The following is a 60,948-nucleotide window of genomic DNA, read 5'->3' as shown; positions in this document are numbered from 1 at the left end:
AGCCCAATAGGACTAGTAAAGCAGAATATACTTTTTAAAAGAAAACAAGGTAAATATAGCCCTAATAAGGTTCACTTTAATATTGTGTTAAATAAATTCAACATAAATTTTCCATTAAAGTACAGTAGGGCCCCGTTCATACGGCGTGTTCTGTTCTGGACCGCTGCTGTAAAGTGAAATCTGCTGTAAAGTGCAACGTATTGACTAACGTTGACAAAAATGGCGCCAGACGCCTGAAAAACGCCATAAAACTGGAACAAGTGCCGTAGGAGCAGGGCCTTTCTGAAATTGACAACCGCTGTATCGGTGGAACACTGCAAAGTGGAGCGCCGCAAAGCGGGGCCCTACTGTATTACATTTATGCTTCAGTTGCCAAAGCACACAAAAATGTACACTCATTTTAATTGCATTGGGAGCTTCTCTTTGCAAGCCCCATGAGAAAGAATGGAATTTGTGCTCTTTCTAAGCTGCCATTCATTTCAACAGGACTTATGTAGGATGCTATTCCAAGTGAATAGTGCTATTTTCCAGAGGACTATGGAAAATGATTTCTAGTTTTTGATCAGTAGCATTAAGTAAACGCAGTGACTTAGACAATCATCAAATTCTTTGGCTATCAGTGACAAAATCCTTCAAATTGGTCATCTAATATGTAACACTGTGCATTACAAGAGGCTCTTCAAAGGCTGAAATGTATATGACTTAGTATATAAAGTATTACGCTGCCCATCAAAAAGGAAAACTTTGGCCATCTCCGTATTTTGTGCTGAGTCCAAGGAGGAAAATCAGGTGAAGTAAATAGACTATTACAGTACTACTGACAAATGACAATGATTGTAGCTTACATAATGTGCCAACATTTTTTCAGTGTTTTGTATCAAGTTATGTAAAATACTGTAAAACATTCATATTATTTCCATGCAGAGATATGTATAGAAGCTATATTTTTGTTAGAATTCAAACAGAACCTAACTTCTGTTGCCATGTATTATAATGCTACATTGTGTTGTTTAAAGAATGGTGTGTTTACTGCAGCATTCATTATTTCCATTATCTACTACTATCAAGGCCTATATCTGATTAAATTTTAATTAATTTTTATTCACAGAGCCTTAACTCCAGTTTTGTTATATTTAAATATGTATTTTTCTCTTCATGTATTCATTCAATCCAGTTTTTCATCAGTAACAAAATAGGAAGTGATGGAGACTAGAACAAGGCAATAGCACATGTGTAACAAAAATCTTGGGATTCAAGGAGTATGACTTACAAGCAGACAAACCCCAAACCCCAGTGTAAGACTACGTTAGCAAAAAAGCTCATCTCATTCAGTGCCTCCCTCAGAGCAGGTTTTAAGCCTGTAAGTTTGGGTATGCCCCTATTGATTGCAACATACATACAGTGTATATATTTTCTCTCTCTACTGACCTAGAAAACCCATTTCAGTACCCATTGCTCTACACCACCTTGGTATTTTGTATGAGTGAACAGTTTATAAATATTTTTATGAAATAATAACTGCTCAAGATGGTATGTTCTGAAGAAGTACAATGCAAGAAGTAGAACAGGTATGAAAGATGGAATAAGAGCCAATTACCACTGAAATACTATTCTTTGAAAAATCCCAGCATTAGTTACTCTAATACTATTATTTCAAGGAGTTAAGAAGATAACTTGGTCTCAAATACATAAAAAAATTATCCTGTCTCAATTTATAAAGAAATAAATGCAGCAAGAGCAAGGCATCTTACTTAATTGTAGGGCACAGATGGGGAATATTTATGACCCAAAGGATACATCCCCTCGTCAATCTTCTGAGGGCCATGGGCCAGCAAGTAAGTGAAGCCAAAGTTGGCAGTGGACAGGACTATCACATGTATGCACTCATGAAGATTGATATCCCCCTTTCATTTGACTGTGGAGAGTGGGAAATATTTTCACCCCCCATTGTGATGCTGGGATGAGTTAAAACTTCTCAGCCCTGTGATAGGGATATAAAATTGTGCCCTCCTTGTTCTTCAGATCAGTCATCTGAAAAGCAGGTGATTTTCATCCCCATCATGGCACTAGAATGGGCTGAGAGGCCTCTTCCGCCCAGTCTACCACTACAGTGGAGGGTATATGTGAAAAGCATGCTGTCTGCATTTGCTGATTTTGGATTTTTCAGCAATGACATTGGAAAATTAAGTCATGAGTGAGTGGCCAGTGGGGAAGGTTTCGCAGCACTACTGTAGGGTTTCTAAAGAGTCCAGAAAACTTATGTGAAAAGTTTTTTAAAAAATACTTGAGACTTTAAATAGCTTGTTTCCAATATTCATATTCCATACATTTATTCCCCAATTACATCATTTTAGATCGTAAGCTGCAAATCTTCACTTTGTTCTAACTTATGAAACAACAGTAAGCTGCGCAGTCTAGACTCTCGTTCTCCATCTTTCCACAAAATAATGAGGTGATCTGTGGCGCATGTTGCCAGGCCATGTTCACTGAAGTACAGGAACATCTGCAATGATAACCATTTCATCAACCCAATGTACTCAGCTATCAGACTTTCTCACCAACAATGACAAAATTGGTTAAATAAAGTAACACACTCTCCAAAAATTGTAAGCTCAAGGTAATGTTAATGAAAATCCCTTGAGAACCATTTTCCTGGGTGTAAAACACAATCTGGCTAGGGTTAAAGATCTGGAAGGCATCAAAAGATCTCATCATAAAATAAGCCAGATAGAGGTTAGAGCAGCAGGAAGTGCAGAGGCAATTAGTTCTCTATTGACCAATTCAGGAACTGATCATAAAAGCCAGGATCTTTTTAGGTGTGCTCATACCTAGTGAGGTAAAACTTTATTTGAATAGAACATTATACCATGTGACAGCCTGCTTTTGAAAGTTACCTCTGTAAGGAATTATTTTTATTTTTTATGAAACAAGCCCAAAACTCAGTGGGTAAGGCTAGTTGCATGTCCTTTCAAACAATCAAATGATTCATGTTACATGCCAAAATATGTGTGTAAACAGGAGCACATACGTATGGCTACAAGTCATTAAATTAAGTGGAATTTACTTCTGAGTAGGCAAGTATAGAATTGCAGTCTTAAGTATTTTTAAATGGAACAAGGACAATGTTGATTTTTAATCAAGATGGTTTAGTATTCCTAGTTCCTCTGGCTTATTAGAACTATAACTAACATAACATTCAAAGTATGAAGCACCAGAGAGCCAAGGTCGGAGTTTTCTTCCCTGGCTTGTGTTGCAATAGAACGTCTTCTGGGTTGGGATTTCAATTGTCACAGACTACTGTACTTGCATATCTTAAGATCCAATGAGGGCAGAAGCTTTGACCTCATAGTCTCACCGAAATCTGCTATGCAGCTGTTAAAGAAACCAATGTCCCACACAATTACAAGAACAATGACATCAATAATTTGCTGTTACCAGTTCCAACAAACCTGCACAGCTGAAGAGTGCCCAATCAAATCCCCCAAAAGATCCAACGAGAATATAGTGGTGCTCTCGGGTGGCTTTTTAGCTGTATGATTGGCTTGCTTGCTTGCTCTTCCAAATCCCCACATACTGAAAAAACCTGGAAAGTAGACAGTCAATTGAAGTAAAATTAGTTCCCTGCAGACTTCATCAGGTTTCTTGTTTGTTTTTGTTGGTTCACTTGTATCTGTTCTTGCCAGGATCCAGGCATCCAAATTAAGCTGCCAGCCAAATGGACTGGATACCAAATATCTCTTGCAAGCAAAAGATAGTTTTATCAGATCGACTCAGTAGTCATAACCTTGCAAGCTTCTATATGAGAACAGCAGTGTAAAAATCAGGCTACATGTTACAGAGGAGGCTATATTATTCAGCACTGAATATATAATTTGAATATAAAACCACAGATTGGCTAAGTGCACATTAACATTAAATGCCTCTCTTACTTTCTGAACAACTTTCACACATAAAAATAATACAGAACTGAAGGACATTTTAGTGTTATGCATAGAAACTCAGGACAATATATTGAGCTCTCTAACTTCTTCCTTCTCACTCAGATTTTATGCAAGTAATCCTCACTATGGATACAGACCTGAAGGAACAGGCTCAGCTGTAAGTTGCTGTTTTTCTCGTAATTCCCATATGCGAACACTGCCATCTTCTGAACAGGAGATTAATTGTCTGTTAAAACCAAACCAAATGCTACTGGAACATCATGCAGAACCATATTTGTAGAATTTCACAAAACCAAGATTCAGTAATTGCTATCTTAATGTTTTGAATTAAAGTTTAGAATTAACATTCACAATTATAGAATGGTTTCAGAAAGGACTTTTGGAGGCAAGATAATCAAGTGGACAGAGGTGGAACAATTCCAGGAACTTGTGGATAAGGCACATTTTTCTGAATCTATACCAGTCATGAGTCAGAGCAGGATTCAGGATGGAGAACAAGTATGTTGCTCTGGTCAACAAGATAGCATTGCTTGTTAGTAGTTTCACTCACAATTTGATGGGTTAAGTTCCAGAGGGTAGCGCTTGCAGACTGCTGCTCTAACTCATAGGCTTTCACCTGCAGGATAGCATAGAGACCCCTCTTGTCCACAGTGCTGGTGCTGGGAGAGAACTTTTATCAGTGTGGATTATGTGACAGCAACCACACTGTGGAATTGGTATCTGGGCACTTCTCTTTTGGTATTCCAGCAGCTGGCCAAAATCTGGCACTCTAGGGAGGCTTTTGAAAATGGAAATGGAGTGCCTTCAAGTCGATCCCAATTTATGGCGACCCTATGAATAGGGTTTACATGGTAAGCGGTATTCAGAGGGGGTTTACTATTGCCTCCCTCTGAGGCTGAGTGACTGGCCCAAGGTCACCCAGTGAGCTTCATGGCTGTGTGGGGATTCGAGCCCTGGTCTCCCAGGCTGTAGTCCAGCACCTTAACCATTACACCACACTGGCTCTCTAGGGAGGCTTTTAGTGATAGATAAAAGTTTTTAATTTGATTTTATGCTTAGGATTGGCTTTTAAGTGTAGTCATGAGTGCTACTAATTTTTAATTTTGTTATTGTGTTGATTTGCACTGTTTTTGTATGTTGTACACTGCTCTAAGCATTACCTTATCAACAGAGGCAAATAAAATGATACAAATATTACTTTAAATATTACTTTAAATATTACTTTAAATATTACATCAAAATATTAACTGCTACAATATTGGGATTTTTCCCCCTACCACAAACAGCCTACCTATACACAAAGATTATCTTTGGGAATCTTTCCTCCTTTCTTGTCAGAGGAAGTCTTCTCTTTTGTGCCCCGCCTTTGGAATTACCTCCCTTGGATGACTCAACTGGCACCTACTTTTATGTCTTTTCAATACTGAGCGAAGACCTTTTTCTATTTTCAAAGGCCTTGTAAATTGCAGTTTATCTTCTAGGTTTTATTCTGTTGCTGTGATTTTAGGCATTTCTCTGTCCTGTTTTTTTCATGACTCAGTTGTTTCCTTTATGATTTTTTGAAAATTGTTTTACTAACTTGTTACATACCCTTGGGCAATATATAAACCCAATAAATAAATAATAAAATCTACCTACATTTCCTATCCTATGAAATGATTTTCAAACATCACTCCATAAAAATAGGAGATGATCTATTCTTGGAACATTTATGACCATGATTTGAGAAGCCTCAGTGACTATAGTATTTACAGTTATTAGCCAGGATCCAAATGTAACATTTACATTAGTCCCTTCTATTTTAATTAAACATCTGATTATGACTATATATATGTAATAAGGTCCACAAGTTTCATTCAGGTAGTCCACTGACTGTAAAAATACAATTCAAAAGTCATACGGCATATGGCACAGTGCATTATAATTGCTGCAACAGGCAGAAAAATCATTAAGTTGTCCGCCAACACCCTCACCAATTTTCAAGTGGTCTGTGGGGGGGGGGGGAGTTTGGGAACCACTGATCTAGATGAAGAACAGTGAATTGTCCTTTATTTTAAAAGAAGTGCAGTTATTCATATATAATGTGCCTACTAAGCATGACAAAATGTCAGTACTACATTTGCATTTCAAAATAGACCAAGCTAAGTATCAGGATTATCATGCTGCCAGGGAAGCAAAATATGGCAGGTCAATGGATGGCTTGGATATTTTTTAAAGAAAAAGTGGTGGAAGGAAATGTACAAACAGCAAATATGGTCCCATTCATCTTTCTGATGCTTACATTTTCAGTGCATGAAAAATTTAGTGTAACTTGCACCTGTTTGGAACTTTTGTAATGTGCAGGACAGTGGAGTCATGAGCAGTCTTCTGGAAGGCAATCACACGCTTCATTTGAAGGTTATACACGTATATGCCCTTTCCAACAGCAGCAAACACACACTGGAAAGAAAATTCAATAGAACATCTTAGCAAAACAGACATATTACCTCGTGTAATGGATTTCCAGGACTGTGACATTGTTACTTTTCAATCTAAACCAAATGGCTTAGAAGGTAAGAAGTATACGGCTTCTTAAACTATAATTACCACTAGAATTACTAAAATAATTTTTGCATTGTGCCTCAATTCATATAAATACTACCATCCAATTACTGCTAGTGACATCCAATAAGCCACAAAGCACAGGCAGTTATTTTCATCCAAAGCCCCTTTCAAGGCCTTTAGAAGATTTGTAAAAACCTTGTTCAGCCAGGCCTTTGCTGGCCTACGTAGTCGGTTTTATTCTGGACCCCTGCTGCTGACTAAAATTTAACTGATTTATGACTGACTGCATTTGAACAAAGACATCTCAGTTTAATAAGGTAAAATATGACTGAGCTTCACGCACCTACATATAGCCGCTTTATTCCTCTCTTTGCGCAAGCAGGAAAACAAGCCAAGAAGCTGAACGTAACCAAAGCTTCCCATTACATCTGAACCAGCAGCTATGGTTAATGCGTTTCCAAACAAGAAAAGATAAGAGAAGCCAACTTTAAACCATGACTTTATATTCTGGCTTCTTTGGAAGCCATTAACCACAGTTTCCCAATTAGACATAAATGGGATATGGTTAACTGGGGCTTCCTGGCTTGCTTCCCTGCTCAAAAAAGGGAAGAGCAAAGTGCATGCATGTGGGTATAGGGATGTGCTAGAATTCTGCCCAATTCAGATTAGGTACCAAATTTTCCATGGCTATTTTCAAAAATGGATTTTTTTTTTAATCTGCCTCTAAAATATTGATACTAAGACTGATAATTTTGTGTTTTCCTTCCAACTATCAATATTGATATCAATATTTTTTGCAAGGGAAAAAAACAAATCGGTAAAAGCGGCGGCTAGTGGACAAAAAACCAAACTCAAATCAATACCAAACAGGTTGACAGAATGCTTTCGAACCTGCATTGGCCAACTGATCGCATCCCTCTGTGGGTGCATGAAGTCTGTTCATATCTCAGCTTATTTAACAGATTTCTTCAGTTGAAAGTGGCCACTTTGGGCTTTTATGGCAGCATACTTTTATTGTTATTTTTAGGAAGCTATTTTTATGGCTTTATGTTGCAAGCTGCTTTGGGGGCCCTTGCGGGCAGAACCACATTCTTAGATATATTTTATATTTTTAGATATAAGCATCTAAAAATGCCTAACAATTCTAGTTTTAAAGTATATTCCAAGCTGCTAAGAGAGGGGTGAAGAATCTCCAGCCCCACAGACATAATCAAGCCAGTCAGGTCATGTTAGGCAAACTGCACCTTCCTGTCAGTCACCTGACATCATATGAGATCAGGTACATATAACTGTAATGTCTGATCTAAGCACGAAGTGTTAAGATTGTAGATTAGCCTCTACCTGATAGTAAACTGTCAAAGAGCAGGCAGCATTTCTTATTTCCCATCTTCATAATGTGGGACTACGGACAGCAACACGCAAAACTGATCTTGCTCAGGAATCCCATCTGATAAAACCCCATCCCAAAGAAGGTGTCCACTACTCCTAAAGTGGTAGTTGCTCACTTAATGAGCATACAGCACACACTGCACATCTGGCAGCCATACTATGTTCCTCATTCTATTCAGTTCAGTGTGCAATCCAGCAAACCCTGAAGCACTCCATTTCAGGTTTGAAATTACTGAAGTTCTGCAGTCTTTAACAGGAGTGGTTTCATTGGATTGAATCTGCAGTACCTTGCTGAAATTTGCAAACCAAAGACAACTTCTGTTCAACCAGCACTTTTTGTTGAAATTTCAAAATAAAATAATTGGATGACAAATAAACCCAAGTACTTATTAAATAAGCATTTTTAAACAGACACAGTAATATTTTAATACTGTTTAAAGTTATTACCTCATCATCAAAAGCTAAATGTTGAATTGAAATTTCATTTTGGCTGTGTGATAATTTTATTTCTTGTTGTGGGTCCACGTGAAGAGATGCATCCCAACTGCATTCATATGCATGCATCGTCCAATCCAAGGCATCCCAAACTATCAGCTCACCCACATGGGAGCCAGTTGCAAAAGTCAGATCTAGGCACCAAAAATATTAGAGCCTGCATAAATAAAAACCTTATTCTAGCTTCATAGAGGTTCTCAAGCTAATCAGAACATAAGCAAAATCAATGCAAATTTGGCATTTCCAGCTGGCCTCAGAGGGTGGGGTCCCGATTGATTTCAGTGGCAAAGGCTGGTCCTGCTGCTCAAGATGCCTAGAGATCACCTAGCTGTCCCTGCCCTTTGTCCGACACATTTCCACATGGCTTGGGAGGGCAAAGCTCTCACTGAGTCCAGCCACAAAGCTTGCCCTTGTTGATGAGGTGAATAAAATGTATTTCATATAAATGTTATTGATAATTTGCTAATGTGGATGTACATGTTTTAACTATGTTTTTGTTATATCTATTGATTTTACTGTACTTGTGTTCTGCTTTGAGCTTCATTTGGAAAAGCAGCATATAAATAAACCTGATGATGATCCTGTTTCATAAAGGCATACAACAGTATCTCATTACAGTGAATGGGAATTCCTCAGTTTCTGTTCATTTAAATGGACATCCATAGGAAGCCTCAGTAGATCGTGTTCAGAAGTGATAATGTTATTCTCTGTGTGAGATTTTAAAATAGTCTTTGAAAAAAAGGAGCTTACATTTTATCTGGCTCCATGATCATCAAAACAGCCATGGAACATTGTTACCGTAGGCTAGTTACTGGCAAATGGCAGCACTTGAGCTAATCATGGCACACTAAATGGGATGCCATATGGTACCAACATCAAACATCTCTCACTGTTGCTTCACTGTCTCTCCCACTCTTCCTTTCTTTCCTGCTTTACTCTCTCTAGAGTGGGAAAACACAATCTGCTGCCAGGACTGTCTCTTAAAAACACCATAAAGAGCCATCACTAGGCTTATCTAATTCCATCTACCCCACAATCTTTACCAGCAACAGACTTCCCTATTAAATAGGGCATAAAATCAGCCTTGCAGATGTCCAGAAAAGTTTCTAGCCTACTACAATATTTACAGGCTTGCTTTCCCTTCTGCACAAACCTACACTAGTCATTAGTGGCTGTGATGTAAAATCCCCTGCCTGGTTACCTAGAGATAATTTTTATTGGCCATAAGTGACAACTTTTTAGAAGCCTACACAAAACTGGTAGATGCAGAAGCCAAATATGAAAGCACACTTAGTATATAAAATAAAGAATGCAATAAAAATTACAGAAAAATATAAACCAAGCAAAATGATTGAACCACTCTTATGTCTAGCAAACAATTGCTCCAAATCCAAACACAGCAGAAAACTGCACACTCACTTTTGGTTTGCAGAGCCACTCACTGTATAAGCTGAGGGGTGTATCTTCTGAGGTCAGAAGTGTTCTTTTATCCATCTCCATCCCCAAAGAGATTATCAGCACAGTTACAGCTTTGCAATACAGGAGCATTCCATAGCTACCAGGGTAAATATGATGAATGCTGTCTATCCTACTGCAATGTTTCACACTGGAGACAAAGCTAATATGTGTGCAGAACACTGCTTTTATATTTGGATTGGCTTTTCTTGATTAAGGTTATTAATTGTACTACAAAGACCTTAACATCAAGACAGTCAATGTGCTGTTGTGGTTGGATTAGGACTAATGAGACACAAGTTCTAATCCCTATTCCGCCATGAAACTCAGAGTAACTTTCAGCCAGTCACCATATCTCAACCAAACCTACTTTGCATGCTTATTTGAGGAGAAAATGGGCAGGTGAGAGCTATATTCCAGAGGAATTATGTGACAAAAATGTAACACATTTTAAAAACAAGGAAAACATGTATTTCATTCAAAAAAAAGTCACTGTACATGTACGTTTAACTGAAATCAGTTAAGCTTAACTTTGTTTTGATTGCTCACTTAACAAACTGACTAAAGACTACCAGTTTCACGCTGAGATACTTGTAGGCATATCAAATCTGAGGCGATGTAAAGTTTTAATACAAATCAACTCAGTTGCTTTTAAAACAAAATAAAAACTTCAGAGAAAACATTTAGTTACATTTGGGAAGCAACACAAGACATTTGTAAACTGCTACATATCACAAATTACTAGAAATAAAATTGGCAACAGTCTTACCACTTACACTGACCAACGACACAATATTATCTTGATGGTCAAGAAGGCGTTTCACTTCAAAGACATCCCATTCAGTTCCATCTCTGGAAGCTTTCAGTCTAAGAATGACTTCAAAGAGAAAGGTAGACATTGTATCTAAAACACTGTGACCCTTAAGAGAATAATACAAACAACTGGAGCTGGTGGTGGTATCTCATCCCATGCCATTCTTGCTGTATCCTATTCTAGATTTCCTGGGCTTCCCCCGTCCAGAGCATTATGCTCCGTTTTGAGACTGGGAAGAAACTGGTATTTCACAGCTGGGAGATATATATATATATATATATTAAATGAAGGTCCCCTTACATGACAGCAGCTTCTATCAGGCACTGGACAACTGGTTTAAGATCCTGCAAATACAAAGCTTTATCTGAAAACTTGGTTCTCAGCCTTACTCTCTTTGAAGAAGAATGCTCCCAATGAACTAAACATAACAAGGGGTTAATTTCAATTATTGCTGCTGCTTGACTCCCTCACACCCCCAGAGCTTTACAAGGTCTTTAAAAGGGCTTGGGAAGGGGACTTGGGTATCACAATGCCTGATTCAGTCTGGGACAGATACACCATTTAAGACCACTTCAGTGTCCATCCGGGAAGCCTCCATTAAGATGGCTCACAGATGGCACTTGACTGCAGGTAAGCTTACTTACATGAATGACTCCATGTTCCACAACTGTTGGAGGGAGTGTAATGAAAGGGGCTTTTCATGCATAGATGGTGGCCATGCCCTTATGTATTTTCCTTTTGGGACATTGTTTTGATCATATTTCTAGGATTACTAACTAAACTGTTCTGGAAATCCCTTCAATAGCTCTCGTTTCTACTAACACTGGTTGTAGATTGCTTTATTGGGATCTTATTGTATTTTTTTCTGATGGCAACCCGAATGACCATCTTGGCAGGTTGGAAAACCTCAGCCAATTTCTCAATAGGCAATTGGTATAGGCACATCTGGAGTATTAGCCCTTTCAGAAAAACTAACCCATAACATTCAGTTGAGCAAAAGGCAGTCCAAACCTGATGCTTTTGAGGCCATACAGTTCCCCTTCATTTCTTTCATTAACTTGACTCAGGACTGGGTTTGGCCCCCATCATCCCAAAGTTCTTTCTGGATAGATTCTCTTAGTTGAATATACTCTTTTTATTAATTGCTCCTCTATGTATTGTTCTGTTGCTGTCCTTTTGTTGCCTTTTTTCCCTAAGCATATTATGTGACTGACTGCAATTTGTACTTCACCCATGTTTTTTCTGTTTTCACTTTGTTGTAAAATATTTTCAATAAAAAACATTATAAAAAATACATACAACAGGGCCAGCACCAGACTGCAGCGAATCATTGGAAGTGGGGACAACGTCAGGGGCTTCAATAGGCCCTGCCGTGTCAGCGTGCTGCATGCACATACCTGCAAATACCCAAGATGGCAAGCATGTGCATGTAGCGTGCTGACATAACGATGCAGGAAGTGGCAAGACCAGCCTGCAGTGGGGGGATGTTGCCTGGGAGGGTGGCTCCTGATCCATGCCAACATCGGGTCACACACTGCATGACCCAATACTAGTGTGGATCATGGAGCGAGAGCTACATCTGCTTAGCCCCAGATTTAAATTTATTTATTTAATGTTATCTTTATTTATAGCAATACTCACTCAATTCTTTGCCAACTGCTGCTGCCACACAATTTTTTGGCAATTCAATCATAGCACTGATATCTTTATTAAGAAGACAAAAAAAGGCCACAAGATATTTTATTACAAGTAGTAAATGAATGCACATTACACCTACTATTATTATTCCAAAAAATTACCAAACACTATCTGACCACCTCACAGGAGGGTTACTCAAAACATCCCAAATACGAATTTCCAGAAAGCTCTTCCTAAGAAAAATTCACAAGAAAATTAAGTGATATAAAACTTCATTTTATTTGTTCTCTGATTTTAGTACATGCAACACAGCATGTTTGTTCTCCTTATAAACTACAGAGAATATTATGGAGAGCAAACTTTATAATCACCTTTGTAAATTTGCAAACTGAATATGTTTCGTAGCATATTCCCACATTCTCTTATGAGCAAGATGCTTCTTTACTATATTTTAGCTATATATCTGTATTTTGGTTAAAAGGCTGCGTGGAATCTTACAACATTTATCAAACTCCTACAATACATGGCATATCTGGAACAATCTAATTTCATTTCTAAAGGAATATATATTAGTGATTTATATATACTGACCCAGCTCAGTTAACATACAGTTACTGATCTTTGACATATTCTAAAATTCATAGGACACAGGAGGTTCCAAGTGCTCTTAATTTAAAAATGATTACACTGACATTTTTACAACAGAGGTCATCTTCAATATATGTTATCTTTAAAATTAAACAGACTTTGCCAAGTTGATTTTGTATCATTAGATAGATTCATTTTACTTACACTTTAGCTGCTATAATGAATCATTTACATTTTTACCTGCATCAATAAGATGACTTGTCTTACACAAGAGATCTAATTTTCGGTTCCAAACACACAGATCACTCCCTCCAGACAGCCATACATCCAGCCTTTGAAGAACTGCCAAACACTGTAGAATCAAATTAAATAATCAGACTATGTCTCATAACAAAGTTCTTAGGGAAATTTTTTGATAAAATTATTATCAGCTATATTCAATAAGCCTTCAGTTATTATAAGATCAATCTGAAATTCTGTTTGCCAGCAACATTTATAATTAATACAGAATACAGTGCCTCTTATAAAGGAGAAAGGAAAGCTGAGGAACAGAGGTGCTTGATACTTCAAGATCTTCTTGAAGATATATGAGGCAAGCACAAGACGTGACACTATATTATTAAACTTTTGTTCAAAATGTTTGTCATATATAGAGACAGACAGAGAGTCTATTTTTCTTTTCATATAATACCCATGGAAGAGAAGAGTCCATTTAAAAGAGATTAGTTATATCAAGAGATGGCCTCTGGTGGTGTGAATTCAAACACCAATTAGATTATCCAGTTTTTCAGAACGTGTTAAGCCTAAATGCAGAGCTCTAAAATTAACTTTTCACAATTAACAGAAGTAGTTTGTCCTAGTCATGATACTTCAGCACTGTCCTGTGATACGTGGTGAAAGTATCAAAGACGATTCCACTAGCAATGAAGGTTGCCTTTCCTGCTTTCTTACAGCGGAGGAGGATAAGATACGAAGTGGCCATTAAGAGATGGCTCAAAAGGTAATTTCAGCTGTTTTCTTCACTCAGGGGAATATTGTACTTAAATGGAAGCACAAGTTACAAACTGTGGGGTCATGGATCTCAATGGTGGCCAGTCCCATAATCTGAAAGATATAATTGCAGAGATCATTGAATCTGCTGTGGGTAAGACTGTGGGCTCCCAAGTTCACATTAAACTGTTAAGAGGTGACGTTCAATGATGTCCACCCACTTGCGCAACAGAAATCCACTCACAGAACACGACTTGCTTTTTGCCCCCTTATTGGATTGCCCTCCAAATCTGCTCCAAAGGAGATATGATGGGCTGGGGTGGGGGTGGGGGAGCTAGGAAGAAGCAGCCCCATTGCACAAGTTGCAACCACTTGTGCTATGTTGGATCTTACCCTGTGTGAGCAAATTTTATCATAAACAAAATGACTGAATGAAGCCAACTGTAACATGCGAGTCAGCCGTTAGTGAAAAAGGGATAGAAAAACCTAGCTCGTGAGAGTGGCATAGGTCGATTGTTTTTATGGGTTATATTCTGCTAGTAAAACAGGAAGCTATTTTCAGCAATTTGCCCTCCCCTTGAAACATGCTGTGACATTCCTAAATCTGCTCTGGAAGGTCCCCCAATACTCTGTAGTAGATTTAAGAGGTTGTGGGGGAGAGAAGAACCACCAAAAGTTGCTCTCTCTCTATTCCGCTTATGGAAGCCTTATCATCACTTAAGCAACACCACTGGATACAACCCGTTGTGTTTTATTTTTATGTAGGCTATTTTGTGTTTATAGAGAAGGGAACACACTTTTAAATAAATACCTCAAATTTACAAATCAGATTAATTGCACCTTAAGTACCACCAAAGCTAATCAATAAACAAAAATCAATGCCAGTTCTATTTTTACTTGCCTTTATGGTAGAATGAAAGCAGGACACTTTATGAACTTGCCTACCATTGTCACAATCCCAAACCTGGTTTCATTTATTAAGGATCTGAAGAAAGCAATGTTAACATATGTATCGATACTCAGAAGGAAGCCACAGACCTGAACTTACAAGATCTGAACAGGGTGGTTCATGACAGATGCTATTGGAGGTCACTGATTCATAGGGTCGCCATAAGTCGCAATCGACTTGAAGGCACTTAACAACAACAATTCGATACTCAGAAGTATAAAAATGGAGATGCACAACCACAACAGGGTCTTTAGTTCCATTTCTATTAACCTGGCCTAGGCACCCCCAGTGAGCCCTATTTGCTGAGCCTTCACCTGCCATACAAATTATGGGTAGAAAGGAGTATCTGCACATGTCCCTCCCACAAAGGCTTAGGGTTAAAGGATACAACAACAGTCCTATCAGCACCTGCTGTCAAGATCAAGTGACATTTTTCTTCACAAGTATCAGATAGAGGAAAAGCTGCAAGAGCTGTAATTTTGTGTGTGTGTGCATATAGTTCAAATAGCTTTTCTCCAGTCTGAAAAACAAAAAAGACATCACAATGAATGTGTTCAATGGGAATAAAAGAAAATATGAGCCAATGCAAATAACTGGAATAATCCATTCACTTCTTAGATCTCAGCTGCATTTTGTACACACGGTCAAACCTATGTTCATAGATTTACAGGCAAAAAATGTTTTACAAACTGAAAGCATAGGGTGGTATTCAATGTTAGTCCCACTCAGAACAGACCCATTAAAGTTAATAGACATGACTAATGTAGGCTCATTAGTTCAATGGGTCTGCTCTGAGTAGTATTTATAACCCTGAGATTCTCACGATGCTGAATTCTATGCTCATATTCTTTTCGATTCAGTATAATTGCAGAAAACATCCAGCCCTGCCCATGCTATCTATGAACTTAGAAGACATTTTGAATGATGTGGCAGCATATAATATCTGGCTGAGGGGATAAGCAGAAAGAAAACTATATACTCTTAATACAGGCTATATGGCCAGGCTATGGTCTGAAGGCACATGAGGCCAGCACCCTGTTGAAGCTAAGCAGGGTCAGGTCTGGTCAGTGCCTGTATGGGAGACTGCGTGGGAACCTATATGTAAGCCGCCTTGGGTTTTTATCATGAAAAGAAAGATGGGGTATAAATGTAATAAATAATAAAATACAGACCCTGTTTTTGTCTGTATCAATTCCCTGAATTCCTGTTTTTATACATGCTTTTACTCTGTTTTACCGGTTTTATGTTGTATGTTTGTTTTAATGATATTGCTTACTTTTTATCACTTATTTATTAAATATTAATTGATGTATAAATGTTTTAAATAAAAGTATCCAGGTACCATTTGAAGAAGGCAAGAGCCCCAACTGACACTCAAAACTGCTGTGTCACAACAAAGCCTAGCACATGGCATGGAATTATGGACAAGAAATGCACATAATTCAAAATCTCAATTCTCATCAAATTTAGCATTCCTTCTAAATATGTTCTATGTTAGTAAACAGTCCCACATTCAGGAAACATTTCACAAGTACTACATGCTTTAAAACAAATATACACATACTACTAGATCAACCTTAGCCAGCAAATAAATGCTAAGCATATAATAAACTGAATACTGTGCTGGGGCAGTGTCACAAAACATGCAATTACATCATTATTGTAGGGATATTACCTTGGTTTCACAGGCAAATATGCCAAAATACAAATAGAAAATCTAAAAGCCCATTTCCCCCAGTAGGGTTATTTAGGATGATCTACAAAATACAATCTTTAATTTGAACTACTGCTTCTGTGACAATTTTCCTAATCCAGTTACCTTTAATAGCTAACTTTATAGATAGGTACAAACTATTTATTTATTTATTTATTTATTTATTTATTACATTTATACACCGCCCAATAGCCAAAGCTCTCCGGGGGATTTACAGCAATTAAAAACATTAAAAACAAATATACAAATTTTAAAATGCAAAAAACAATTTAAAAACACAATTTAAAAAATTTAAAAACAATTTGTAACGAAGTGTCTCCAATATAAAATTCACATCTGCATGCAATGCATTTCTGAACATGAACAAACCTGAGCATTCCATAAACATACAATCCCATCATCACCAGCAGATGCAAACCTGGAAACCAACAAATAAAAAATTAGATAAAGATATCTAAAGGAAATAATGCATTTACATAAAACCAATAAGAATAAAAGATGCTATCAATAATTATTCTCTAAGTTAGCTCACTGACAACACAGGACAGAAAGAGATGAAAACTTAGTTTAGCAGAAGATGATCCTAGAAATGTCTAAATCTTCAAAATTAATAACGAGTTTCATTACTTTGCATGTATCAAATGCAAGCCTAATATGGATACAATATCCTGAGTTATAAAACATTTAAAAAACAGTAATCCTCCCCCAAATAAAAAACATAATCTTATTAAAATCCTAATAGGATGGAGATTTTCTTTCTTCACTGAACTCTTTACAGCTTAAAACTTGTAAGAATGACTATAAATATACCACGGGAATAAGGTCTTACTGTTTCAATACCTGATACTTTTAAAAAGACCTTTGTTCCCAATTATGTTGTCCCATTACTTCCCTTTCCTTCTGCAAGTTCTTGAGAAAACATGACCTATGGTGCTTTCACTTTTATCAGCTCAAGAGAGCCATCTTCTTGCATATACAATGTCATCTGGGAGACCAGAATTCACACATCACAGCAGCAACCTACACAGACAAGTATTCACGATTCCCTGCTCCCAAGAGGTCACTTGCCTAACACATAACACTGACCATGCAAGTAAACAACACGAAGAGCTGATAAAAGTGCAAATAAATAGCTGATTGTAACTTCAACCAATACACATGCCACAATAGAATGAAGCCAATTGGCGAGGTTGGACAATCAAACAGCTATCGTTTAATAAGACATAGTTTAATAAACCATGGCTTAGCATTATGTGTTAGCTAGGCTCTTAGTGTATATTCAGCATGGAGTTGCAACTAATCACAGTTCCTGCATGAATGGACTGTTATGATTCATGTTTGTCAGAACATCATTAATACTCATATAAAAACCTGTAATGAAGTAGTATGAAATTCAGTCCAAATGAAACAATTACTAAATTATTTGAGCAACTTCTTACAAACTGAAATCAAATCTGAAACGTTAGATTCTATTATCAATAGTGTGTTATGTCACAACCTAAGATGCTTTTTAAAAATCTTATGGGAAAAAAAGGTGTTTATATCTCAATTCGAAGAATGCACTGCATTTTCTTTAAAATGGATAGAAATACGAAGCCCAGGATTTCGTATGAAGGGCTCATGGCTGAACTACCAATCCAACAAATGGATTCTTTTCACCAAGTTGGTGTTTCATGGGTCACCTGATTCTTTTCCAGTCATGATCACCATCCTCTATAACCTTGTCTGTTTCCTGGAGGAGCAAGAAATGGTCAAATGAACAACAGAGAAAGCTATTCTTAAAGTGTGTTATGAATTCAGTCTAGTTTAATGTGTCAAATGCTAGAGTATTACTAGCAATTTTATCTCATTCCATTTTTTGGAAGACTCTTGCTGAGGCTTAGCCTTCTTTAGTGATCTTGCAATCAATATGACCCTCTCTTCGTGTTCAAAAACACAAAAGAAAAGAAGTGAAAAGCAGGTGTCTTGTAGGTTGATAGACGATTTATTTAGTATCTTCAGAAACCAATCTGAGAAAATTTTCCACTCACTGGTTTTAGCTGAGCCACCGAGAAAACAAGAAAATCCTTCTGCAAAATTCTCAATAAGATGATATTATCTAAAGACCTGAAGCGTGAAACCTGGCTTACAACAGTCAACAAAAAAAATGCAATAAAAAAGCTATGAAAACTAAATGAAACCATTTCACAAACCAAGTAACAATGCTAATTACTGAAAAGAATCAAACAAGGTGGTGGCTTCTGGCTTAAACAATGCTTTTAATTATTATGCATACAAAACATTTAAAAAATTGAATCCCTACAAAATTAAGCCAGTCAAAGAATAAGCATTATTTTCCTGCTTATATGTACACAGTGCTTTTTTGGTAAAAATGAGGTGCCGATACTAATACCTTGACAAAAGTACAATGGGTGCCAGCACAAAATGGTAGGCATGGGCAGCAACAAAAGAAGTGCCAGTATTCTGTACCGAGATGCAAGCATCAAAGCCAACCAGCATATTTTTCAGTGCTGATATATTTTGGGGTAGCTGCAGGCATGAAGGCAATTTGCATTTCATAATCAGTAAGATGTGATCATCAGACAAAGGGGGGGGAGGAGAAACCCAGTCGTTAAGGTGAGCTATATCCAGAAAAAGCCTGTACTGTCCATGTCTCCCTGAGATTTACCCTTTGAAATTGGCTACGACTTCTAATGCAAGGGTTGGCTGCTCATCCAGTGCCAGAGTCCCTCCCCCCCCAAAAATATAGTGTGCGTTGGATGTGAAGGCGCAGCAACGGTGAGGATTATAACTGCATGCAATTTATGTGCTATTTGCATATGACTTTCACATATGTGACAGAAGTCAAATAGCTACTAATGGGCGCCCGTCTCTCTTTAGCTATGTGCTCAGCGTGTGCAACTGAGAAGTTCAAAAGCCTGAGTCTGTCATATATAATAAAATCTGTATCGGGGTAGGAAACCTTTTTCAGCTGAAGGGCCGCATTCCCTTCTGGGCAACCTTCCGAGGGCCACATGCCAGTGGCAGGTGAGGCTGAGGTAAGAGCAGATGAAGCAATGGATGTCAATGTGGACTTTGTACGCTAGGTGAGTTTCTAGACATAGGTTCACACACCCCTTCTCCATCCGCTATCCAGGCAAGCAAGAGGCACTATCAGAGTTGAAGGGCATATCCCAGCCAGGCAAAACCACTCAAGGAGGGGATGAGATAGGGTAAGTGAGGGGCATTGCTTTGAAAAGTTACTTTTTTGAACTACAACCCCCATCAGCCCCAGCCAGCATGGCCACTGGATTGGGCTGATGGGAGTTGTAGTTCAAAAAAGTAACTTTTCCAAGGCTTCCCACGCTGATCTCTCTCTCTCTCTCTCTCTCTCTCGTGCAATCATTTGGTTCCTGAGGGCGCCTCAAGGGCCATAGGGTACTGCAGACTTCCCTCTTTGCTGATGGAGGAGGAGTCCATGAACGGAGGAGGAGACTCACTCCCGGAGACCTCACTCCCAGAGGACTGTACATTGTCAGTCAGGGGTGGAGTGGGATCCCAATTTGATTGGACCTTTGCAGTTATAAAAGAAAGCAACACCTGCCTGTCTGCAGGGAGCTTTTTACGGAAAGTAATATTTGGAGATGTGATTTTGCCATGCACCATTTTGTCACTTAACATAGACTAAAATTACAGTTATTGGAGGGGAGGTGTCACAAAAGTTTTTGAGCTTACAAAGGGGGTCCTGTACTCATAAAGGTTGGGAAACACTGTTTTAAACCACAGGCCTGAGGGCAGGGCCTGTCTTATTCTTGATAATTAATTGAGATCTGCTTTGGGAACCATTTCTGGCTGAAAAGCAGAGTGAAAATACTTCAAAATAAACAGATAGGAAATAAAACAAAAATAACAGAAGATAAAACATAAGCAAACACAGGAGAATGAAAACCCATTAAGGGAACAAACAAAAAATGCTTACTGTACGTTTCCCTGTCAACGTAATCTAGGAATGGAATTGCCTCCCATCAGGGTTAACATAACAATGGCCCATCTAGCTCAGCATCCTGTTCTCACAGAAGCCAACCAGATACCTGTGGGAAGCCCACAAGCAAGAGCTGAGCACAAGAGCACTCTCCCCTCCTGCGGTTTCCAGCAACCGCTATTCAGAAGCATACTGACTCTGATTGTAGGCGGAGCATGGCCATCATAGCTAGTTGCCCATTGATAGCCTTATCTTCCATTTGTCTAATCATCTTCTAAAGCCATCCAGGTTGGTAGCTATTACTGCCTCTCACGGGAGTAAATTCCATAGTTTAACTATGCGCTGTATGAAGAAGTACTTTAATCTGCCCTGAATCTTCCAACATTCCGCTTCATTGGATGTCCACAAGTGCTCGTGTGATGAGAGAAGCAGAAAAACTTTTCTCTACCCACTTTCTCCATGCCATGAATAATTTTGTACACCTCTATCATGACACCTCTTACTCACCTTTTCTCTAAACTAAAAAGCCCCAAATGCTGCATCTTTTCCTCATAGGGGAGTAGCTCCATCCCCTTGATAATTTTGGTTGCCCTTTTCTGAACCCTTTCCAGCTGTACAGTATCTTTATTGAGGTGAGGCAACCATATGCCAAATATTCCAAATGCGGTTGCACCAGAGATGTGTATAATGGCATTATATCAGCACTTTTATTTTTAATACCTTTCCTAATGACCCCTTTGACCAAATAACATATTCATTTATTTAGAATTAACATCTAACTGTTATAAATAAGAAAGGGGGGGAACCCAGAAAGATAGGCAGTTTTCAAGCATAGGAAAAAGGAAGCTACCTTATACCGAGTCAGTCCATCTGTCCATCTAGCTCAGTATTGTCTGCACTGACTGGCAGCTGCTTTCCAGGGTTTCAGGCAAAGGACATTCTCAGCCCTACCTGGAGATGCTGCTGGGGACTGAACCTGGGACCTTCTGCATGCAAAGCAGATGTTCCGTCACAGCCCCAACAGAACACTCAAATGAGCATTCTGGCCAGTGTCTCTTTTACATTGCAAATCCCATTAAAGCCCAATTACAGCAAGAGCTTCTTTGTTCCTGAAGTGTGAAAACACCCTTTGACTTTCTGGAAACCCAGAGACCTTTGGGAACCACACCATGCTCAGCTAGATGTCTCTTTGTACACATGTTGCTATATTACAGAGGAATATTGGAGAGTCAGTCAGCCTTAGCAAGGTCAGGAGCAAGTGATATGTGCTGATGCAGACTGAAGTTTCCATCGAGTAGGCAGGATGGGCAGCGTGAGGGACTGGGAAGTGCTGAATGCCAGATGAAGGTCTAGGCAAGATACCCCAGCTTTTCACCCCCTTGAAAATAGGGGACCTTGCCTGGTTTGGAATAGCTCTGTTTTTCTACCGAGGATCCCTGCTGCCACCCTATCCCCTCTGTGGTGCCAGCTGCCTTTTTGTAGGCTGCTGCTGTGTAGTATGCCCTGCACTCATTCAAAAGCATAGGGCAATTCAATGGCAGTCCTACTTGTAGTACACCCATTTAAAGTTAATAGGCACAATTAACTTAGGTTTATTAATTTCAACAGGTCTGCTCTGAGTAGGATTTAGTTGACTACAACCCATAGTGATTCTCAAAGATTTAACATCCAGAGATGTAGTGGAGCTGACTGAAATCCTAGCAACATCTGAGCCAGGCATTTCTCAGTAGGAATGCCAGCAGGATTTTCTGGGCCCTGGACACTGTAGGTGAATCAGGCACTTGCCTCACTCGAAAAATAGGAAGCAAATTTGCCTGCTCTTGTGGTGAGGTGGGAGGGGCTGCACACAAGTAATAAGGTGACTGACAGAATGTCAACAGGTGAAGCTTTTCCTGCATTGTATTTCATTGTTGTAGTTATGTGCCTTCAAGTCTATTTCGACTTACGGTGACCCTATGAATCAGTGACCTCCAATAGCATCTGTTATAAACCACCCTCTCCAGATGTGGATGTCTTTGCAGAGGATCCCTAGCCAAGCTTTACCAACAGCACAATCCAAAATATAACTACTCCGAAGTAAGTCCTGTTGAGTTCTATGGGGCTTACTCCCTTCTTAAGTGTGTTTAGAATTGCAGCCTTCGGGGGCATCCATCTTTACTCCTGAGTGCTCCCATCTAACATCTCCACAACACTAGGCTCCTTTCTTCCTACAATGGCCTTCTGGTGACTGGCCTGGCCTGAGGGCACTTAAACCTTCCTTGCTGAAAGCAAGTAGGCTAGATTAAATGTTCCCTACCCATGCTCCATCTTTTAGCTAAGATTTCTATCTTAATTTCTAATCAGAGAAATGGTTTTTTTAAATTGTATGTTCCAAGCAACTGTGGCTGATGCTTAATGTATCATGCTTAATGACATCACTTGGGCCCACCCTGTGACTTAATTTGGGCCCGCCCCTGTGACATCACTAGGGCCCGACCCTGAACTCTCAGGTTTTGGGATGCTTCTGACCTGGCAACCCTACCCGTGAGTACTGTCACAAAAAAAGTCCTGTATCTTCATGTACATATTCTGGTTTCATTTACATTGTTTTTGGTAATCTGACTGTAAAATACCCAATATTTTGAACCTGCTTTGATTTTTTTTCTTCCATATTTTTAGATATATTTCAAGCTGCCTGGTTGTACTAGGGCTTTAGGATTTATAAGAATACAGAGCTTGGAAAAGTTACTTTTTTGAACTACAACTCCCATCAGCCCAGCCAGCATGGCCACTGGATTGGGCTGATGGGAGTTGTAGTTCAAAAAAGTAACTTTTCCAAGCTCTGAATAAGTAGATGTTTCTATTTTTTACAATTCTTCAGGAATGTATTTATTCATTTGGTTTCACACAGTCAATGTACAACGTATCTTCTTGAAATTCCATACTCCTTTCTGGAGTCCCTTCACTTCGTTTATTGTTTTGAGCTTTTAGAGCTGGTGCGGACCAGAGAGAGGGCATTTTCGATTGTGGCCCCCACCCTCTGGAATTCCCTCCCTCTCGATCTTCGCCATGCCCCCTCCTTGATAAGCTTCCGCCGCGCCTTGAAGACCTGGCTGTTCAGGCAGGCTTATGGGATTTCTGGGGTGGGTTAGTTTTTAATGTTGTTGCTTAGCTGGTAGAATGATGTTTAGTCTTTTAATTGTTGAGTGTGGTTTGTATTGGTTTTATATTGTATTTTAGTATGTAATTGTACGTCGCCTAGAGTGGCCGTTAACTCGGCCAGATAGGCGACTCACAAATAAAATTTTATTATTATTATTATTATTATTCAGCAGATACAGAAGTCATTTTGTGCATATGGAAGCCTTGTCCCCAAGAATGGAAACACTAGATGAAATTTGTGATAAGAAACAATTTCTTCCAGCAAAACATGATTGATGGGTGGGTGGGTGTTACGCAACAAATTCCACCTCTGCTGTGATTCAGATAAGGTCCAATAATTATGGCTATGGTCCAAGTTACCAGAGTAGACATATAGCAAGCAACTGCTGGACAGAGACCCCAATCCAGCTAAAGTTAGTAATGACTAAGGCCCAATGAAAGCAATAGGACTTAATGTTTTACATTGCTTTCGACAGGATGCGCAGCACAATCCTATGCATGTTTATTCAGAACTAAAGATGTGAAGGTTCACCAAAAAAAAGGGAAAAAACTATTTTTTCCATTGTTCTGGTTTCCCCCCCCCAATTTTTCCAGAAAAAAAGAGGGGGAAATACCTCCCCCCCTTTTTTTTCTGTTTTCCCCCCAATCCTTCACATCTCTAAGAACTAAGCCACACTATATTCAATGCAACTCAATTTACTCCCATGTAAATTTGTATAGGATTGAAACTCCAGTCATGACTAACTTTAGCTGAATTTGAGAAAGAAATTGAATACTATATAAAATATGTAGTGGAAAAGTTGTTATTCCGACACCTGATAAGTGGAGTAGCATCCATAATGATTTTGGAAGACATGAATCTGCAGAGGTTTGGAAGGCATAGATTCACCTTTCAAACTTCTAGAGAGGCTTTTTGGAAGAGTATGGCACAGGAGGGAGGGAGCATGGGAAATTTGCCATCTGTGCACTTCCTTAAGTTAATTTCTTGTTAGGATCCAAGCCATAGTATCTACTTGTGTAACACTAGAACTCAGCAGACAAGGAAATGCATACGTAACAGAATATTGACACAAAATAGATTTAGAACTTTAGGTGACATCCAACACACATCATACTCATTGAAATCAGTGGACTTAAATTCAATTCAATTATTTCAATGGGTCTACTGTAAGTATCACTTAGTTGGATATCACCCACTGTAATTAAAAAGCCAATCACAGGGGTTTTTTCACAAACAAAGCTACAAATATAGCAAAGGAATCAAAGGTGGATTTCTCAAAACTATTATCACACGCATCTTTTCCAAAGAAGACAGAATCTCTCAGTAAGTGTGTTTGGGAAGGCACTACATTTGTCAGAGACTACTAAGCTTTTGGAGAGGGGGTGTCCTCCTTAAATCTGTGAAGCTGCAAATAAATTCTGACATTACTAATACAGGCTTCCTTCTACACTTCTCCAAGGGGCCTGGAAAATTATAGTAGCAAAGTGTTAGCAAATGCTACAAATCAGGTAATTTTAAGGATATGCACCTCTCTTTTTAAAAATAATCATGTGAGAACCTCACCATAGGTCAAGAATCTGATAATGGATCATGAAGAGTGCTTCCCCCACCACCACCCCCGATAGCTGCTTTGAGGAATACAAACACAGAAACACAAGATCTTCCCTCAGGCTTCTTCTTTACGCTAGAATCTGGCTGGTTGCCAGTTCCTCCCAATTGTTCCACTCCCATACAACTGTAGGCTATGATAAGAACTCATACACTAAACTGAAGCCATAGTTCTTCCAACTTTGATCACCAGACTCTTGTGTTATCCTAATGGATCAGCCAATTGACGGAGAAATTCACAAACTGATAGGCAATCTACAGCAGATGTCAGCCAGCTCATGATCTTAGCCAAAAGAGATCAAGAAGAAATGTATGCAGAACATGACAGATGTGATTGTTTAAGGTGGCATCATTAGTGTTTACTGTGCACATTCAAATGTATTTATGTATGAGCAGAGTCTTGGGATCATGTGCTCCTTCCTCCCCTTGCATGCTACAACTTCTAAATTGGCTTTTTGTTTGTTCAAACCAGAATTTAACTATGATGTAGGCTCCAGGTTTAAGGGGAAACTATGCTTTCAGCAATCATAGCTGGTTGTGTTTGGACTGAATGACAAAGTGCGGCTGCTGACAACAGGATTCTTGATTTTAAAGGAAGCAAAAACTGAGAGTAGCTGTATGCACACCCTGGACTTCAGGAAAGTCGATTTTAATAAACTCAGAACAATGGTAAGTAAGGTTCCATGGCAAGGAACCCTAATGAGAAAGAGTCCAAGATGGGTGGGAGTTTCTAGAAAAAGACATTCTAAAGGCACAATGGCAAACAATTCCAACAAGGAAAAAAAGGGGAAGACAGCAGAAGAAGCAAATGTGGCTTCACAAAAACCTTAGACGTGACCTGAAAACAGAAAAGGACACATATAGGGAGTGGAAGGAAGGCAAGGCTGCAAAAGAAGAGTACAGACAGGTAGCATGGAATTGAAGGGATGGCGTCAGGAAGGCCAAAGCTAAGAAAGAGGTGAGAGATGCTAAAAGCAACAAAAAAGTTTTCTTCAGGTACATGCATAGAAAAAGACAGAGGAAATAAATGGTGGTACAGCTACTCAATGAGGATGGTAAAATGGTAACAGATGACAAAGAAAAGGCAGAAGTGTTCAATTCCTACTTTTCTACGACCCTCCTGGCAAACATGAAGTTGAAGAGGCAGGATTGCAGCTTGAGACTGATAGACAAATGGTCAAGGAATATCTAATCACTTTGAATGAGTTCAAATCTCCAGGGCGTGATGAACTGCATCCTAGAGGAATGGAAGAACTGGCTGAAAAACTCCCGGAACCACTGTCTATTATCTTTGCAGAATCATGGAGGATGGATCAAGTGTTGGATGACTGGAGGAGGACTAATGTTGTCCCCATTTTCAAAAAGGGCAAAAAGGAAGAACCTGGGAATTACAGCCTGACATCAGTCCCTGAGAAAATTCTGGAGCAGATTATGAAGTGGTCAGTCTATAAGCATCTTGAAAACAATGCAGTGAAGCCAATATGGATTTGTCAAGAACAAATCCCACCAGACTACTCTTATCTCATTTTTTGATTGGGTAACTGTGATGTTCCTGTAAGTTAGCATCTGTAAATATGGTAAGTGCGGGTCTATTAGGTGATGTATGGTAATTGACTGAGAGAGAAAGGGGGAGTACATGGGTGAGAAGCTGAAGTGTGCTGGATGATGATTGGCTGAGTGGCTGGCTGGCTGAAGGTATAAATGGAGGTTTGTGAGTGATGAAGGAGGAGGAGAGAGTTGGAGAGTCGGTTAGAGAGACGGTTAGAGAGACGGTTAGAGAGAGAGAGACGGTTAGAGAGAGAGAGAGATGGTTAGAGAAAGGTTGTTGAGTTGGTTGGCAGAGTTCTGAGGGAAGTTTGGATTGGATTTGGCTGATATTTAAAGAGGATATATATGAACAGAAACATAAAGAGTAACCATATATGAAACCATACGCTTGTGAAACATTCCTAAAGTAATCTTGTTATTTCCTGTTATTAGTAAATAAATACTTCTTTGCTTTACCAAAGGCCTGATCCTTGACTGGGGAATATACAGACCAGAAGGGAGGGCAAGGTAATTACCAAGGCTGAACAGAAGCAGTATCTAATGGTGGCAGCGGTGAAGGGAAAAATAGTAACAAGTCAAGTATCCAGAGCAACCCAGAGTTGTATGCTTGTATATAAAGATACAAGGGGGTTGGGAACAGCATAAGCACGCAGTCACAAAAGTAACCAGCTAGAGAGAGACTCAGGCAAAGTCTCTGGGAGTATTGGTTATAGGATGTGACTGGTGGTGCTGCCTAGCAGTGGGATCTAGTGAGATCTGTGCTAGAGCGGAGTGAGAAACCATATAAAGGACGGTCCGGACTGGTGGTGTCCCTGGTGGTGCCTAGTGAAAGGCAGTAGCCACAAGCAGGTGGGAACCTGACATGGGAGAACCAGGGAAGGACGTCACATGTGGTGGCTGTAGCGGTGGGATACGAACAAAAGAGGATACGAACAAAAAGAGAGTCCCTAAACAGTGGAGTGACTGTAAAGGAATAACAAATAAAGATTACTTGTGAGTGAGTGGCAAAGAGTGAGTGAGCTCCGAGAAACATGGCTGAGTTCATGAAGATGAAGAGAGAGAAGCTGGTGGAAAAATGTATAATGTTCCAGTTACCTCATGAGGGTAAAGGGGTGGATGAATTGAGAGTGGCATTAATAACATATACGACAATCCAAACCAAAGAACCTGCAAGAGAGGAGACCCCAGAAGGGTGCTCAAGTAATCCTGCCTATATAGAGTATTTAAGAGAGAAGTTAAGATGGGAACGTGAGGAAAAAGATAAGGACAGAGAGATTGCAATGGTGAAAGTGAGAATGGAGGCGGAAAGATTTAAAATGGAGGTGGAGGAAAAGGAAAAGCAACGTGTGTTGGAAACTGAAAGGTTGAGAATGGAGGTGGAGGAAAAGGAAAAGCAGCGAATGTTAGAGACTGAAAGGATGAGAATGGATGCTGAGATACAAGTGGAAAGATTAAAATTGGATAGAGAGAAATTTCGCTCTGAGGAGACAAGGAAAGAGAAAGATGGAGAAAAAATAAAAATTACTCCAAAGGACTTTGCTGTCTATGAGCCTGGTCAAGATCCTCAAATTTATCTCACAACATTTGAAAAGGCAGCTCAGATGTGGGGGCTACCTGAAGATAAATACATGCAGTATTTATCAAATCTGATTAAAGGGGAATTAGCTGAAGTGTATCAGTACTTCCCCTCAGACAGGCCAGTAACATATGCTGAATTCAAAGAAGCAGTGTTTAAAAGATTCAGACTGGGGCCTGATTATTTTAGAAAGCTTTTCAGAAACTGCCAGATACAGACAGGGAGGTCTTTCGTGGAGCTGGGGACAAAACTGATGGACATATTTGGGAAATGGCTGACAAGTGCAAAAGCTCAGTCTGTGGAGAAAGTGAAAAACCTCATGATATTGGATCAGTTGTACCATCAATTGCCGCCCGAAATTAGGTTGCTGGTGAAAGATCGTGCCCCTAAATCTGTAACAGAAGCAGCACAGCTAGCAGATCATTTTGCCTCAAACAGATCTGGGTGGATGGCAAAACCACTAAGAGATTTTAAACTGAGACCAAATAACAATGGCAGAAAAGATGTGGCACCACAGAGAGTAAACCCTCAAATAAAATCAGGAGGGCACAAGACACCTCAGTTTGGGTCTGTGTTCCCTAAAACAGAGGAGAAAATCTGTTACCGATGTGGGAAGCCAGGCCATCTGCGTTTTCAATGTGAGAGTGTAAACCCCCTCAGTAATCCTGTTCAAGGAAGGACAGTAAAGAGTGAACTGAGAGAGGGAGAACCGAAAAAGATACAGTTCTGTCAAATAAGCTGGTCAAAGGTCCAAGATTTGGACTCAAGCTTGAGAGAAGAAGTATGTGTACAAGGGACAAAATATTGGGCTTTGCTAGATACTGGGGCTGCTCAGACCTTACTGAGGCCAGATTTAATAAAATCTGAAGAAATTTTACCTCAGGAAAAGCTGGTAATCCAAGGGGTAAGAGGCGAACCAGAAAATATTCCCATGGCCCTAATAAAACTAAAATGGAGGGGAAAGGAGGAGACGTACAGAGTGGGTATCAATGCTCAGCAAGAAGAACCTGTGATTCTGGGCAGAGATATTATGGGGGCAGGAGGAAATATTTTTGTGGTGACTAGACAACAACTTGGCAAAGCAGCAGAAGCCATTTTGTCAGAGGCTAAAGAAAACAGGGTGGAACCTGTGATTGAGCCTGAGGTTGCCATAACAACTGTTAGTATGCCTAGAATGAATGAAACAGTGTTACAAATGGGGTCTGACACAGAGACACAGGAATTCAGGGAGGAGCTGAAACGTGATAGCAGTTTGAATGTAATGAAGGAAAAAGCCCTCCAAAGCAGAATTCCCTTTACAGAAACTCTGAGGGATCAAACTGTGTGGGAGAATGGTGTGCTGTACAGGCTGAGGTTGCCTAATGAATAGGAGAACCACTGTGAAAATGTGGGGGAAAGTGGGGGGAAATCAAAAGCTCTACTAAGATTTCCTATTCCGTTTGTGTGTTATGTTGTGAAAGAAACCTCACCCATTTGGTACTTTTATGGGGGGAAGGACTTTGGAAGTGCACAACCTACATCTTTGGTTAAAAACTATATTAGTCTTCAGAGTTTTCCTTCTCATACATCCACGAGGCATGGGTGTAATACATCCTGTGGGGAAAGAGGAAGGAACCCAGATTTCTTGATGAAAATACAATTAAGCAGGGTGAGATTCAAGCCAGAAGTATATCCATCTGGCGAATCAGAATGTGAGGTCAACTTGTTAAAGCAACCAGTTTCTTGTCAAGTGGTTGCGGTTCAAGATCTTGAGAACAGATATAGTTTGGATACATCTCAGATAAATAAATTTCTATACCTTTACTGTAGTAAAGAAATGTTTAGAAAGGCACATTCTAATATGTTGACAGTCAAAGCATTGCAGGTGTGTCCTGAGTCGGGCAGATCACAAGAGTGTTGTTTACTAGTGTCATTAGTGCCACTTCGTCTCAATATTGATCAGGATACCCTGGGGTTCTTGAAGGATTTCTTCACTAGTCTGTCTACAGAAGTAAAAATCCTAATGACTCTAGATCATGGGGTTAAAAAGCTTCATGGTGCAGACATAACATGTACCTTACCCAAGCATCCCAGTCATTTAAAGGAGTCAAGCCCAATTATTTCTTTCTCATTACACAAACGAGTGAGTCAGAATGAAAGAGTGCTTGAGGAAATCAGGAAACAAGGGAGAGCATTTTTAGGTATGGCTGGTTTTTACAGAAAGTTTATAAAGGGGTTTGGTGAGATAGCAACCCCACTGCATGAGTTAACACAGAAAAAGTGTGCTGAGTGTGTGAGATGGGATGAACGGTGCCAAAAGGCTTTCGACCAACTGAAGCAAGCGCTGTGTTAGGGTCCGATATTGATACCTCCGGACTTTGAACAACCGTTTATAGTGGCAACAGATGCATCTGATTTGGCTCTTGGAGTTGTGCTGATGCAAGAGCGAGAGGGCATCAAGCACCCCATTGCCTACTTAAGTCGTAAACTGTCGTCAAGGGAAAGAAACTACTCTTCGGTCCAGAAGGAGTGCCTGGCAGTCATGTGGGGCCTGGGAAAGCTGAGACCCTACGTCTGGGGAAGGAAGTGCACAGTCATCACAGATCATCGCATGTTGCTGTGGCTGGACACTATGAAAAATAGCAACACCATGCTGCAAAGGTGGTCCTGGGCACTGCAGGAGTACCAGATAGACTTTATTTACATCAAGGGAAAGGACAACGTGTTGGCAGATGGACTGTCGAGGCAGATGGCGGATACTACAATCAAGTGAGCAAGATGTAATTTGAAAAGGACACTTTACCCCAAAGTGATGGACACTTGTATATAAACACGACGTATTAATCCTGGGTACAGGAGAAATACTCTGCTGTTATTTAAGGGGGGGGAAATGTGATGTTCCTGTAAGTTAGCATCTGTAAATATGGTAAGTGCGGGTCTATTAGGTGATGTATGGTAATTGACTGAAAGGGGAAGTACATGGGTGAGAAGCTGAAGTGTGCTGGATGATGATTGGCTGAGTGGCTGGCTGGCTGAAGGTATAAATGGAGGTTTGTGAGTGATGAAGGAGGAGGAGGAGGAGAGTCAGAGAGAGAGTCGGTTAGAGAGAGGTTGTTGAGTTGGTTGGCAGAGTTCTGAGGGAAGTTTGGATTGGATTTGGCTGATATTTAAAGAGGATATATATGAACAGAAACATAAAGAGTAACCATATATGAAACCATACACTTGTGAAACATTCCTAAAGTAATCTTGTTAGTTCCTGTTATTAGTAAATAAATACTTCTTTGCTTTACCAAAGGCCTGATCCTTGGCTGGGGAATATACAGACCAGAAGGGAGGGCAAGGTAATTACCAAGGCTGAACAGAAGCAGTATAATAATAATAAATAATAAAATTTAATTTATGTGTCGCCTATCTGGCCATTGGCCACTCTAGGCGACGTACATATAAACAATTAAAACACAATACAATAAAATACAATAATACAATGTAAAAACAATATAGCAGCAAGAACAATACTAGTACAGGGTTAGAGGCAATTCAGTCATAACAGTTAACCCTCCCCGGAAATCCCAAAGGCCTGTTGAAAGAGCCAGGTCTTTAAGGCTTTACGGAATACATTTAGGGAAGAGGTGTGCCGTAGATCTTGTGGGAGGGAGTTCCATAAGGTATCTAATGGTGGCAGCGGTGAAGGGAGAAATAGTAACAAGTCAAGTATCCAGAGCAACCCAGAGTTGTATGCTTGTATATAAAGATACAAGGGGGTTGGGAACAGCATAAGCACGCAGTCACAAAAGTAACCAGCTAGAGAGAGACTCAGGCAAAGTCTCTGGGAGTATTGGTTATAAGACGTGACTGGTGGTGCTGCCTAGCAGTGGGATCTAGTGAGATCTGTGCTAGAGCGGAGTGAGAAACCATATAAAGGACGGTCTGGACTGGTGGTGTCCCTGGTGGTGCCTAGTGAAAGGCAGTAGCCACAAGCAGGTGGGAACCTGACAGGGAGAACCAGGGAAGGGCGTCACAGTAATCTCCCTGGTAGACTGTGGAAATACTGTGGACATAATATATTTTGACTTCAGCAAAGCTTTTAACAAAGTGCCCCATGATATTCTGATGAGCAAGCTAGCTATATGTGAGCTGGATGGAACAACTATCAGGTGGATCCACAGTTGGCTACATAATCATACTCAAAGAGTGTTTATTAATGGTTCCTTCTCATTCTGGGGGGACATAACGAGCAGAATACTGCAAGGCTCAGTCCAGCACTCTTCACATTTTTATTAATGACTTGGATGAGGAAGTGCAGGGAATGCTTATCAAATCTGCAGATTATACAAAAGCTGGAGGACAGAAACAAAATTCACAGTGATCTTGATAGGCTGGAACATTGGGCTGAAAATAACAGAATGAAACCTATCAGGGATAAGTACAAAGTTCTACACATAGGAAAAAGAAACCAAATGCAGTTTTAAGATGGGGGATACTTGACTCAGCCATACGACGTGTGAGAAGGATCTTGGAATTGTTGCTGATCACAAGCTGAATAAGAGCCAACAGTGCAATATGGCTACAAAAAAGGCAAATGCTATTTTAGGCTGCAATAACAGAAGTATAGTTTCCAAATTGTGTGAAGTACTAGTTCCCCTCTATTCAGCACCGATTAGGCCTCATCTTGAACACTGCTCCAGTTCTGGACACACTTTAAGAAGGATGCAGAAAAAATGGAACAGGTTCAGAGGAGGGCAACAAAGATGATTAGGGGACTGGAAACAAAGTCCTATGAGGAGAGTCTAAAAGAACTAGGCATGTTTAGCCTTGAGAAGAGAAGACTGAGGAGAGATATGCTAGCACATTGTCTATCATAACATGTCACAGAGAGGGGGCCAAGATCTCTTCTCGGTCAACCCAGAGTGCAGGACATGGAATAATAGGCTCAAGTTACAGGAAGTCAGATTTTGACTGAACATCAGAAAAAAAATTCTAACTGTTAGAGCGGTACGACAATGGAGCCAATTAGCTAGGAAGGTGGTGGCCTCTCCAACACTGCAAGCATTCAAGAGGCAGCTGTACAGTGGGAATGCTTTAGGTTGGATTCCTGCATTGAGCAGGGGGTTGGATTCGATGGTCTTATAGGCCCCTTCCAACTCTACTATTCTATGTTTCTAGGAAGTCAATTTAGAAGCCCTAGAGTGTGAGGAAGTGGGGGGGGGGAGAGAAAAAGTGAGTGAGTGAGAGGGAGCACAGGGACGTCCCCAGCTCAAGGTTCAGCCCTCCTCATGTTTGCCTGTGCATATAATGCCAAACCATGGTGTAGCTTTACATCTGAATATCCCAGTGTTAGAGAAGTTTTCTCTGGGTAAAACTTTATTAAAGGTAATGCACTGAAAGGTACCAAACTCCAATAATGTGTGTTGTGGCTATGAGATAACTCTTTCTGACATTAATGCATCATATGATGTGTGAGGAATTTGCAATTAAAGGTAGGTAGATCATTGGTGATTACGGGAGAGCATAAAAATTGGCTCAGTACTGCACTGTGAGAAAATATAGTAACATAATTTCTGAAATAAGTGGCCCACCTGTGCGTTAAGCTTCAGTGTCTAAACTGCCATATTTTGGGAAAGAATTCTATTTAAGTCAAAAACATAGCGGGCATATTTTAATTAAATTTCAGCTAAAAGGTTTGTAAAGATATATCTTCCTTACATGCACATTTTAGATCTAAGCTACCTGTCATACTTCCTTCAATTTGGGGGAGAAGAAACAGATTATTTTTTAAAGACTTTCAGTGACATCACCCCTGTGTTGCAAAACGGGGATCATGAAAGTAATGTCTTACCTGTAATCATCTATTGCCACTAGAAATCGCACTATATCGTGATGACCTTTCAACACAAGGAGCTCAGTGTAGTGATTTTGCGTTTGTTCTTCACCAATGGTCTGTACAGACTTCTAGAAATCCATAGTCAGAAAAATAGAACAGTAAATCACCAAATTTGTTATCTTAATCTCTCTCTAATCAATAGAAGCTGCCTATTTCTTATTACTTTATTTCTTTTCTTTTTTTATTTGCAACAGCATCATAGTTAGAATTGTAAAGCTATAGTTCTGTGCAGGCTTGTTGTGGAGTAAGTTCTACGTATAAAACAGCTATCCTCCAGAATTAAATCCTGGAGGAAGGAACCAACATGCTATGTTACATTGGAAGAGGTAAAGGTTCTTACACTGACCCAAATATGAACAGCCGCAGACTGTGGGCTAAGAAGGGGGAGCTGGGAAAGGGGACTCACCACACTTTATAGTTCTGTTCACTTATCCTGCATACAAAACTTGTTCCAGATTATCTGATCACCCAAATGCAGCCACTGAGCTGGTTTGCATGTTACACTAAGCCAAATTATGACTTAGCATGAATGCATGAGTGTGACTGTGCTCAGAGAGGAGACCACAGCTACTGCACTCTTCCCCCAGTCCTCTTACTGCTGCACTGCGGTGAGCTAAGCCATGGTTTGGTTAGTATGTCATCCAAACCCAGGCTCATGGTTAGTTTCCTCCAAACAAACCATGAGCTGTAAGCCCAAGAAAACCTTGGTTACAGCTCATGGTCTCATTCCAGACAAACCACAAAACCGGATTTGGACAACATACTAAGGCAAACCATGGCTTCACTCACAGCACCATCACAGCAGCAGGACTGGAGAAGGAGCAGAACAGTCATAGTCTCCTCTCCAGGAGCACACATATTCATACTAAGTCAGTTTGGCTTAGTGTTACATGCAAGCCAGCAATAAAATGTTTCTGATGGCACTTTATGGCAAATCACAGTTGCTATTTTGGCCAAACCCAGCAAGCTATCAACTGTACAATCCACAAGTAGCCCACAAAACTGCAAACTGCAATCAAGAGCTTCTAAATTTCTGTCATAAGTAGGATGTGACAGTCAAAGGCTCAAACGAGCTTATATTCATAATGCCAAGCCTTTACACCCAAATGTAATAATTTTATATATATGTAAATATAGTTATTATACACAAACCCACATTTAGAATGCTGTGTACAGTCTGGGTTGCTCTATCTCAAAAGGATATCACAGAGTTAGAGAAATTACAGAAAGGAAAACTAAAATGATCAAGGGGTTAAACACTTTCATTAGGAAAAAAACCTGAACCAACCAGTATTTTTTACTTGGAGGGGGGAGAAGGAACATAACATGGATTGATTAGAAATGGCATTGAGATATAAGTTTGTCTTTATTTTCTCTGTCTTATCCAAGATAATAGAACTGAGTCCATCAAATTGATTAGTTATAGGTTCTAAACAAAACAAAATATTTTTTTCACATAACATATACTTAACTCAGCCTTGTATTTAAGCACTGACTTGGTAGTAGGGTTGCCAGGCTCAGAGCCTGAGAATGATTCTGTATATTTAAGAGAAGAGAAAATTCAGTCAAGTGCAGGTGTTCTTGCAGTACTGTAATGGGAAAAGCCACAAGGTGAAAGGCCTCTTGAAGGCTGGGCCTGGCAACCAAGAGGTCTTCTGTATCTTTAAAAGTTGTGCAGGAGGAAGGGAGAATTTCACCTTGTGGTTTTTCCCATTACAGTGTTGCAAGAAAACTTGCACTTGGCTGAATTTTCTCTCCTCTTAAAGATACAGAATCATTCTCAGGCCCTGAGCCTGAGAACCCTATAACTGGTCTGAATGTATCAAGACTAATTTCATTCTTTATCCATACACATAATGACTAAATTATTATTACATTTGTATACTGCATAAAATAAGTTGATTTACAGAAAAAATAGTGGTTTTGCACATCTATCCCTACCCCCCCAAAAATGAAATAAACCTATTGAAAAGGGGGGGGCAAAACCTAAGTAAACACACACTACAGTCTTTGAAACTTCTGAAAGTTTGCTTTAATTGACTGAGATGTGCACTCTATACCTATTAGCTTAAGGACTGAGATACTGTGGAATACTTAAGAATATTCCAACTACCCAGAAGTTTAAAAGTTATCAGAACACAAGGCCTAGGGACCCTTACAGGTGTGATATTGGTAGGAAAGAGATTAGAGAAGGGAGCAGGCATGATGTTGTGGTAATTGAGGTTTTATTAAGTTGGATATGGTAAGTAATGAGAGTTGGGAGGGGGGAATGAGAGTATGGAATGTTGGTGAGTGCTGCGCATGATTGGCTGGGTGAATGTAGAATGGCCAATTTGTATTTGAAAGAGTTGATGGTAGATAGATTTTGACATTCGCTGGGATAGAGAAGGCTGGAGGGTGTGTGGGGGTTGTAGAGGGTTATAGGTAGGTTGATATCAATTGGCAATATAATAAAGACTGTTGAAACTACAGTATAAGTAAAGAACCTATCTAAAAACCACATGCTTGAGAACTTGGAACATAACCAATCTTGCTTAAGAACATCTATTAAATAAACTTGTTTGTACTTTAAAAACACACCTGGTTCTTAGCCAGCTACTACAAGAGTAAAAGGGGACAACAGCATCAATGGTGGCAGTGAAGTACCTGAGAAGGTAATGGTTGCAGGTGACAGAAGACCAACCCAGCCGCTGTTATTTTTGAGAGCAATAAAGATACCCGGGGGAAGGGATGTGAGGCTTGACTGGAGAACCTAAATAACTATAACAAGGACTGAGGGAAATAGTCAGAGTCCCAAATAGCAGCTTTGTTACAAGGAGAGGTGGAGGAAAGGTAAACCTCACGTCTCCCTTTGCTAAAGGGTGTCAGGGAAGGGATGTGACATGGGCAACAATTTAACAGTTGGCCAGTGCTTTTAAAGAGTACATGTGTGAATGCTCTACGAGAGTGTTACGTGATGGTGTGTGAGAGCAAGGTGGGCATAGGAGTATTATGTGCAAGGAGTACAAATGTGTGTATGCACATATGTAAGAATGAAAAGGGATGGGCATAAACAAATTCTTATGTAGTAAAAACGCACCTGTAGATTTATAGTTAGAAAAATGTAACTTGTCAGGAATAAGAAAAACTGGAAACTCTGATGTGACCCTAACTGAGGGTAGTTAATTTTGGGCTATTAACACAAGACTTGTCACTTTCACCAGTCCAGTAGTGTTTATATATATGATCCAGTTTTTTACCATACATGTTTCTGGTTCTTTCCCCCCAATTTCTCACTGTCTCTACCCACACCTCCCCAAGCCTTTATACTTTACATTCTTCCCCTTAAAAATTTTTTTTTAAAAAATGGTGGTTGTTCCCGTGTGACTCGGCTTTATTCAGACTCCCCACCTACTCCCCACCTAATTAAAGGCCAACATACAAGAGAAGCAGGAACTTAACATTAAAAACAAGAAGTAACTTTTACTGTCTTGAGCAAACAACTGGAATGATATGAGCCATCCCTCGAGTGTATAACGGGTCTAGGCTCAGGTTAAGACCTTCTTATTTGCACAGACATTTTAGTTTATTTGCTTAGTTGAAACTGCCTTACTCTGTACCTAATTTTCATGCTTTCAGACTGCCCCTGATCTAGTTTTCTATTTTTTCTGCGAATTTTTATTTTGGATTCATATATTTACACAGTACATGTGGTAAGTTTTACACACCCTGGAATCTTTTGACGCAGGGCGATCGAGAAATATTTTAAATAAATAAATAAATAAGTGCCTTCGGCTATGCAGAGCGAGTAGCATCGCTGTCCGGCGATGTAAAAGTCAATAATATAGCCTTTTATAATAATATTAATAAATAATACAGCCTTCCATTATTGTTATTACTATAGCCGCAGAAGACCGTCGAAGAAAAAAAAGCTCATCAAGCGCTCGTGTTTTGAATTCGTCATTACGGAAACGTCACTTTCTCCATCAACCATACATAAATAGAACTTGACCCTCCCCCTCCACACAGCTCTGAAGTGAGAGACTCAGAAATCCGTCAGACCCGAGCAGCCCCACAGCCGGCTTTTACCTCGGCCAATCCTTGCGGTTCGCGTCCCCCTCCTATCAGCCATCGCAACATCGCGAGGGGCGGGATCCAAACTGCCGGAATGAGCGCACACTCGGCTCGTGTTGAGGCTGTAGCCCTAACCCGCCACTCACGTCAGTCAGCTGATGCTCTTGGGATTCGTCTCTGGCTTCCCCGCAACGCAGTTGCCGTTTGGCTGCCCGCGCGCGCCACCGGCCGGACGGGATGAAATAGGGCAGGGTGGAGAGAGAGGGATGTTTACTCAAAAGGGGCTTATTAGCACGACCCCCAAAACCGCCGCCACCGCCACCACCGCCACCGCCACCTAATCGATTCCCGAACCTTCAGATGGCCAAAAACAACAAGCGTTTCGGGTCTTCCGCCGCTTTCCACAACGCCCTTAGGCCTGCCGCGCGAGCTCTCTCTTTTGAGCTAGGCAAGGGATGCGAGTGCCGAATGATCGATCACCCTTTTAAACACGCCCACGAAGATCTTTGCTCTGTCTTGTGTTTATTTTATTATTATTATTATTATTATTATTATTATTACCACATTTATTATAGCCGAAGGTCCCCACGCGACTTACACAATGTTAAAACAAAATAAATAAAACAGACTATAAAAACATCAATAAACAACAATAGCAATACCACTCCCACACAGGCACAGGAAGGTTTGGCATCATATTAAAAACAACATTTTGTGTTTATGTATGAGAGATGTAATGCACAAGTGGTCCAGTTAGGATTAAGAATTACCACTTTTTATATCATAGAATAGTAGAGTTGGAAGGGGCATATAAGGCCATCAAGCCCAACACCCTGCTCAATGCAGGAATCCAAAGCATTCCGGACAGATGGCTGTCCAGCTGCCTCTTGAATACCTCCAGTGTTGGACAGCCCACTACCTCTCTAGGTAATTGGTTCCATTGTCATATGGCTCTAACAGTTAGTGAGTTTTTCCTGATGTCCAGTCGAAATCTGTCTTCCTGCAACTTGAGCCCATTATTCCATGTCCTGTACTCTGGGATGATCAAGAAGAGATCCCTGCCCTCCTGCGTGACAATCTTTCATGTACTTGAAGAGTGCTATCATATCTCCCCTCTTCTGCAGGCTAAACATGCCCAGTTCTTTCAGTCTCTCATAGGACTTTGTTTCTAGTCCCCTGATCATCCTTGTTGCTCTTCTCTGAACCTGTTCCAGTTTGTCTGCATCCTTCTTGAAGTGCGGAGACCAGAACTGGACACAGTATTCAAGATGAAGCCTAACCAGTGCTGAATAGAGGGGAACTAAAAAGAACGGAAAGAGCAGATCCATAGCCTGGGGGGTACTCCTGGATCCATCTTTGTTGCTAGAGGCCCAGGTGACCTCAGTGGCTAGGAGTGCCTTTTACCAGCTTCAGCTGGTGAGACAGCTGTGGCCATTTCTGGACTGGGATAGCCTGACCACTGTTGTCCACGCACTGGTTACCTCCAGGCTGGATTACTGTAATGCGCTCTATATGGGGCTGCCCTTGAGGTTGGTCCGGAAGCTGCAGCTGGTGCAAAATGTGGCGGCGAGACTACTCACTGGGGCAGGGTATTGCCAACATGTCACCCCGCTGCTGAAAGAATTGCACTGGCTGCCCATTTGCTACTGGGCCAAGGTCAAGGTTCTAGTTTTGGTGTATAAAGCCCTATACAGCTCGGGACCAGGATACCTGAAAGACCGTATTACCCCTTATATACCCAGTCGATCACTGCACTCTGCAGGTGAGGGGCTCCTGCAGATACTATCTTATCAGGAGGTTCATTCTGCATAATATAGGAAACGGACCTTTAGTGTGGCAGCACCTACCCTGTGGAATTCCCTCCCTTTGAATATTAGGCAGGCGCCATCTCTGCTACCTTTTTGGCACCTTTTGAAGACATTCCTCTTTCAACAAGCCTTTTAGGTTGAGACCTGTCTGTGTTAGAATTGCTTAATATGATTTTTAATAATGTTTTTAACCCTTTTTTAAAGTTGTTTTTTTAAATGTTTTTAAAGCTGTTTTGTTTTAATGTATTTTAAGATCTGTTTCTATGATGTTTTTAAAGTGTTTTTAGCACTTTGTTTGCAGCCCTGGGCTCCTGCTGGGAGGAAGGGTGGAATACAAATTAAATAATAAATAAATAAACAAATATTTCTCGCGATTTGGAAACTATACTTCTGTTAATGCAGCCTAACATAGCATTTGCCTTTTTTGCAGCCACACCGCACTGTTGGCTCATATTCAGCTTGTGATCAACGACAATTCCAAGATCCTTCTCACATATTGTACTGCTGAGCCAAATATCCCCATCTTATAACTGTGCATTTGGTTTCTTTTTCCTAAGTGTAGAACTTTGCATTTATCCCTGTTGAATTTCATTCTCTTGTTTTCATCCCAATCCTCCAGCCTATCAAGGTCCCTTTTGTCATGCCAGCTTGCCAGCCTTGCCCTGGCCTGTATCTAAAATGCTTATGCAAAGCCTTGCGGGGATTTTTCCTCCTTGACATCTTTTTCTGTAACCTGCCAGTAAGCAGTTAAATGTTTGGTTTTGCCTCATCGTTGTGACTTGGCAATTTACAACCCCAGCTGTATGAGATTACAAGCTAGCTTCATACCTTGTTATCAGTAGAAGGGGCCTGGTTCTGTCAAAGCCATAAAATTCAAGGAACTGCCTTGGGAAACCAAGAGGAGGCGCCTGGTGTTGTGGGAACATAGTTTTTTCATCCTTTTGATAAAATCTCAATTGGTTAATTGTCTCCGGCTGGGCAAAAGATTTCTTCCACAAGAAGGAGCTCAGAACTTTGGGTTTTAGTCCCACTTCGTGAGTACCACCTTGTCACATAGGTGATGCTCTGTTGTGGCTCCATTTCCATCCTGACTCGCAATTCCCTGAGGGGAGAAGGCTATTCATCTATAGATCCTATGGTCTGTAAGTATAGATTAGGCAAGAAAGCTTTATTCTTGATTCGTGCCAAAAACTATCTTACTTGTATTTCTTACCAAACCTTACCCTGTTTGGGCGTATGGTAACAGGATTCAATTTGCTGCTAAACCTTATTTTGTGCACCTCTTTTTTTATCTGTAAAACTTTTATGCTTTTCTTATTCTTTTTAATAAACTTTAATTACTTTAACCAACGTGTGTTCACTTTAGAGGGGGGTCAGTTCCTAAATTCAGTCCTTACCATTCAACTACAAACTACCATGTAACAAAGGAACGTTTTGCCTGAGGCTTTGGAAGGGGCAAGGGGTGTATCTAGGCTCTTCCTCTGAGAAGCTGTGGTGCTTAACTGGGCTCTGAGGTTCCCTTCACCCCAGAGTGGCTAACCAGCTAGAAGGGTGGTGGCTGTTACTACCTTGCAGGGTTGGTGTGAGTGTGCACAACCTTGGCAAACCAGGATTTGCTGGGATCAATTGCCCAAGGCTGGGGATTGACTCCTGGGACAGTGAGAGCAGACAGGGGAGGCCTCCCGCTTTCACTACACCTTTGAATTTTGTTTCTGTCTTCCACGGTATTAGCTGTGCCCCCCAATTTTGTATCATCTGCAAATTTGATAAAGATGCTCTATCTCCTCATCCAAGTCATTGAAAAAAATGTTGAAGAGCTCTGGGCCCAGGACCGAGCCCTGTGGTACCCCACTTGTTACTTCTGCCCAGTTTGAGAAGGAACCATTGATAAGCACTCTTTGAGTACGATTCTGGAGCCAATTCTGGATCCTCCTGATAGTTGTTCCATCTAGCCCACATTTAGCTTGCTTGCTAAATTCTCCTTATCCCTACTTACTAGTCGCTGTGTGGTTGCATTTACAGTTCTAACCGTGTTTCTCTCTCCTTTTGCTTTTGCTTTCCTTCTCTCTTAACCGTTTTAAGAGTTTCTTCAGTCATCCATTGAGGTCTTTCTCTCTTTTTCAGTAGAGGCATTATCTTTTTGTATTCTTCCCTGATAATGTCTCTGACTTCACCCCATAGTTCTTCTGGTTCTCTGTCAACTAAGTTTAAAGCCTCAAATCTGTTCCTTATTTGATCTTTATATGCTTCTGGGATGTTATTTAAATTGTATTTTGGCATTATGATTGCTTTGTTGTTGTTCTTTAGCTTTACTCTGATTTTAGATATGACCAGTTCATTATCTGTACCGCAGTCTACTCTTGATCTTTTCAGAGGAAGTATGGAACTTCTCCATCTTCTGCTTCCATATCAATACATAATATCCATACAATAAAAAAATTAAAGTTATATAAATACAATTCATAATAATAAGCAATACATAGTAATAGATAATACATAATAGTACCTATATTTGTATATGCGTATATGTTCTAGCAGAGTAGGTCAGGTCCTCGCATGTTATGACTGCTCGGCTAACCCCATTTTGGTTCAAGTAGAATCAAGGAGGTGCAAGGCACTGGAGCATAATTCCCACCCCACACCCCCTGTTGTCTTGCTAGTTATGCATTCCTGAGGTACTGTGAGGGGACAGCACAAGGCCATCCTGTAAGCAACAAAAATAACCAAGAGAAACTGAAATAAATGTTACCTTCCTTGGCAGACTTCCCTCAAGCCCAGCAGAACAATCCCATTGTTCAAAGAAAGCATTAGAAGAAATCACTGAGTTTTCTCAGTGTCAGCTAGAAACACACACACACACACGAAATCACCTCATACCCAGATCCCTCCTTTTTCAGGGGAGTTGGAAGAGAAAAAGTGTCTTCAAAAAGCAAGCTTGAGACCTAGAAATGGCGATCTGAGCTCCAACTTTGCTCTTGAATAACTCAATGAGGGACTGCAGGGACAGAACAGGCAGGGATTCTGTGTCTTGGCACAAGCCTTGAGGCTAACAAATTCCTTCCTGCCTTTGGGCCAGGGCTCCTTCACATTGCTTCAGCAGCATTCCACTGCCCACTCCTGGGCCTAGGATAGGTAATATCTCCTACCTGTCACTTAGAGTTACCAGATCTCTGGCTTTTGGCCGGAGTCTCAGGCTTTGGGGGTGTTTTCTGGCTCTCTGGCCAGACCACACCCCCTGTCCCTGGATATCCGGTTTTTGGTGTGGTGTGGCATGGCCACCCAGCAGGGATGGCCGCAGGGCGGGAGATCCCAAGCCCCCTGCCATTCCCCCATTCTACTTACCTTTCTCTTTGCTGTTTTTTGCAGCATGCACAGGTTTGCCATCAAACAAGATGGCGGCTGAGGTTTTCCTAAGGGGCTGAAGCCTCTGCTGCCATCTTGGTTGATGGCACACATGTGTGCTACACGCTCGCATTGCTGCCATCAACCAAGATGGTGGTAGAGGCTTCAGCTCCGTAGGGAAACCTCGGCCACCATCTTAATTGATGGCAAACCTGCGCGAGCTGCAAAAAACAGCAGAAAGAAAGGTAGGTGAAGTGAGGGAATGGTGGGCAGCTCTGAAGCTTCTGCCCTGCTATCCTGGTGCAGATTGCGGAAGGGGACTGCAGGGGCCCCGCAGCTGGTCAGCCACTGTGAGAAGAGGATGTGCTGGACTGGATGAGCCCACGTTGGCCTGATCCAGCAGGGCTCTTCTTAGGTTCTTAACCCACCATCCTCCATGAGGACTAGAGAGCCACCCTTGATCCCTGGTGCTGCTCCCTCCCCAGGACTGATAGGGCGCTGCCTGGATGAACCACCCTCTAATAGTCTCCTGCCCCCCCATCCCAAAAAACAAAACTGAACCAAACCCTCCTCGCACACTTGGGTCAATGCAGGTGGGCACCCCCTCATGTCACAAATTCTTGCAGGTTGACTTCAGTTTGGGCTTCTGCCAAAAGAACCCCCTTTCCCCCGGTTTCCCTTCTCCCTCAAACATGCCTTGAGCCACCCCTGGCATCCTCTCCCCCCTCCGGAACTCCCCACATTCCCTGGGGAAGCACTGTGGCTGAGTGGGCAGAGCACCTGCTTCGCATGTAGAAGATCCCAGGTTCATCTCCAGGTGGGGCTTGAGAGCTGCTGCCAGTCAGTGTAGATAGGACAGAGATAGATGTACCCAATGGTTTGACTTGGTGGCAGGCAGCTCCCTATGCCCCCCCTTCATTGACTGCACCTCATACACTGAGGCTCAGGTACATGGCCCCTCCTTTTGCCTTAAGATGCCGCTGGTGATGTGCACACACCATGCACTAATTAATGCATGGCACATCTATAATTATTATAGGTTTGTAGACTCTGTGGAACAACTGCCTGGTGTGCTTTCTGATGCTAGACTAGAAGAGATGTGTTCCATACCTGGGTTTAGGCCTCTAGTGCTTGGAGTACTCCAGCACAACACATTTTAAAATAAGAAGCATGTGTGGGAGAGTGAATAAACCTAGAAAATGTAAAAAGTGGAGGGATTTTTAAATGAGACTAACTAGTGCTTGCAGCATAAGGAAAATATATTTCAGAAGTTCTGTAATTAATCTATAATATATCATTTATAAAATGTAGTAAAATTTTATAGGAGAGCTTTAGAATTTAACATCACAGGATTTAGAAAAATGTTATTGGCTTAAGCAGAGGGTAATGCAGAGGGTACAACATGGTGTGTATAGTGGAAGAACTATTTCTCCTAAAGATTATCAGAGTTACCTAAAATAATTCCTGCAGTACTTTGATCTTCATCAAATCTGAACTTCTAGGTATTTGTGCAAGAGATTGGATTTATTATCTGGATAGACCATATTTCATGCTCCTGTATTCCTCTAAGATGCAATGAGTGATTTAAATAATTCATTATATTATTTGGTGGCGCTAGTGTTAATGTTCATTTATTATTATTATTATTATTATTATATCCTGCCCAGGGCGGCAAGTAAACAGGACAGATCTGTCCTTGAGAGAACCTCTCTCTCCCTCTCCCTCTCCCTCTCTCTCTCTCCACACACCCCTCCCAATATCCCTAGGTGTCTATCTCTTGAAGTTTGCAAAGAATTTACTGGGTTCTTGCACAGAAGTCGAGAGAAGGTGTTTTGGACAGGAAAGGCATCTTTTTTTTTTTGAATGGTATGCTCCAAGCAACTGTGGTTGATAATGTATCATGCTTTATGACGTCACTAGGGCCTGCCCCGTGACATCACTAGGGCCCGCCCCGTGACATCACTAGGGCCCGCCCCGTGACATCACTAGGGCCCGCCCCGTGACATCACTAGGGCCCGCCCCGTGACATCACTAGGGCCCGCCCCGTGACATCACTAGGGCCCGCCCCGTGACATCACTAGGGCCCGCCCCGTGACATCACTAGGGCCCGCCCCGTGACATCACTAGGGCCCGCCCCGTGACATCACTAGGGCCCGCCCCGTGACATCACTAGGGCCCGCCCCGTGACATCACTAGGGCCCGCCCCGTGACATCACTAGGGCCCGCCCCGTGACATCACTAGGGCCCGCCCCGTGACATCACTAGGGCCCGCCCCGTGACATCACTAGAGCCCGCCCCATGACATCATTAGGGCCCGCCCCATGACATCTCAGGATTTGGGATGCTTCCGACCAGGCAACCCTACTGTCACTCCTTATAGGAATAGGGTCCTTTGATGTCTTTAGTTTAAAGTTATGAATGGGTTAAGATATTAATGATTAATGCTGCCACGCAGCCAGTAATTTTGTAATGCTATTCTTCTCTTTTCTCTCAATAAAAGAAAGCTTTGCTTTAGTCTGGTTTGGACCTGCATTTCTTGCGTTATACACACACCATTTAGGCACACCAGGGCAAAGCGCTTGTTTTATCCCTATCAAAAGATCCTCCTCTCAAGGAGGTGTGTTTCATGGGACATATGGGTGGCAGGTTCACACACTCAGGTTCCCAAGGACACATGTCGTAACAGTCCCCTCCAAACTGGTGTTTATTTGTTTGTTTATTTTGCATGTGTATTCTGCAACAGGTTGTTAATGCAATAGTAGTGCATTAGGGGAAGACTTATACTGGACCATGCATATATCATTCTGCGTTATTAATACTGCAATGCTTTCCCAATGTTACTGCATTATTGTCATCTAGAGGGGCACTCCTGTGCTACATAGTGCAAAAACAAAACAAAAGCAAGACTAAAAAAACTCAGCCCAGAACATTTGTAGTGTAAAAAGTTACAGGATTTTAGCAGGAAACTACAGGACATGCTGGATGCATAGGTGTCAATGGTGGCCTCAAGGGCTAAGAAGAAGTGTGATGCTCAGGACAGAGCCAGCAAGTACAGCCTTGGTCCTCCCTCAATACATTCACCAAATGTTTGTGTGTGCAGGGATGAACACTCCTTATGCACTTCTCCCTCAATTCCTGCTTGATTGAGACTGAGCAATCCCAAAAGGATGCTGCTATTGAAACAAAATGGGAGTAAGATTTCGATTCCCATTGGAAATTGTGATTCAGAATCAGCATCCAGGGCTCTCCTCAGCTTTATTTATTTAATTATTTAAAAACAAACAGAAATGTATTTATTTATTTATTATTTAATTTATATCCCACCCTTCCTCCCAGAAGGAGCCCGGGGTGACAAACAAAAACACTAAAAGCACTTTAAAACATTTTAAAAACAAAGACTTCAAAACATATTTTCAACAAGCATATTTAAAAATATATTAAAACAAAACATCTTAACAACATCTTTAAAAAAAACTTTTTTAAAAATCTTAAAAAACAATTCCAGCACAGATACAGACCGGGATAATAAGGTCTCTACTTAAAAGGCTTGTTGAAAGAGGAAGGTCTTCAACAGGTGACAAAAAGGTAACAGAGATGGCACCTGTCTAATATTTAAGGGGAGGGAATTCCAAAGTGTTGGTACCACAAAAGGTCCACTTCCTATGTTGTGCGGAACGGACCTCCTGATAAGATGGCTTCGTACAATCCTCTATAATATATATATATATAGAAAAAACATTAATAGGGCTGCCATGACCCATGGAGATGTGGCTGAGGCCTAAGCAAAATGAAGTCAAATGAGCATGGGTAATGGAATCACCAAAGAACAGATGGAAAGGCAGAAAAGGTATCTTATCCCATGAACTGTAATTAATTAATTAATTAATACCCTACCCTTCCTCCCAGAAGAAGCCCAGGGCAGCAAACAAATGACAGAACTAAAAACATCTATAAACCATCTTAAAAACAAAACATGTTATCACAAGTGTTACCAAATGGACAGAATTTAATACTCTCACAACCAGTTGCCAGAATTGCAAAATGCAAAGCAAGAAAAACATTCCAGTAGAGCCAGTTTTGCTTTTAATGCTCATAATGGGCACCGAGGCATCATATGAAAAAGCAGCTGCACTTGTGACGTAGTTTGCATGCATGCCCTGTGAAAGTGAATCCATTTAATGTTGTGCTGTCATGTGAAGGCCTACCATTGAATAAGACACATGTGGAGGTGGCGGCGGTCATTTCTGAGCGTGATTATGGTGGATTTGAACAAAGGCCAGTACAGAGTTCAAGTGAGTTCATACCATCTTGCTCTAGGCTGCCTCCTCACCAGAGCAATGGCTCCGTGGCTGCTTCTTATTTATGCAGGCAGACTGATAGAAAGATGCAGGCTACTGGATCTGAAGGCATGTTTGTAGGGGAAAGGCAGACTACACATGCTCAGAGGCACTTTGCCTTTACGTACTGTTCTTAAAATATTTTTTAAAAAGAACAGTTTGTTCCCCACCCCCAATATTTCACAAATGTAAGGACTCTGTTTTATACTTGCAATGCTCCATTCTTACAAGGATCTATGACTAAGCCCCTCAGACAAATGTTCTTCTCCATCTGCTGTAAGCTGTATTCATTTATTCTTCAACAGCTTGTCCAGCTTAGTAACTGACCCTAATAATATTGCTTAACAAAGTTTAGTAGAATTTATCCTCACCGTAGAACTGGTTGTATTTATAATATCGAATTGTTGCTCTTCAAAGACATTTAGCAACATTTTCTATTTGAATTGATAGTTATAGAGTGAAACAGAAGCTAGCATGCTGGCATTTTGTATCTGTGCACATGTATTTACATCCCGGATGGCCAAACTGCGGCTCTCCAAGTCTTGTTGGACTCCCATCTCCTATCAGCCCCTGCTATGACGGTCTATGGTGAGGGATGATGGGAGTTATAGTCCAACAACATATGGAGAGCCACAGGTTAGCCACCCCTGATTTACATGCACTTGTTGTAGGGTGGGCAGACTTCAGCCTTGCAGAATCTACTTCATTTTTTACTAAAACTTCAATCTACCAACCACAGCCTGGTGCAAAAGAAATACACTCTGAATTTGTTTAGAGTACCAGAATTGAAAAGAACTCACACAGTTCTTTCAAACACACAAAACCATTATTGGTTACGCCAAGCTTTCTTCATTTCATCAGTTAATTGGGGAAGGGAGGGAGTCATATAGTTGCTGCTATTGTGAAATAATAGATCCAGGTCCACCTTCTGATTACCTATACCCTAGGACTGATGTATCTGCCCACGCACACCTCCTTCAGATATTTATCTTGGCATTTGGCATATGCTCAGAAGCACTCTGCCCATATATTTTTTTAATATTAAAATTGATGACTCTAGTTGACAACCTAGATACCAATTGGCCAAAAACACTAGTGCAAAATAAAAAGCTGCAAAAGGTACTGAAAGGTGTACTGGCAGGCAAAATCTCTGTTCTATCCCCTGTGCTTAAAGAAAATTGCTATTGATGGGAGATCTTTTAATGCAAATGAGCTAAAAGGAGCTTTTGCTGGCATAAGACTTGGTGACTTAATTGAGCCCTTCTTTTTGTCATCATTTTTGTATTCTAGGAAGAACTTGTGGATTGCCTAATGGGAGCCAAGAGACATGCTGTAGTATAAAATTCAACTGATCTTTCCCACAGCATCCCTAATAGCTTTTCATTCATAATTACTGTATTTCTAATGAGTGTTTTGATGATGACAGAAATCTACCATATATTATCCATTGCCTCATTCTGATGCAGGCTTTTTAGCTAATGGCTTATAGGCATCAACCGCACACAGTCAACAATGAACTATAAAAAGGTTCCTTTGTCTATCCCTGAGCATTGCATTTTATTTTCTCACCACGTTATTTGTATTTGTAAAACAATGATTAATAATATGACACTGTTCACATATTCATATGCAATTTGATTAATGGAGTTCAGAGCAGGTTAGTTTGGCTGTCAGGCTGTCAGATCAGGACTTTAAGCAAGAAATTTCCCAAACAGAGTACCTGTGATATTTCCATGAACCCCCAGATGGCATTGTAGCCTTGTTTTCTGTGTTTATGTTCGCAATGGAGGACTCTCATTCTTTGATTTAAACATATTTTTCCTTGTCCTTATGGTGGATTTGAACAAAGGAATTACAGCTACACTCTGTTCTGTTTATTTTTAAAGAATCCAATTTGGATACATCTTGGCACTCAAGTGCAATGGCTGTGAACCCATCCATGAGAGATGAAATCATGTCCCTTAACTGTGTTCAGCATATTAAAGTCCACGGGTTAATGAGATCCTGCAGCAACTCTTCAGAAAAAAGCACTTTCAAATTTTAAAGATCATAACTATAGCCAAATTAGTTACATTCCAACAACTTTATGAGAAAAGTGTGTGAATTCAATTATGACTAAGATTTTATTACACATGAATATCAAACTGATACTGTGCTATAATGGAATGTATATAGGAATATTGTGTGTTGAGGGCAACTGGACACTGAAGGAGGAGGAACAGGACATTTTGTCATGGAAAATATCAATTATTTTAAAAGTAAAACTAGTTTCCTTTTTTGCTGCTATCTATAATCTGCTTTCTGGATTATGGTAGAGTGAATGATTTTCAATTAGGGGATCCCTGGTTAAATGTCTGTCACTTCCATTCAGAAAAGAGGCTCTTGGGTGGTAGAACTGGCTAAGGGAAGACCTCTGCCCGAGACTCTGAAGATTTGGCATCATTAGTCCAAGTAGCTCATCAACATAGATCAGTGAGCTGACTCTGTGTGGGGCAGTTTCCTATATACCAGGTATAGGGAACCTTTAGCTCTCCAGATGTTGCTGAACTTCAACTCCCATCAGACCTGGCAAGAATAGACAATGGCCAAGGATGATGGAAGCTATGGTTCAGCAACATCTGTAGGGCCAAAAGTTCTCTACACCTGCTACATAAACTTTAATTCAATGATACAAATGGAGAAAGAAAATGTTGCAACATGGAAAGCTCCTGTTCAAGAGTGCAGCCTGTCAGCCAGCCATGCCCTTTTCTAGGATAAACCATTTCTCTCCCTCGCTCCCAACAGTCAGTCAGAATCTTGTCACTACACAGCATCCTCAGTGCTCATTGGATTTGGGCAGGAGGCTATGTTTTTAACTCACATTTATTTTGCATTTCTGCAAAATTTCAGTTCTCATTCCCATTCATTATTTGTTTTTATATGTATGACACCCAGAGAATTTATTTTATGAGGCATCTCATAAATCAGATGTGGGAGCCTGTGCCCCTTCCCCTCCCCGCAATGTTGCTGGACTGTAATTCAAAATATTCTCTGATCACTGGCAATGCTGGTTGAAGCTGATGGGAGTTGGATTCCAACAACATCTGGAGGACCAGAGGTTGCCCACTCATGCCATACATATAATAAATAAATACATCACAATGATCACAATTAAGATTGCTAGAGTATTTTATTCTTGTTGTAAATCACTTTTGTATTTTTTGTTGAGAGAAGCAATTCATAAATTCAATAAATGTAAGCCAACCCAGAGCATGATAAAAGAACAATTTTTTTCACTCTTTAATGAAAACTTATGTGGCCACAGAACAAGGAATGATAATTATTCTGGAGTAGTCATACTTTGATGTAATATGTATGTTCCCCAGTGAGGACTGCCTGGCACTTTCACTGAGATCTTTTAGATGGCAGATAAAAACTTACCTTTTTCCCCAGGCATTTGATAGGCTGAGATGATGTTGTATGTCATTAGTAAGCTGCCAAAGCTTCTTGTGGCTGTATGGAGTGTTACTGTTTTGTTTTTATAGAATGATGACTGGATTACTGTAATGCTCTCTATGTGGGGCTGCCCTTGAGGTTGGTCCGGAAGTTGCAGCTGGTGCAAATGTGGCGGCGAGACTGCTCAATGGGGCAAGGTATCGCCAACATGTCACCCCACTGTTGAAAGAATTGCACTGGCTACCCATTTGCTACTGGGCCAAGTTCAGGGTTCTAGTTCTGGTGTACAAAGCCCTATACAGCTTGGGACCAGGATACCTGAAAGACCGTCTTACCCCTCGATCACTGCGCTCTGCAGGTGAGGGCCTCCTGCAGATACTATCTTATCAGGAGGTCCGTTCTACAAAACGTAGGAAACGGACCTTTAGTGTGGTGGCACCTACCCTTTGGAATTCCCTCCCCTTAAATATTAGGCATTCCCTCCCCTTAAATATCTGTTATCTTTTCGGCGCCTATTAAAGACTTTCCTCTTTCAACAAGCCTTTTAAGTTAAGACCTTTCCCAGTCTTCATCTGTGTTGGAACTGCTTTTTTTTTAAAAAAAATTAAACCCTTTTTATTTAAGATGTTTTTAAACCTTTTTTAAAGAATGTTTTTAAAGTTGTTTTGTTTTAATGTATTTTAATGTCTGTTTTTATGATTTTAAAGTGTTTTTACTGCTTTTGTTTGCAGCCCTGGGCTCCTGCTGGGAGGAAGGGCGGGATATATATTTATATTTGTTTTTAACATTGTTGTAAGTTGCTTGGAGGAACCCAGAGGTCAATACATACCACAAATATTATGCCTGTGCAGCAGGGCTGCTTTAGTGGAGTTTGGTCTAGAAACCATCTTTCTCCCTCAGCCACATCTTCTCTTCTCCTTCCTCTTAATTTTGCTCCAGTTTGGCAAGAGCTCTTATGTAGTGCCAGTGTGGTCCCTGTCTCTCAGCTGTGAGCTAAATGTGGTTGATGAGTGCATGGTTTTCAAGTCATGAAACTCAGAGCTCTACTACAAACACAAACTGCTCCTGTGAAATCCACTGCTAAAGAGAGGAAAATGTGGTGATGCAATTTCTTTCCTGTGAAAACAGGATACCTGTTACTAGTAACCAAAGAGGTATTTCCATATAGGAAGGAGAGTTTAATTTTAAAAATAAAGGAAGAAAGAGCTATTCCCAAATGCATCCATCTCCATGAGGAACAATCGTAGGAGGAGGACTAAAACTGGATTTCAGATACAACACCTCTATTCACAGGTGGCACAAAAACAGCTGGTAGATTGTTATGTCATTGTAAATCCTCCTTCCTACATGGCTGTCGGTCAGTTTAAAAACCTGATACAAGTGCACTTTAAAAGTGTTTTAAAAGGGGGGGGAGGAAATCCAAGGTCCAACACAAAAGACCTGGGGCTTGTATAGGGATGGTAGAGAAATTTGATTAAGTTAGCATTTGGAAGTGTGAACTTAGCAAATTTGCACTTTCTGAAACAATATGTGAACTGAAAATCGGCCATCCTTTGGCATTTGCACTTCTCCAAGTTTTGCAGTTCAGTTCTCCAGCCGAGTAATATGTACAAAAATGCATACGCTACTGTAAAGTATGCATAAAAATGCATATTTTAGTGAAAATAACAAAAAAATGCATTATATTGGGGGGAAATGCTTTGCAAAAATGTGTATATTAGGCATACAAGCATGTGCTTATTAGTAGAAATTCACACTAAAATGCTGACACATTTTCATGTTTTTCATGTTTATTTTTTTTTAAATCTGCAAATTGCTGCAAATATGTGGAGAACTGAATTTAAGACTGGAAAAATGAAAAACTGTGAGAACCCAAATTGACAGATCCATCCATCATTAGGCTTATGCCTCCTGGGCCACCCTCTAACATCCATGCTTAAAACTGTATTTCTGTTGTTCACACATGCCCACTAACAGGAAGAGAGTACCTCAAAAGTGTTTTAAGTGGCGTGAGTGATATTGTTCTAACTCTTCTCCCTATTAGAACTTATGCTTTGAGCTCAAATCCATGTCTAGTTTCTCCTGCTCTTTACCAGCAAATCCTTTGAGGTACAGATGTAAACTTGTCTCATTACTCATCTAGTCCCTTTATTCTGCCTAACATCACAGACCTGAATGTAGCAGCTTTACATACCTCTTGAAAATGTGAGCTCTATTGTGAAGGGCCCTCTAATGAAATTTGAAACAATTGTGCTTTTCCCTGTGGTGTGTGTGTGTAATCTCTTAAGTATGTGAAGAAACGGAGTAAATTATTTCTGGAAAAACCAATCAAGTATGCAAATATTTCTTTGTAGAACTGTAGTTTACATACCCCGTAACATTTGAAAACCTGATGTGTGTTAGGAGTCAGACAACATCTGGAGGGCCATAGGTTCCCCATCTCTGCCCTAGATGGATCTCCATTCTTTCCCTTTGTCTTACAGCCAAGAATGTGTATAATAGTAACAGATACCAAGGGGTGGGGCGTGGGGCACAGGTAACTGGAATAGAGAACCTGAGCTTATCGGCCTTGGAGCAGTTTAGGATAGATGGGACCTGCAACAAAACATTTGAGTGTTTCTCCTCAGGATACTCCATTAAATTTCCCCTCCCCCACATTTTTCCATTCCCCCCCTCCAACAGACAGACAGCATTCTGTGGTCACTGAGCATGCTTAGTTCTCACTATTTTGGCATTTCCTCCCCTTATGTCCCCCCCTCAAGATTTTAATACTTCTGCAAACTTTGGGTCCTCTCTCCCCCCCCCCCCGTCCCCACTGCTGATCCTTTCCTCTTGGGAAATGGTGCCATTTTGGCTACATAAGCAATGACACTCACATCTGAACATCAGAAATGGGAGGAATGATATATGACAAGAAGCCCAGCTCTTTTCAAATCCTCCAGTTTCAATGCCCTTCACCTCTTTCCAATGGAAACCCTTTCTACTTTCACAGCCCAGCATACACACACACAATGCTGTTTTGGTTTGAAAAATGAAATGTCAGTACTCATACCTGGATAAAAGTGTTGCGGGTGCCAGCACAAAATGGTGCCACAGGCAGCAAAAAAAAAAAGGCGACTGTGCTCCATACCAGTGAGTACCAACACAAAAAAAGCACTGAATATTGCTGTCCGATGTTTTTATGTTGCTGCGAGGGGACGGTATATAAATACTTCTATTAACAAATAAATAAAACAATATCACTGATTTAAAAACCTGTTCAAATTGCTTTCAGCGTCTCATAAACTCCCCCTGTACATTCTGAAGGTAGAATAAGCACCAATTTTGTTTTTTGTTTTTAAAAGAAAGCTGGAATAAGATTAAATATAAAAGACATGCCAATGAAAATTAAGCTCTTACACTGTTAGCACTAGCCCATCAGATGTTAACAACATCTGATATGCAACAGTTTTACATATCCCCTTGTGGGAGAAAGATCAACTTGCAAACCGCTTTATAAATCCGCCACAGTGTTAGAGTTAGGCTACTGTAGCTAAATGGCTTTTAGATATGCTTCTTCTTTTGAGCTACCATATTTACAAATGAAAGCTTTTCCAAACCACGTCTTTTAATATAATTTGCATATTTAGTAATACATTGATTAACATTAAACACGGATTATTGCAATTTATTTCAGAAACAGATGGGATGCATTAAGTGAAAAAAAAAGGCAGCACATTTAAATAGAACAGACTCACTGACTGACGACTGATGACTGATGAATACAAAAAGTTTGTTAATTGACAAGGGGAGTAGGAGGGGAAAGGCCTTTGGAGCACTGCTTTTTTCAAGTGCTTTCCTTGCTAATGGTTCCATGAAGCTGGTAATAAAGTTAATTTAAAATGAATAATGTAGCTCAAAGGTGTGCTTCACTTTAATGAAAGCTGTAGCACAGATAAACGACAAAATCCTGACAGCAGAAGCAGATCGCAGTCGAAGAACCGGGGACGGTGGGTTGGGAGGACGAGGGAGGGAGGGAGAGAGGGAGGGGGGGAGGACGAGGGAGGAATCTGACAAACTTCTTACGTCCTTCTTCCAATGCTGTTTCTCGGGTCTTTCGCCTTGTGCACAGGAAGTATACAGATTTACCACTAGATGGCACTGTAAGATTCCCTATTTTCACCTGTTCCTGTCTCAAACCAATAAAGATTGTCACCTTGCCTACTTTTTGGGACTAATCACAAACCAGTCAAAACAGAGGCGCACTGATTTTAAACTGATGTAGCCAGCAATTAAAACTTTTATAAGGACATAAGAGGATCCCTACTGGGTCAGACCGTGTAGTCCAGCATCCTGTGCCTATAGGAAGCCCACAATATATAACATAAACATGTGATATATAATTCATATATATATATGCAACACCAATTTTTTTTCTACAGGTGTTCAAGGACATCAGAAGTCAAAAAATGAATCGGATGAGTTCTTTCAGAAAGTAAATCTTACAGGAGGGATGAGCAATGTTATAAGCAGCCAAGTTAGAGCAAGCCCAGACTAACAGTCCTACCTAGCTTGCTAATGTCAGACCTGATTAGCAGCAGCAGCTCTCTCTGCTAGATTTCTAGGATATGGAGCAGAGGGAATAGGTTCCTGGAACTAGAGTTCCTTTAACTGAGCCTTCCCCAACCTGGTGCCCACCAGATCTTGGTGCTCTCCAGAACCAAATTAAACTGAGTCTTCCATTCTTCTTCCATCAATTTATGTATTTTGACAATGTATAGACCGCTCAATGACATTCATCTCTAAGCACTGTACAGGAGACTCAGTACAATGAAACTAAAAAAGAGTTAAAATTATAAAATCAGAATTCAATTTTAAAGACTGCTGAAATGAATAAAGTCTTCAGCAGGAACTGGAAATTCAACAGGGATTGTAGACTCCATACTTTTTGGGGAGTAGGGTCCCTGCAGGGCCTCTGTGTATGAGCCAATCAGCATGAAAAGGACCATGTTAGCCACTGAGAAAAATATTCTTGCTTGGCTAACAACATGCATCCTTGTCCTTTTGTGCTGACCTCAGCCAGAAGGCAGTTCCATAAAATTGGGACCACAATACTGAACGTACGTGAGCCATGCATTTGAGGCACGGGGAAACCACTGGCAGTGACTCTCCTCAAGACCTCAATGATTGGGCAGGGATATAGGCGATCAGGCGGTCCCTGAGGAATCCTGGACCCGAGTTGTTAAGGGCTTGGTAAATTAACACTTATGCTCCCAACAATCCTATGAGGTAAGCTTGACAGAAAAACAATTATTAACAGGGGTGTAGCCATCCAGGATCATGGGGGATTGTAGACTCCATACTTTTTGGGGAGTAGGGTCCCTGCAGGGCCTCTGTGTATGAGCCAATCAGCATGAAAAGGACCATGTTAGCCACTGAGAAAAATATTCTTGCTTGGCTAACAACATGCATCCTTGTCCTTTTGTGCTGATTGGAGCCAATCAGAGACATTAAGGGGGGCGGGAAGGCTGTGCACGCAGCAGTTTTATTCTGGTGCTATAATTCTGTAATTGCAGAAGAGAAGGTGAATCCTGGGGGTGTGGTTGTGAGGGGGCATGGTGTGAATGTCATGAATGGACCCTGCACTTAACTGGATTTTCAGCTATACTACTGATTATTAATCTGAGTCTGCTCAGCACTGGAAAGGAGCTTGAATTTGGGTCTGCTGTAATCAAAACTTCCTTTATCCTTCTAGAACCTGCGGTAAAGAATCAGACTACAAAGCTAAACTGTGAGAAATACAGTGTGCATTACAGGCGGGCCCCACTTTACAGCACTTCGCTTTTCGGCGTTCCACTAATGCGGTGTTGCGCAAATGCAGAAAGTTCCTGCTTTAAGGCACTTGTTCTGCTTTTATGGCGGTTTTTCTTGTCATGTGCCATTTTCATGTCATTTTCACGCAACGCGCATGATTATTATCTAAGGGTTCCGCTTTTCGGCAGTTTCCGCTTTTCAGCGGCAGTCCGGAACGGAAACTGCTGTATAAGCGGGGCCCACCTGTATAGACAGAGTGCTAAGATCTCCAGTGTAGTGTCTGTGATGCTCCTATCATCCCCCCCTGGCTTGGTGCCTGCCAAAGCCCCCTACTCCTCTTATTTAATTTAGTAAAATAGTAAAAGTTTGTAAAACTGAGTTTTTAAAAACTTTTTTTTTGCACCTGTTGGGGCGGCGGTTGCCTGTTTTTTGTGGAGCTGTTGCCTGCTTTTATTGTCTAAGTTTTGTTTTGGTGCATGTAGGTGTTTGACTGTTCTGGAGGGTGGTGGTTCTGAGCAACATCAGCTGTCTTCTGTGAAACTGATGTTTTGCAGTGCCCCAAACAGTATCTCAGATTTCCTAATATGCCCCTGGACCCAAAAAGTTTGGGTGTCCCTGACAGAGTGGGCAGGACAGGACAAGTAAGCTAGTAAGTACAACACTTGTTCCAAGAACAACTCTAGGAGACATTTAGCCAAAGCAACATAAAATTGTATTTTTGGGGAGATTTATTGCAGGCTGCTAAAAAGAGTGTGATGTAATGGTTAAAGTGTTGGACTACGACCTGGGAGACCAGGGTTTGAATCCCCACACAGCCATGAAGCTCACTGGGTGACCTTGGGCCAGTCACTGCCTCTCAGCCTCAGAGGGAGGCAATGGTAAACCCCCTCTGAATACTGCTTACCATGAAAACCCTATTCATAGGGTCTCCCATAAGTTGGAATTGACTTGAAGGCAGTCCATTTTTCAAAAAGAACACTGCATCTGTTTTGCTAGCTGGCCCAAGTCCTGTTTCCTCAGAGGTCTCAAGACAGCAGGACACTCCTCTGAATGGGCACTACTAGAACTCCCCTGCTCCAATTATGTGCAATATAAAGGGGGATCTCCATGCGCAACAAGACTCTCATCTCTCCCACCAAATTTCCCCCTTTCAGAATATTAACTATGCAACAGCAGAGTAATATATACAATCTTCTTTCACATATCTACCAAAAGCCAACAACCATGCATCTGTATGAAATTAAAGACTGCTATTTTTCTCTCTCGCTATCTCATTTTAAACTTCAGCTAAAAAAAATTGCTCCCCTGAGCACCTTTATCACATCATCCCTCTACCATTTTTCCACTTTAACTCTGCGGCTCTTTATTGTTGTTCTATATACATATGAGATACAGCCATTTATCACAACAAAGCTGCGTAAAACACATAGGATACAAACCAACACAGTTCTGTTTTGCAAAATAGCTGAACTCCACCATGACCCACAAACTAGTTAATCTGGAATTCTTGGACTGAAGATGACTTATCCTCTAAGTAATTCTTCTAGAAAACTATTAGGATGGAGCATGAGTGACTCTTCACGCCATTACAACATCATAACCTGTGGTTTGTTGCCATTACAACTTCTCATGTCATGATAGCAATTCTGTGGATCACTGACATAATATCATACCACTAATAGACAACTCTAAGCAAAGCCATCTCACAACACATACATGGGTAGGAACTAGATGTGGATGGGCAGGACTAGAGCGGGCCCCTTTATGCACTATCCAGGCACAATGGAAGGATGGGGAACCTTTGGCCATCCAGATGTTGTTGGACTCCAATTCCCATCAGCACTAGCAAGCATGGCTGATGTCAGGGATGATGGGAGATGGAATCCAGCAACATCTGGAGGGCCACAGGAGTAGTTCATTCCATCTCAAAGTCTCAGGACCAAGAATAACAGAGAAATCCTAACCTGACCAGACAGCAGTGAGGTGTGATGGAGCTGTAGTCCTGCTGCTCATGCCCAACAACCAGAGCAGAAGATGAAGGAGGCAGGTAAACCCCTGCCATGAGCTATGCCAGTCTGGAGCTGGTGCAGCCATCAGCCACAATGCCATGAAGTGACAGCGGGGGGACAACTGGATCCAGTGGATCCCAGCTGGCTCAGCCTCTCCCCACCCCCTGGCTATTGCTACACTGTTGGCAGGCAGAATGGGGAGCTCCACAGTGTGTGAATGAGGAATTTGGATTGTAGCCTAAATACAGAAGCATATCAGGGCAGCTAACAATAATACAATATATATGTATGATGTTTATTATATATAATACAGTAACACCTAATGAAGTGCATGCATTCCTGGACATTACTTCTTTAACAGAAACTTTGGAATCAGAGGTAGGAATAACAAAGAAAGAATAGGGATATGTTCCTACACCACAAAAAAGAAGAGCAGTTCAACATATTTTAAAACTAACAATACATATGTATTGTATATAAATTAAATTAAATAAATAAATAAAATAAATATGTCTGAAATGAAACAACTAGGTCAGGTAAGCCTTGCATACAGACCGCTTGAAGGTTTCTTCCAATATGCATCCAGGGATGCCTGCCTTGCCTTTCTTCTTTTATCAAGTAGCATCTTGAATGAGCACAGCCCTGAGCACAGCTCTCCTCTCCGTACACTCAAGTAGGCAGGCAAGGGAGAGGCATCCCACCCACCTCGTGCTTGCTTGCTTGTGCTCTCTCTCTCTCTCTGCCATCCTCCCTTACACTCGAGCAGATGCATCTGCAGTAAACAGTGCTTCCAGGCCACCCAAAGTACTGTTTACTGCAGCAGCACCTGTGCCATCGGGAAGGAGCGCCATTCCAGCATGAGAGAGCTGCCTGCAGCAGCCACAATCCAGTAGATAAGGAGCCACATTCTGACATGGTGCCCCCCCATGCCTCCTGCACCCAAAAAAGACTTCTTTGACAGGAGCTTCTTTCTTGGAGGATTTGTTAACTGAGGTATTACTGTATATAAATAATAGATGGATTTCAACTAGCTAAAAAGATCACAGATGATGCCTTTAAAAAGGGAGTAGACAAATTCATGGCAGAACCAAGAGGAAAGATTTCTCAGGAGCTACTTGCCAAGATGACTGAATGGAACTTCCATGTTCAGAAGTAGCATCTGACCGAATGCCAACTGCTGTGGGACAACTTTAGGGGCAGGCTCTTGCTTTCATGCTCTGCTTACAGGCTTCCTAGAGGTACCTGCCTGACCACTGAGGGAGCAAGATGCTGGACAATACAGATCTTTGGACTGATCCAACAAGACTCTTTGTATGTTCTTACAGATACTAAAAACCTAATCCCCTTCCAGCTTAACCTCCAACCCAAAAGCTAGTTACCCCCATTCCAGGGGCATTGCACACTCAAGGCTCCCAGCTGTAGCTCTCTTTTGGCTGTAACAAAAAGGCAGCTAAGGCTGGATGGGGAGTCTCCAAAAAACCATTTCTAGAGGGATAGCCAATAGGCTTTAATTTGACACATGACTCATAATTGTTTCTGAAAAACCAAAGTATTTGTATAAATTCTTTTTCCTCTTTCCAAGTATGATTTTCTGGGCACTCTTCTCCAGTAGCCTAGTGCAGCAGGGGTGAAGCACTGCCACATATTTCACAACAGGGAGACTGACATCATCTCCTGGGGCACTATGCGATAATAGTGCATGTCAAATAAATAAGCCTTTCCTACAGAGAAGCCCTCTAAGTAAGATAAGCAGCAGAAGAGGCAGGTTATATTAACATGCTAAAGGTAAAACTGCCACTTTTATTTCAGAACGTTCCAAAGTCCCGTTCTGATGACCAAACCAAGTATCACAAAATAATGAGCAAGCTTTTGAATCCATCAGAACTCTTAATTAAGCTGGATGTTAAATGAATTAGAAGGGCAGAGTGAGAAAAAGCTGGCTTGGTAGACATAATA

General features: G+C 40.9%; 1 protein-coding gene across 2 annotated transcripts; it reads right to left on the bottom strand.

The window, feature by feature from the left end:
• Positions 1-2,301: 2,301 nt before the first annotated feature.
• Positions 2,302-38,616, bottom strand: WDR41 (WD repeat domain 41). Of its 2 annotated transcripts, none has more exons than XM_061620283.1 (13): positions 38,284-38,616; positions 34,171-34,283; positions 16,887-16,935; positions 15,192-15,323; positions 14,756-14,818; positions 13,105-13,216; positions 12,280-12,342; positions 10,594-10,701; positions 8,322-8,503; positions 6,259-6,380; positions 4,079-4,167; positions 3,450-3,583; positions 2,302-2,503 (listed from the first exon to the last, which is right to left on the bottom strand). In XM_061620283.1, exons 1-13 carry the CDS (start codon positions 38,332-38,334, stop codon positions 2,351-2,353), a joined length of 1,371 nt encoding a protein of 456 aa, XP_061476267.1. In that variant the 5' UTR covers positions 38,335-38,616; the 3' UTR covers positions 2,302-2,350. The 2 variants fall into 2 exon arrangements, with proteins under 2 accessions (XP_061476267.1, XP_061476258.1); XM_061620274.1 differs by lacking the exon at positions 38,284-38,616 and adding an exon at positions 37,923-38,267.
• Positions 38,617-60,948: the final 22,332 nt, after the last annotated feature.

This window comes from Rhineura floridana, chromosome 1 (genome assembly GCF_030035675.1).
Source record: "Rhineura floridana isolate rRhiFlo1 chromosome 1, rRhiFlo1.hap2, whole genome shotgun sequence".
Taxonomy (NCBI): domain Eukaryota; kingdom Metazoa; phylum Chordata; class Lepidosauria; order Squamata; family Rhineuridae; genus Rhineura; species Rhineura floridana.
Note: the sequence above shows the minus strand (reverse complement) of the source record. Positions and strands in the feature narration are given on the sequence as shown.

What these genes read in the sequence shown, in the direction of transcription:
- WDR41 (XM_061620274.1), bottom strand. Translation starts at nt 38,009, where the DNA reads ATGCTACTCGCTCTGCATAGCCGAAGGCACTTATTTATTTATTTATTT. An exon ending in AGCTGAGCCTGTTCCTTCAG is followed by an intron (nt 3,584 to 4,078) that starts GTCTGTATCCAT and finishes TCTACTTTCCAG; the next exon opens with GTTTTTTCAGTATGTGGGGA. An exon ending in GGCACTCTTCAGCTGTGCAG is followed by an intron (nt 2,504 to 3,449) that starts GTTTGTTGGAAC and finishes TTATCATTGCAG; the next exon opens with ATGTTCCTGTACTTCAGTGA.